At 49.2% G+C, this 66,794-nt stretch overlaps 1 long non-coding RNA gene across 1 annotated transcript; it reads left to right on the top strand.

Moving 5' to 3' along the window:
• Positions 1 to 29,459: 29,459 nt before the first annotated feature.
• On the top strand, positions 29,460 to 49,030 carry LOC118152822 (uncharacterized). The gene is made up of 3 exons (XR_013533872.1): positions 29,460 to 29,592; positions 31,351 to 31,464; positions 31,629 to 49,030. It is a non-coding gene; the product is annotated as an uncharacterized LOC118152822 (long non-coding RNA).
• Positions 49,031 to 66,794: the final 17,764 nt, after the last annotated feature.

The following is a 66,794-nucleotide window of genomic DNA, read 5'->3' as shown; positions in this document are numbered from 1 at the left end:
CAGACCAGCATGTTCCCACTCTTTTCCTGATCCATTTCCACAGGGGGCTCCTCCTTTGTGTTGTCTCAGGAACCCATTGCTGGAGTAATGGTGATTGCCACTATAACCTGGGGAGCCATTCATGCCTCGCACATGCACATTGGCGAGTTAACTCAACTTGTGCCTTGCTCCATGAAGTCAGGCTGTGGACCCTTTAAGTAATGGCTTCCATGGAGGTGGCAGCAGAGAAAGTGTCAGTGAAAGTGGCAGATTTGAGGAGGCCTGGGAATGGGGCCTGCATGAGACCAAGCTGGGGTCAAACCCATAGGACTCATATCCTCAGGGCCTCCGCAAGCAAGCACATACTGCTTGGACTCCTGGCAGAAGAGGATATTCATGCCACCCAATGGGCTCTATGGAATCCACCTTGAATCCCATACTGAATCCCACCTGTGTAAGAGGGAATGGGATTACAATAGAGAGAAGTGGGAAGGGTCTCACTTGGGTAAAGGGAGATCCCATGGGCCCCAAGGCATGGTGTCCACAACCTGCCACCTGACAGGTACCCCAGACACAACCTCCACTGCACCTGGTGAAACCCAATCCCTGTGACTCACTCCCTGGCATCCGTGGCAGCCAAAATATTCAGTACTTGAAGTTACTTTCCCCAGGAGCAGAGGAGCCAGATGACCCTCAAGTATGAAAGAGGAAGCACAGGTGAATTGCCATACCACCTTGTGAAGAGGGCAAAGTCCATCCATGCAGCCATCCAGTGGGACATGGAGATGAAGAAAGCATTTGTGTCCCATACGGGCTTGAAACCCAGAGCTCCATGATCATCGCACTTACCCAATTGTCCAGGAACAGGTCAGGAGGGGGAAACAGACATAAAACGCATCTCCAAGAGATTTTCCCCGACTGGACTGGGTAATGTTCTATGTTGAAGACACTACGCTAGACCAAGAAGCCTCTAGGTTTCTCAGAAATGGTCAGACAGAGAAAGAGAACAGAGCCTAGGCCAGATTCCGGGCCAAACACAGTACGCTGCCACCATCACGGGCATTGAGGTTGGGGAGTGCCAAATGGTTGACTTGGCCAGAAAGGCCAGCATTGGTGTGACAGAGATAATTGCCACATCCTGTTCATGGTGCCCTTTTCTGGCCCTGTGTCTAGCTTTGGCTAGATTTCTCAATGAGGTCAAAGGTGAGAAGTGAGAGCCATCTTCTTTGAGGTTGGTGGGCATCCCTCCTGCAGGTGGACATGAGCTGTGGAGAGGCTTCTGTCCATGGGTGGGGGCTGTGGTCATCTTGGTACTCAGAAAGAGGCCACTCAGGTTGTGGAGGTGACTGAAACCCATGCTGGTCCAACGCAGCTCCCTCCCGACATTTCCCAGGTCTTCACGAATGCCTACTGGAACCACCGGGAAAATGACTGATAACTGGCTACCGAACTGAAGCAGAGACATGGGGAGAGGTTCAGCAAAAGAAATGCCATCATGCAAGAATCTGCCCTCCAGCATACAGGGCACATGGGTCCCAATACACACACACACACACACACACACGCACACACACACACACACACAGAGTGAGAATGAAAGGGATTGGGAACGAACAGAGAGAGAGAAATTAGAGAGAGACTTACAGGAGCACACAGACAAAAAACACCCCTTCCACACACATAGACACACAGCAGTGGCAGAGTATCACTCACTCCCAAGCAACCCCTGAAGCTGCAGGGTTCTGTTGTCCACCACTAGGACCTCAGTTGAGAGAGCAGCCCATGGGCACACAAGCAGAGGTGTCCTGGAGATGACCAGGGCATGACATTTGTGGAGACTCACCTGTACCTATCTGCACAGGCCTGAGACTGGGATTCTGCACTGCTTCCCTGGTGAATCCCTCCACCTAAAGTCTCTTTCTTTTGGCCCTCCTTCAGTCAATACTGGATTCTTGAGACCACTATGTGGACATCCTCTCGATGACAGGCCTGAGCCCCATTCCTGACATGCTGCAAGTAGTGGCTCCTCCTTTGTCATGTCTCAAAAACCCATGACCAGGGCAACATGAATGTCACTATGACCCAAGAAGCTGCTTATGCCTCCCACATGCACACTGGCAAGGCCACTCGAGTTGTGCCTGACTCCAGGAATTCAGTCTGTGGCTCCTTTAAAAAATGGCTGCAGTGGAGGTGCTGGCTAAGAAAGCAGCAGTGAAAGTGGGGGAATTGGTGGGGCCTGGGAAAGCAGGGTGCATGAGACCAAGCCAGGGTCAAACCCATAGGACTCGTGTCCTCAGGGCCTCCATGAGTGAGCTGTCTTCTGCATAGGCTCCTGGCAGAAGAGGAGATACAGAACACCCAATGGATTTTCTGGACTCTGTCTCGGATTCCATGTTGGATCCCACCTGGGTAAGCAGGAATGGGATTACAATGGATAGAGTTGGTAAGGTCCTCACTGGGGCACAGAAAGATCCCATGGGCCCCAAGGCATGGTGTCCCCACCCCACCACCTGGCAGGTATCCAGGATGCAACTTCCCCTAGGCCCAGTGAAACCCAATCTCTTTGTCCAGCTTCCTGGCATTACTGATAGTCAAAAGATTCAGTGCTTGAAGACACTTTCCCCGGGAGGAGAGGAGCAAAATGGCCCTTGAGAATGAAATAGGAACGGCAGGTGAATTGCAACACTGCCTTGTGGAGAGGGCAAAAACCAGCCAGGCAGTCACCCAGTGGGACATGGAGACTAAGAGAATGTCCCTGTCACACATGGGATGGAAGCCCAGAGTTCCACAATCATCACACGTGCCCAATAATTCAGAAGCAGGATTGGAGGGGGATTCAGACATGAAATGCATCCCCACGAGGTTTCTGCTTGCTGAACTGGGCAGTGGGGGAATGCCAAATGGTTTACTTAGCCAGAAAGGCCAGCGTTGGAGGGACAGGGATGCTTGCCACATCCCGATGGTGGTGCTGTGTTCCAACCCTGTCTCGAGCTTTGGCTAGATTTCTCAATGAGGGCAAAAGTGAGAGAAGTGAGAACCATCTTCTTTGAGTTCAATAAGCAGCTCCCCTGCAGGTGGACAGTGAGCTCTGGTGAGGCTTTTGTCCATGGCTAGTCAGTGTGGCTGTCTTGGTCCTAAGAAAGAGGCCCCGCAGGATGGTGTGGTGACTGAAATCCATGGTGGTCCACTTCAGCTCCCTCCCCATGTTGCCCAGGCCTTCATAAACACCACCTGGAACCACTGGAAAAAGATTGATGACCATCCACACAACACAGAGACACAAGGAGGGGCTCAGCAAAAGAGGGGCCATTGTTTAAGAAAATGTCTTCTGGCATACTGGACACACATGTATGTAGACACACACACAGACACACGAATGCACACAGATGCAGAGAGTGAGAAAGAAAGAAAGTGGGAAAGCAGAGACAGATAAATCAGAGAGAGGCATAAAGGGGCATACACACAAACCACCACTTCCAAGCACACAGACACACAGCAGTGGCAATGTATCATTCACCCCCTGGCAGCCTCTGAATTTGCAGTGTGGCAGTGTGTCAGGAACGGTCTCAGGCCCCTCCTTGGCAGGACATCCACAGGAGAGTCTACAGAGGTCAGGATTCACCAAAGGTGGGCCTGAAGAAAGAGACCTCAGGTGGAATGAGGGCTAGGGAAGCAGCACAGAATTCCAGTCTCAGGCCTGTGCTGACAGGGTACAGATGGGTCTCCCCAAATGTAGTGCCTGGTCATCTCCAGGACGCCTGTGTGGCCATGGGCTGCTCTCTCACCCAAGGGTCCTAGTGGTGGACAACAGAACCCTGCAACTTCAGGGGCTGCCTTGGGATGTGTCATAATCTGTCACCTCTGTGTGTCTGTGTGTGTGGAATTGGTTTTGTTTTTGTGTGCTCCTGTATTTGTCTCTCTGATTACTCTCTCTTCTTTCTTGCTCCCTCTCTGTCTTACCCTCTGCATCTGTGTGTGTGTGTGTGTGTGTGTGTGTGTGTGTGTGTGTGTGTTGTCTGTGTTGGACGTGGGTGCCCTGTGAGCAGGAGGGTGATTTCTTACATGATGGTCTCTTTTGCTGAGCCTCTACCTTCCTCTCTACATGGGTTGTCTGACCGTTTGTCAGTCATTTCCCTAGAGTTTCAGCTGGTGATTTTGAAGGCCTGGACAATGTGGAGAGGGATCTACATTGGATCAGCATGGGTTTCAGTCACCTCCCTGTCCGGAGTGGCCACTTTCTTAGAACCAAGAAGATCTCATCCCCTAGCCATGAAAAATGCCTCAGCACAGCTCACTGTCCACCTGCAGGAGGGCTGACCACCGACCTCAAAGAAGACGGTTCTCATTCCTCTTGCCTTTTTCCTAATTGAGAAATGTAGCCACACAGGGCCAGAACAGGGCACCAGGAATGGGATGTGGCAAGATCCCTATCTCTTCAATGCTGGCCTTTCTGGCCAAGTCAACCGTTTTGCACTCCTGTCTTTCCGGAGGCTCATGGAGGAGGCATTGTCCTGTCTATGGCCTGTACTCTGGCCTAGGTTCCATCCCATCATCCCTCTTTGTCTGCCATGTTATGAGAAGCCTAGAGGCTTCTTGCTCTGGCTCAGTGTCTTCAACAGAAAACACTCTCCAGTTCATCGGGGGGAACTTCGTGGGGATGTGTTTCATGTCTGTTTCCAACTCCAAAGCTGTTTTGGAATGATTGGGCAGGTGTGATGATCACGGAGCTCTATGATTCCATCCCCGGGCGGAATAGGCACACTCTCTCGGTCTCCATACCCCACTGAATAGCTACCTGGCTGGCATTGCCTTCTCCACAAAGCAGTGTTGCAATTAATATGTCCTTCCTCTCTCATTTTAAAGGGCCATTCAACTACTCTGCTCCTTGAAAAAGTGCCTTCAAGCACTGAATCTTTTGGCTGCCACAGATGCAACACCTTCAGGGGTTGCCTGGGGGTGAGTCAAAGTCTGCCACTGCTGTGTGTCTGTGTGTGTGGAAGTGGTGTTGTTTGTGTGTTTGTGCCTGTATGTATCTCTCTGATTTCCTCTCTCTTCTTTCCTGCTCCTTCTCTTTCTCATGCTCAGCATCTCTGTGTGTGCATGTGTGTGTGTGTGTGTGTGTGTGTGTGTGTGTGTGTGTGTGTGTGTGTGTGTATTGGGATGCATATGCCCTGTGCACCAGAGGGCAGTTTCCTGCACGATGGCCTCTGTTTTGCTGAGCCTTCCCCAGCATCTCTGCCTGGGTCTTGTGGCCAGTCATCAGTCGTTTCCCTGAAGGTTCCAGCTGGCTTTTGTGAAGGCCTGGCCAGTGTGGGGAGGGAGCAGCATTGGACCAGCATGGGCTTCAGTCACCTCCCTATCCTGAGTGGCCTCTTTCTTATGACTAAGTGGATCACACCCACCTAGCTATGGATAAACCTCACCACAGCTCACTGTCCACCTGCAGAACGGCTGCCCACTGACCTCAAAAAAGATGGTTCTCAATTCTCTTGCCTTTTCCCTTATTGAGAAATCTAGCCACAGCTTGACACTCAGTCAGAACAGGGTGCCACGAATGGGATGTGGCAAGCGTCTCTGTCACAATCGCTGGCCTTTCTGGACAAGTCAACCATTTGCCACTGTACCCCACCCCATGATATCTGTGATGGTGGCAGTATGCTGTATTTGTCCTAATCTCTATCTTCTCTCTTTCTCTGTCTGCCCAGTTTCTGAGAAGTCTAGAGGCTTCTTGTACTGGCTCAGTGTCTTCAACAGAAAACACTCCCACTCCAGCAGAGGGAACCTCGTGGGGATACGTTTCATGTCCATTTCCCCCTCCAAATCTATTTCTGGTTGATTGGACAACAGCGATGATCATAGAGCTCTGGACTTCCATCCTCATGTGGGACAGGGACACTATCTCGGTCTCCATGTCCCACTGGATGGCTGCCCGGCTTGCCTTTACAGCCTCCATAAGATGGTGTTGCAATTCTACTTCCCTTCCTCTCTCATTCTTGAGGGCCATCCAGTTCCTCTGCTCCTGGGGAAAGTGCCTTCAAGCACTGAATATTTTAGCCGCCTGGGATGCCAGGGAGCAGGCCAAAGGAATTGGGTTTCTCTGCGTGAAGGGGAGGTAGCATCCAGGGTGCCTGTCTGGTGGCAGGGTGGGGACGCCAAGCCATGGGGTCCATGGGATCTCTCTGTGCCCAAGCGAGGCCCTTGCCACCTCTCTCCATTGAAATTCCATTCCTGCTTATCCAGGTGACCTTCACCATTGCCTGATGATGAGTTCCTGAGTGTTCACAAAGGAGGAGCCCCCTGTGGCATTGTGTCAGGAATGGGGCTCAGGCCCCTCCTCATCAGGACTCCACAGGACAGTCTCCATAGGCCAGGATTCCACAGAGGCGGGCCAGGAAAGAGAAACCTCAGATGAAGAGAGTGCTGGGGGAGCAGCTCAAGCCAAGTCTCAGGCCTGTGACGACAGGGTACAGGTGAGTCACCCCTAATGTCGTGCTCTGGTTATCTATAGGATACCTCTACCTGTGCCCTTGAGGTGCTCTCTCACCCAACGGTCCTATTGGTGGACAACAGAACCCTGCAGCTTCAGGGACTGCCTGGGGATGAGTGATATTCTGCCACTGCTATGTGTCTGTGTATGTGGATGGGTGTTGCATGTGCGAGCCTGTCTCTCTCTGTTTTCTCTCTATCTTCTTTTCTGCTTTCTTTCTTTCTCACTCTCTGCACCTGTGTGTGTGCATGTGAGTGAGTTGGGACCCGTGTATTCTGTGTGCCAGAGGATGGTTTCTTGCACAGCCACCTCTCTTTTGCTGAACCTCTCCCTGCACCTCTGAGTGAGTCACATGGCTGGTCATCAGTCATTTCCCCAGTGCTTCCAGCTGGTGTTTCTGTAGGCCTGGTCTACATGGTAAGGGAGCTGCATCAGACCAGCATGGGTTTCAGTCACCTCCCCATCTTGAGTGGCTTCTTTCTTAGGACCAAGACAATTACACCCCTCATCTATGGACAAAAGTCTCACCACAGCTCACTGTCCATCAGCAGGAGGGCTGCCCATTGACCTCAAAGTAGATGGTTCTCACTTCTTTTGCCTTTGCCTTCATTGAGAAATCTAGCCACATCTAGACATGGGGCCAGAACAGGGTGACAAGAATGTCATGTGGCAAGCATTTCCGTCACTCAAACGCTGGCCTTTCTGGCCATGTCAACCTTTTGGCACTCCTCCTGACCCCAGATGCCCATGGAGGTAGCATTGTGCTGCCTTTAGCCTGGACTCTGGTCTAGCCTCTATACTCCATTTTTCTCTGTCTGTCCCATTTCTGAGAAGCCTAGAGACTTCCTAATCTGGTTAATGTGTTCAACAGAGAATACTCCCCAGTATAGAAGGGGAAAACTTCGTAGGGATGCAGGATGCATTTCACATCCATTTCTCTCTCCAAATCTGTTTCTGGATGATTGGGCAGGTGTGATGATCATGGAGATCTGGCCTTCCATCCCAGTGGGGGACAGGGACACTCCCTTGGTCTCCATGTCCCGCTAGATTTCTGCCTGGCTGGCTTTTACCCTCTCCACAAGGTTGTGCTGCAATTCACCTACTCTTCCTCTCTCATTCTTAAGGGCCATCCGGCTCCTCTGCTCCTGGGGAAAGTGCCTTCAGTCACTGAATCTTTTGGCTGCTATGGATGCAGGGAATGAGTCAGAGGGATCGGGTTTCACCAGGTGCAAGGGATGTTGCATTTGCCGTACCTACTGGGTGGGAGGGTGGTGACACCATGCCTTGTGGCCCATGGGATCTCTCTGTGTCCCAGTGAAGTCCTTCAGAACTCTCTCCATTTTAATCCCATTTCTGCTTACCCAGCTGGGATCCTCTTCCTCTGGCAGCCTAAGCAGAATATTGCTCGCTCGTGGGGTCCCTGAGGATACAAGACCTATGGGTTTGACCCTGGCATGGTCTCGTATATGCCCCTTTCCTGGTCCTCCCCAAACCTGCCACCTTAGCTGCCGCTTTCTCCACTGCCACCTCTGCCACAGTCATTTCTTAAAAAGGTGCCAACTTGACTTCCTGGAGCCAGGTGCGAGTCCAGTCAGCCCTGCCAGTGTGCATGAGGGAGGCACAAGTCACTCCTCAAGTCATAGTGCATTCACCTTGTGATGGGTTCCTGAGATGTCAGAAAGAAGAACCCCTGTAGCAGTGTGCCAGAAACTGGGTTCAGGCCCCTCCTTGCCAGGACATCCACAGTATAGTCTCCGGAGGCCAGGATTCATCAAAGGTGGGCCAGGAGAGATAAACCTCAGGTGGAAGGAGCGCCAGGGAAGCATCGAGGAATCCCAGTCTCAGGTCTGCACCAACAGGGTACAGTTGAGTCTCCCCAAATATTGTGCCCTGGTCATCTGCAGGGCACCATTGCCTGTGTTCCCGTGGGCTTTTCTCTCACTAGAGGGTCTTAGTGTTGGACAACAGACCCCTGCACCTTCAGAGACTGACTTGTGGTGAGTGACACATTGCCACTGCTGTGTGTCTGCCTGTGTGGAAGTGGTGTTGTTTGTGTTCATGTGCCTGTATGTCTCTCTCTGATTTCTCTCTCTTATCTTTCCGGCTCCCTCTCTTTCTCACTCTCTGAGTGTGTGTGTGTGTGTGTGTGTGTGTGTGTGCGCGCCCTTTGCCCTGGAGGGCTGATTTTTGCACGACGACTTGTCTTTTGCTGAGACTGTCCCCATGTTTCTGCCTGGGTTGCATGGTCAGTCATCAGTAGTTTCGCCAGCTGTTCCAGCTGGCTTTTGTGAAGGCCTGGGCAATGTGGGGAGGAGGCTGGTTGGACCAGCATGGGTTTCAGTTACCTCCCCATCCTGAGCAGCCTCTTTCTTAGGACCAAGTCGACCACACCCCTCAGCCATGGACAAAAGCCCCACCACAGCTCACTGTCCACCAGAAAGAGGTGACATGTAAGAATATGTTTGTCACTTCTCTGGCATTTGGCCTCATTGATATATCTAGCCACAGTGCCACAAATGTCAGGGACAGGGAGCCAGGAACAAGATGTGGCAAGCATCTCTGTCACTCCTACACTGGAATTCCTGGCCAAGTCAACCATTTGTCACTTCCCCCAGGCCAGGATGCCCATGGAGGTGGCATTGTGCTTTTGGCCTGGACCGAGGCTGAGGCCCTGTCATCCCTCTTTGTCTGTCAGACTCATTTCTGAGAAGTCTAGAGGCTTCTTGATCTGGTTCAGTGTCTTCAACAGAGAACACTCCCAAGTCCAGCAGGGGAAAACTTCGTGGGAATATGTTCATATCTGTTTCCCTTGCCAAACAGATATGGGCAGGTATGATGATCACGGAGCACTGGGCTTCCATCCCTGTGTGGGACAGGGACACTCTCTTTGTCTCCATGTGCCATTGGATGGCTGCCTAGCTGTTCTTTGCAGTCTCCACAAGGTGGTGTTGTGATTCACCTGGCTTTCTTCTCTCATTTTTGAGGGTCATTTTTCTCCTCTGCTCCCAGAAACTGTGCCTTCAAGCACTGAATGTTTTGGCTGTCATGGATGCCAAGGAGTGAGACAAAGCAATTGGGTTTTGCTGGGTGTAACAAAGGCTGATCCAGGTGTCAAGGTGGGAACAGCATCAATTGGGGCCCATGGGATTTCTCTGTGCCCCAACATGGTCCTTCTCACCTTTCTCCATTGCAATCCCATTCCTGCTTTCCCAGGTGGGATCTAAAATGGCACCCGAGGTGGAGTCTGGAGAGCCTATCATAAGCCCTGAATCTCCTTTTTAGTTGGGAGCAGAAGCAGAAGACTGCTCACTAGTAGAGGCCCTGAGGACAAGATTCCTATGGTTTTGAAGCTTGCTTGGTCTCCTCCATGCCCCTTTCCCAGGCCTTCCCTAACCTGCTACCTCTGCCCCAGCCATTTCTAAAGGGTTCACAGCCTGACTTCCTCTGGCCAATGCAAGTAGAGTCCACCTCTCCACTGCACATGCAGGAGGTACGAGCCACTCCTCCTGTCATAATGACGTTCACCGTAGCACGAGTGATGGGTTCCTGAGACATTACAAAGGAGGAGCCCCATGTGGCAGTGTGTCAGGAATGAGGCTCAGGCCCCTCCTCCCCAGGACATTCACAGGATAGTCTCCTTATGCCAGGATTCACGAAAGGTGGGCCAGGAGGAAGAAACGTCAGGTGGAGGGAGCACAGGAAAGCAGCCTGTAATCCAAGTCTCAGGCCTCTACCCAAATATTGTGCCCAGGTCACCTCCAGGACACGTGTGTGCCCTTGGGCTGCTCTCTCACTGGAGGGTCCTAGTGGTGGTAGAACCCTGCAGCTTCAGGGGCTGCCTGGGGGTGAGCAATACTCTGCCACTGCTATGTGCCTGTGTCTGTGGAAGGGGTCTTCTGTGTGCCTGTGTCTCTCTCTGATTTCCCTCTTATTTCCTGCTCCCTCTCTTTCTCACTCTCTGCATCTGTGTGTGTGTGTGTGTGTGTGTGTGTGTGTGTGTGTGTGTGTGTGTGTTGGGACCCATCTGCCCTGTGCACCGGAGAGTGGTTTCTTGCATGACGGCCTCACTTTTGCTGAGCCTCTCACCGCCTCTCTGCCTGGGTTACTTGGCCCATCCTCAGTCATTTCCCCGGCAGTTACAGCTGGCGTTTGTGAAGGCCTCGGCAACGTGTGGAGGGAACTACATCGAACCAGCAGAGGGTTCAGTCACCTCCCCATCCTGAGTGGCCTTTTTCTTAGGACAAAGATGAACACAACCCCCAGACGTGGGCAAAAGCCTCAGCACAGCTCACTGTCCACCTGCAGGAGGGCTGCCCACTGACCTCAAAGAATATGGTTCTCACTTCTCTCTTCTTTTTCTTCATTGAGAAATCAAGCCACAGCTCAACACAGGGTGCCAAGAACAGGATGTGGCAAGCATCTCTGTTACTACAACGCTGGCCTTTCTGACCAAGTCAGCAGTTTAGAACTCCCCCTCACCCCCAGATGCCCATGAAGGTGACAGTGTGCTGTATTTGGCTTGGACTCTGACCTAGACTCTGTCCTCACAGTTTCTTTATATGCACCATTTCTGAGAAGACTAGAGTCTGGCTCAGTGTGTTCAAAAGAGAATGCTCCCCAGTCCAGCAGAGGTAAACTTCATGGGGATGCATTTTATGTCTGACTCTCCTTCCAAAGTTGTTTCTGGATGATTGGGAAGGTTCGATGATAGTGGTGCTCTGGGCTTCCATCCGAGTGTGAGACTGGGATGCTCTCTAAGTCTCCATGTCCCACTGGATGGCTGCCTGGTTGGCCTTTGCCCTCTCCACAAGGCAGTGATGCAATTTTCCTGCGTTTTCCCTCTCATTCTTGAGGGCCAGCCTGCTCCTCTGCTCCTGGGGTAAGTGCCTTTAAGCAATGAATCTGTTGGCTTCAAAGGATATCAGGGAGTGGGCAAAAGAGATTGGGTTTCGCTGGGTGCTGGGAAGGTTGTGGCCAGGAATCCTGATGGGTGCTAGGGTGGGGGCACAATTCCTTGGGGTTCATGGGATCTCTCTGTGCCTGAGCAAGACCCTTCCCTCTGATCTCCATTGTAATTCCATTCCCTCTAACCCAGGTGGAATCCAAGATGTAATCTGAGATGGAGTCCAGAAAGCACATTGGGTGCCCTGAATCTCCTCTTCTGCTGGAAGCTGAAGCATTAGACCACTTGCTCATGGAGGCCCTGAGGACAAGAGTATTATGGGTTCAACCCAGGCTTGTTCTCACACATGCCCCTTTCCTAGGCCTCCCCAAACCTGCCACTTTTGCCTCTACTTTTTCTGAAGCCAGTTCTTAAGTGGGCCACAGCTGAGTTCTGGGATCCAGTAGAGAGTCTATTCGGCCTCGCCAATGCTCATGCATGAGGTACAGGCTGCTCCTCGGGTCATGGTGACATTCACCATTTTCTCGGTGATGGGTTCCTGAGACATCACTAAGGAGGAGCCCCCTGTGGCTCCCACTCTTTCTCCCTTTCTGCGTGTGTGTGTGCGTGTGTGTGTGTGTGTGTGTGTTTGTATACAGATGCATGTGCCCTGTGTGCTGGAGGGTGGTTGCTTGCACATTGGCCTCTATTTTGCTGACCCTCTCCACGGTGCAGTGTTGCAATTCACCTGCCCTTCCTCTCTCATTCTAGAGGGCCATTGTTTTCCTCTGCTCCTTGGGAACATGCCTTCAAGCTCTGAATCATTTGGCTGCCACGGATGCCAGGGAGCAAGCAAAAGGTATTTAGTTACTCTGGATGCAGGGAAGGTTGCATCCAGGATACCACCCAGGTGGTGGGGTAGGGACATCACACCTTGGGGCCCTCTCTGTGCCCCAGTGAGGTCCTTCCCACCTCTCTCATTGTAATTCCACTCCCGCTTACCCATATGAGATCCACAATGGGATCTGGGCATGAATCCAGAGAGCTCATAGGGCGCCCTAAATCTCCTCTTCCACCGGGAGCCAAAGCAGAAGATCACTTGCTCATGGAGGCCCTAAGGACACAAGTCTTATGTGTTTGATCCTTGCTTGGTGTCATGCACACCCCTTTCCCAGTCCTCCCCAAACCCGCCACTTTCGACACGGCTTTCATCATTCGACTACTCTGCTCCTTGGAAAAGTGCCTTCAAGCACTGAATCTTTTGGCTACCACAGATGCAGCAGCTTCAGGGGCTGCCTGGGAGAGAGTCATACTCTGCCACTACTGTATCTATGTGTATGGAAGGAGTGTTGTTGGTGTGTGTGCGCCTGTATGTCTCTCTCTGATTTCTCTCTCTTCTTTCCTGCTCCCTCTGTTTCTCACTCTCTGTGTCTATGTTTGTGTGTGTGTGTGTGTGTGTGTGTGGTACACATGTGCCCTGTGTGCCAGAGGATGTTTTATTACAAGACGGCCTCACTTTTGCCGAGCCTCTCCCTGCATCTCTGCCTGGGTCATGTGCCAGTCATCAATCGTTTCACCAGCGGTTAGAGCTGGTGTTTGTGAAGGCCTGCACAATGTGGGGAGGGAGCAGTGCAGACCAACATGGTCTAACCCAGTTCCTGACCCACTGCCACAAGGAGATCCTCCTTCATGTTATCTCAGGAACCCATCACCTGAACAACGGTGATCATCATTATGACACAAGGAATGGCTCTTGCCTTGCACATGTTCATTGGTGGGCAGACTCAACTCCTGCCTGGCTCCGTGAAGTTAGGCTGTGAACCCTTTAAGTAATGACTGCGGCAGAGGTGGCAGAGGAGAAAGCAGTAGCAAAAGCCTGGGGAAGGTCTGGGAAAGGGTCCTGCATGAGACCAAGCTGGGTTCAAACCCATAGGACTCATACCCTCAGGGCCTCCATGAGCAAGCAGTTTCTGCTTCAGCTCCCAGTGGAAGAGGAGATTCAGGCCACTCCATGGGCTCTCCAGAATCTGCCTCGGTCCCATTTTGAATTCCACCTGTGTAAGTGGGAATGGGATTACAAGAGAGGCAGGAAGGATCTCACTCAGAAAAAGAGAGATCCTATGGGCCCCAAGGCAAAAGTCAGGCAATCTTGCAAGATAACATGCTCTGACACACAGGGCACATGTGTACCAACACACACACACACACACACACACACACACACAAACACGCATGCATGCATGCACACAGACTCAGAGTGAGCAGGAAAGAAGAGAGAGAGAAATCAGAGAGAGACATACAGGTGCACACACACAAACAACACCCCTTCCACATACACAGACACACAGCTCTGGCAATGTATCACTCACACCCAGGCAGCCCCTGGACCTGCAGGGCTCTGTTTTCCACCACTAGGACCCTTGGTTGAGAGAGCAGCCCACGGGCACACAGGCAGGGGTATCCTGTAGGTGTTCAGGGCATGACATTTGGAGAGACTCATGTGTACCCCATTGGTGCAGGCCTGCAATTAGGATTCCACACTGCTTCCCCTGCACTCCCTCCATTTGAGTTTTGCTCCCCCTTTCCCACCTTCAGTGAATCCAGGTCTCAGGAGACTATCCTGTGACTGTACTGGCATGGAGGGGGCTTAGCCCCATTCCTGTCCCACTGCCACAGGGACTCCTTTTTTGTGACGCCTCAGGAACCCATCACCTGGACAGTGGTGAACATCATTATGACCTGAGCAGCTGCTCGTGCCTTGTTCATGCACATTATCAAGGTGACTGGACTCACTCCTGGTTCGAAAATGTCAGGCTGCAGCCTCTCTATGATATGGCTGTGGTGGAGGTGGGGGCAGAGAAAGCAATGGCAAAACCAGTGGGTTTGGGAAAGGGTCGTGCATGAGACCAAGCTAGGACCAGAACTATAGGACTCATGTCCACAGGGTAAGCGGTCTTCTGCTTTGGTTCTCCAAAGAAGAAGAGATTCAGGGCAACTGAATGGCTCTCCAGACTCTGCCTCGGATCCAATTTTGGGTTCCACCTGGGCAAACAGGAATGGGATTACAATGGAGAGAGGTGTGAAAGAACTCGCTGGGGCACAGTGTGATCCCATGGGCACCAAGGCGTGTTGTCTCCATCCCACCATTTGGCAGGTACCCCGGACTCAACCTCCCCCACACCCAGTGATTCCCAATCACTTTGGCTCACTGCCTGGCATTCATGGCAGCCAAAAGATTCAGTGATTGAAGGCACTTTCCCCAGGAGAAGAGGAGCCAGGTGGCTCTCAAGCATAAGAGGAAGGGCAGGTGAATTGCAACACCATCTTGAGGAGAGGGCAAAGGCCAGACAGGCATCTATCCACTGGGACATAGAGACCAAGAAAGTGTCCCTGTGTCACACAGGGATGGAAGCCCAGAGCTCCATGATCATTACACCTGCCCAATCATCCAGAAACAGGTTTGGAGGGGGAAATGGACATAAAATAAATCACCATGAAGTTTCCCCCCTGCTGGACTAGAAAGTGTTCTCTGTTGAAGATACTGAGCCAGACCAAGAAGACTCTAGGCTTCTCAGAAATGGGACAGACATAGAAAGCGGGAGGACAGAGCCTAGGCCAGAGTCCAGGTGAAATACACCACAATGACACCCCCACAGGCATTCGGGGCAGTGGTAGTGCCAAATAGTTGACTTGGCCAGAAAGTTCAGTGTTGGAGTGACTGAGATGCTTGCCCTATCCCATTCTTGGCACACTGTTCTGTCCATATGTCTAGCTGTGGCTAGATTTCTCAATGAGGTTGGTGGACAGCCCTCCTGGAGGTGGACAGTGAGTTGTGGTGAGGCTTTTGTCCATGACTGGAAGGTGCGATCTTCATCCTAAGAAAGAGCCCACTCAGGATGGGGAGGTGACTGAAACCCATGCTGATCTGATGCTGCCTTTTCCCCATGTTGCCCAGGCCCTCACAAATGCCAGGTGTAACCACCAGAGAAATGTCTGATGATTAGCATGCCACCCATACAGAGACGCAGGGAGAGGCTGAGCAAAAGTCAGGCAGTCTTGAAAGATAACGTGCTCTGACACACAGGGCACATGTGTACCAACACACACACACACACACACCCAAACAGAAGCAGAGAGTGAGAAAGAGAGGGAGCAGGAAAGAAGAGAGAGAGAAATCGGAGAGATACATGCAGATGCACACACACAAACAGCATCCCTTCCACACACACAGACACACAGCAGTTCCAGACTAACACTCACCCCCAGGCAGTCCCTGAAGCTTCAGGGTTCTATTTTCCACCACTGGGACCCTTCGGTGAGAGAGCAGCCCCCGGGCACACAGGGAGAGATACCCTACAGATAACCAGGACATGACATTTGGTGTGACTCACAGGTACTCCATTGGCGTAGGCTTGAGACTGGGATTTTTTGCTGCTTCCCCAGCACTCCCTCCACCTGAGGTTCCTTCCTCCTGGCCCACCATTGGTGAATCCTGGCCTCTGGAGACTATTCTGTGGATGTCTTATTGAGGAAGGGCCTGAGCCCTATTCTTGACACACTGCCAAAGGGAGCTTCTCCCTTGGGACTTCTCAGGAACCCATCACCTGGGCAATGGTAAATATCACTATGACCCAAGGAGTGGCTTGCACCTCGTGCTTGCACACTGGTAAGGCCAACTGGACTCATGCCTGGCTCCAAGAAGTCAGGCTGTGGCCCATTTAAGAAGTGGCTGTGGCAGAGGTGGCAGCAGAGCAAACAGCGGTGAAAGTGACGGGTTTGGGGAGGCCTCAGAAAGGGGCATATGCAAAACCAAGTTAGAGTCAAACCCATAGGACTCATGTCCTCAGGGCCTCCATGAGTGGGCAGTCTTCTGCTTCAGCTCCTGGCAGAAGAGGAGATTCAAGGCATTTGATTGATTGGCTCTCAGAACACTGCCTCGGATCGCAGGTTGGATTCCACCTGGGTACACAGGAATGGGATTACAATGGAGAGAGGCAGGAAGGACCTCACTGGGGCATAGACAGATATCATGGGCCTTAAGGCATGGTGCACCATGGCATGGTGCCCCATTCCATCACCTGGCAGGTACTCCAAACACATTTTCCCCTGCACACAGAAAAATCCAATCCCTTTGGCTCATTCCCTGGCATCCATGGCAGCCAAAACATTCCGTGCTTGAAGGCACTTTTCCCAGAAGCAGAGGAGCCAGGTGGCACTCAAGAATGAGAGAGGAAAGGCAGGTGAATTGCAACACTGACGTGTGGAGAGGACAAAGGCCAGCCAGGCAGCCATCCACTGGGACATGGAGACTGAGAGAGCTTCCCTGTTCCACACGGGGATGCAAGCCCAGAGCCCCATGGTCATCCACCTGCCCAATCATGCAGAAACATGTTTGGAGGGGAAAACGGACATAAAATGCATCCTCAAGAGGTGTCCCCCTGCTGGACTGGGGAATGTTCTCTGTTGAAAACACTGAGCCAGACCAAGAAGCCTCTAGGCTTCTCAGAAACAGGACAGACAAAGAATGAGGGAGGATGGAGAATAGGACAGAGTCCAGGCCAAATACAGCACACTACCACCTCCAAGGGCATTTGGGGACTTGGGGGAGTGCCAAACTTTTGACTTGGCCAGAAAGGCCAATGATGGAGTGCCAGAGATGCTTGCTAGGTCACGTTATTGGCACCCTGTTTTGGCCCTGTGTCGAGCTGTGGCTAGATTTCTCAATGAGGACAAAGGCAAGAGAAGTGAGAACCATCTTCTTTGAGGTCAGTTGTCAGCCCTCCTACAGGTGGACAGTGATCTCTGGTGAGGGTTTTGTCCATGGCTGGGGGTTTGATTGTCTTCGTCCTAAGAAAGAGTCTGCTCAAAATTGGGAGGTGACTGGAACTAATGCTAGTCACATGCAGCTCCCTCCCCACCTTGCCCAGGGCTTCACAAATGCCAGCTGGAACCATCAGGGAAATGACTAATGACTGGCCATGTGACCCAGGTAGAGACATGGGGAGAGGCTCAGCAAAACAGAGGTTGTCATGTAAGAAATGGTCTCCAGTGCACAGGGCACATGCTTCCCAACACACACACACACACACACACACACACACACACACACGTGCGTGCACAGATAGATGTAGAGAGTGAGAAAGAGAGGGAGTGGGAAAGAAGAGAGAGATAAATTAGAGAGAGACATACAGGCGCGCACACACACACACACACACACACACACAAAACACCCCTTCCACACACACTGACACACAGAGGTGGCACAGTATGACACACCCTGAGGCAGTCCCTGAAGCTGCAGGGTTCTGTTGTTCACCACTAGGACCCTTGGGTGACAGAGCAGCCCAGGAGCACACAGGGAGAGGTGTTCTGGGGATGACCAGGGATTGACATTTGGGAGTCTCACCTGTACCCCATCAGCACAGGCTTGAGACTGGGATTCTGCACTGTTTTATGGCACTACCTCCACCTGAGGTTTCTTCCTCCTGGCCCACCTTCAGTGATTTCTGGCCTCCAGAGACTATCCTATGGATATCCTGGTGAGTAGGGATCTGAGACCCATTCCTGACACAATGCCACAGGGGGCTCCTCCTTTGTTACATCTCAGAAACCCAACACGGGAATGGTGACTGTCAGTATGACCCTTGGTGTGACGCGTGCCTCGAGCATGCACACTGACGAGGCCGACTTGACTTGCACATGGGTTCTGGAAGTCAGGCTGTGGCCCCTTTAACAAATGGCTGTGGAAGTGGTGATGACAGGGTAAGTGGTGGCGAAAGTGGAGAGTTTGGTAAGGCCTGGGAAAGGGGCACGGTGAGACCAAGCCAAGGTCAAGCCAATAGGACTCATGTCCTCAGGGCCTCCATGAGTGAGTGGTCTTCTGCTTCAGCTCCCAGCAGAAGAGATTCATTGCACCTGATAGGCTCTGTGAATGGTGCATCGGGTCTCATTTTGGATCCCACCTAGGTAAACGGGTATGGGATTACAATGGTGAGAGACTAGAAGGAGCTCACTGGGACACAGAGAGATTCCATGTGCCGCAAGGCATGCTGTCCCTAACCTGCCACCCAACTGGTGGATGCAACCTCCCCTGCACTCAGCAAAACCCAATCCCTTTGGCTCGCTCCCTGGCATCCGTGGCAGCCAAAAGACTCAGTGCTTGAAGGTATTTTCCCCAGGAATAGAGGAGACAAATGACCCTCAAGAATGAGAAAAAAAGGGCAGGTGAATTGCAACACTGTCTTATGGCAAGGGCAAAAGTCAGCCAGGCAGCCATCCTGTTCAACATGGAGACCAAGAGAGTATCCTGTCCCACATGAGGATGGAAGCCCAGAACTCCATGATCATCACAATTGTCCAATCATCCAGAAACAGCTTAGGAGGGGTACATGGACATGAAATGCATCCCTACGATGTTTCCTCCTGCTAAACTGAGGAGGCATCTCTGTTGAAGGCACTGAGCCAGATTAAGAAGCCTCTAGGCTTCTCAGAAAATGGGCAGACAGAGAAAGAGGGAGGACAGAGCCTAGGACAGGATCCAGGCTGTATTTACAGCACAATGCCACCTCCACGGGCATCCGGGGCATGGAGTGCCAAATGGTTGTCTTGGCCAGCAAGGCCAGAGTTTGAGTCACAGAGATGCTTGCCTCATCCCATTCTTGGAGCCCTGTTATAGCCCTGCATCAAGCTGTGGCTAGATTTCCCAATGAGGGCAAACATGAGGGAAGTGGGAACCATCTTCTTTGAGATTGGTGGGCAGCCCTCCTGCAGGTGGACAGCGAGCTATGGTGAGGCTTCTTTCAATGGCTGGGGAATGTGGTTGTCTTGTCCTAAGAGGCCCCTCAGGATGGGGAGGTGACTGAAGCCCATGCTGGTCTGATGCAGCTCCCTCCCGACTTTGCCCAGACCTTCACAAATGCCAGCTAGAACTGCCAGGGAAATGACTGGTGTCCAACCACCCAAACCAGGCAGAGATGTGGGGAGAAGCTCAGCAAAAAACAGGCCTTGGTGCAAGAAACCTCCCTCCGATGAACAGGGTCCGTGGGTCCCAACACACACACACACACACATGAACACACACACACACACACACACACACACTCAGGTGCAGAGAATGAGAAAGAGAGGGAGGGGGAAAGAAGAGAGAGAAATCAGAGAGAGACATATAGGCACACACACACAACCTACTTCCACACATACACATACACACACACAGAGCGGTGGCAGTGTATCACTCACCCCCAGGCAGCCCCTGAAGCTTCAGTGTTCTGTTGTCCACCACTAGGATGCTAGGGTGAGAGAGCAGCTAGAGGTATCTTGGCGATGACCAGGGCACGACATTTAGGGAGACACTTGTACCCTGTTAACGCAGGCCTGAGATGGATTCTGCCGTGCTTCCCTGGTGCTCGCTCTGCCTGAGGCTTCTTACTCCTATCACAACTTCAGCAAATCCTGGCCACTAGAGACTATCCTGTGGATGTCCAGATGAAGAGGAGGCTGAGCCCCAATCCTGACACAATGCCACTGGGATCTCCTCATTTATAAAGTCTCAGGAACCCATCACCAGGGCAATGGTGAACGTCAGTATGACCTCAGCAGCTGCTTGTCCTTCGCACATGTACACTGGCGAGGTGACCTGACTGGACCTGACTCCAGGAAGTCAGGTTTCAGCTCCTTTAAGAGATGACTGAGGTGAAGGTTTCAGTGGAAACAGTGGTGGTGAAAGCAGTGGGTATCAAGAGGAATGGGAAAGGTGCGTGTGCGAGACCAAGCCAGGGTCAAACCCATAGGACTCATGTCCTCAGGCCCTCCAGGAGTTAGCGGTCTTCTGCTTCATTTGCCCCATGTTTCCAGCTGGCATTGTTGAAGACCTGGGCAACATGGGGAGGGAAATGCGTCAGGTCAGCAAGGGTTTCAGTCACCTCCCCATCCTGAGCAGTCTCTTTCTTAGGACCAAGATAATCACATCTTTCAACTGTGGACAAAAGCCTCACCAGAGCTCACCATCCACCTGCAGGAGACCTGCCCACCGACCTCAGATAAAATGGTTTTCACTTCTCTCACCTTTGCCTTTATCAAGAAATGTAACCACAGCTTGACACAGGGCCAGAACAGGGGGCCAATAATGGGATTTGGAAAGCATCTCTGTCACTCCAATACTGGCCTTTCTGGCCATGTCAATCATTTGGCACTCCCCTACCCTGCCCCTCGATGCCCTTGGAGGTGGCATTTTGCTGTATTTGGCCTGGTCTGTGGCCTAGGAGGCCCAGTTTCTGAGAAGCCTAGAGGCTTCTTGAACTGGCTAAGTGTCTTCAACAGAGAACACTCCCCAGTCCAGTAGACAGAACTCTCATGGGAATGTGTCCAATGGGTTTGACTCTGGCTTAGTCTCATGCGTGCCCCTTTCCCAGGCCTCCCCAAACCTGCCTCTTTTCCGTCACTTTCTCTGCTGCAACCTCCACTGCAGCCATTAAGGGGCTGAAGCCTGAATTCCCAGAGCTAGGCACAAGCGGAGTCGGCCTTGCCAGTGTGCATGTGAGAGGCAGAAGCTGCTCCTGGGGTCATAGTGATGTTCATCGCGACGTTCACTGTTGCTGCGGTGATGGGTTCCCGAGACGTCACAAAAGAGGAGCCCCTTTTGGCTGTGTCAGGAACAACGCTCAGGCCCCTCCAGGACATCCAAAGGATAGTCTCCAGAGGCCAGGATTCACTGAAGGTGGGTCAGTAGGAAGAAACTTCAGGTGGGAGGAGGACTCAAGATGGCACTGTGAGAACAACCCAGGATTGGAGCTCGCGTTGAATCCGCCAACGGTGAGTCTGAGCTGCATTTCCAGACTGATCTTTGTTGCCCACAGAACGGGGAAACTCCCAAGTATAAAAAAGACACGGGACGCCAGGCAGTAGGTCTGCCTGGCGAAGCCGACAGCCGGGGCGGCGGCGGCCGGCCCTACCCAGGAATCCCCACAGGGCGCGCTTCTCCGGGTGCCTTGTTGAACCGGCAACCTGAGACTTGAGAGGGCTGGACTTGAGACTGAACGAGACTTGGACAGAAGCCCAGCCCAGGGGATTGTAGGGACAGATCGTTTGGGATACCCAGTGGGACGAACAAAACCGCGATTTCAAACTATCCCGAGCAGACGGCCCGAGACGCTCTGTGGGGGAGGGGCGTCCACCACTACCGAGGCAACCCGCCCCAACTGAGATACACGCCCACTGCTGACGCAGCCAGCCGTTGCCGAGGCAACCCGCCCCAACTGAGATACACGCCCACTGCTGACGCAGCCTGCCGTTGCCGAGGCAACCCGCCCCAACTGAGATACACGCCCACTGCTGAAGCAGCCAGCCGTTGCCGAGGCAACCCGCCCCAACTGAGATACACGCCCACTGCTGACGCAGCCAGCCGTTGCCAAGGCAACCCGTCCCTACTGAGATACACGCCCACTGCTGACACAGCCTGCCATTGCTGAGACAACACGCTACAACGAAGAGACTCCGCCGCAGGGCGTGGCGGAGACCACAGCAGAGCCTGTAGGAACAGGGCGAATCACACAACAGCAGGGCGGAGCCTCGGCAGCCAAACAGTGGCTAGTCTGCCTTCTAGCTGGGCAGGACACCTCATCGAACATCGAAAAATACAGCCCAAACCCCTCAACACAGAGCATTTGAGGGAAAAAAAAGGGTTTTTTAATGAGCTCTGTTGCAGCAGAATCAAACATAGCAGCCTAACAGCCCTGAAGGAACAACACAGCTCACAGCTCAGCAATTAAACCCCTATAAAGTACAAACTGTCTCCTCAAGCAGCTCCCTGACCCCTCTATATCCAAAAGACTGACATTAGGCAGGCATCATCCTGGGACAAAGATAGCAGAAAAAGAAACTGGTAGCATCCCTCACTATGCCACAGCGGCTAGAGGTGCACCCCAGACAAGCAGGGTCTGGAGCGGACCTCAGAAGTCATACAGCAAAGGGGCTAGACTGGTAGAAGGAAAATCAAGCAACAGAAATACTTCATCATCAACATTCTGGGTGTCCACTCAGAGACCCAATCGAAAAGTCAGCAACTATGCAGACGACCAGCTGAAAAATCCACAAAGATGGGAAGAAACCAGCGCAAAAAGGAGGAAAACACCCGAAACCAGAACACCTCGCCTCCTAGAAAGGACCAAAACTCCTCACCAGCAAGGGAACAAAGCTGGACGGAGAATGACTGTGACGAAATGACGGAATTAGACTTCAGAAGACGGATAATGAGAAACTTTTGTGAGCTAAAAGATCATGTATTAAATCAATGCAAAGAAACTAAGAACCTTGAAAAAAGATTTGAGAAAAGATTCGAGGAAATGATAACAAGAATGGATAACTTAGAGAGGAAAATGAATGAATTAAAGGAGCTGAAAAACACAACACGAGAACTTCGCGAAGCAAACACAAGTTTCAATAGCCGAACTGACCAAGCAGAGGAAAGAATATCTGAAGTCGAAGACCAACTCAATGAAATAAAACGAGAAACCAAGATCAGAGAAAAAAGCGCAAAAAGGAATGAACAAAGTCTCCAAGAAATGTGGGACTATGTGAAAAGACCTAACCTACGTTTGACAGGTGTACCAGAAGGGGACGAAGAGAATGAATCCAAGCTGGAAAATACTCTTCAGGACATCATCCAGGAAAATTTCCCCCACCTAGCAAGACAAGCCAACACTCAATTGCAGGAAATACAGAGAACACCACAAAGATATTCCGCAAGAAGAGCAACCCCAAGGCACATAATCATCAGATTCAACAGGGTTGAGATAAAGGAGAGAATACTAAGGGCAGCCAGAGAGAAAGGTCGGGTCACCCACAAAGGGAAGCCCATCAGACTCACAGCAGATCTCTCGGCAGAAACACTACAAGCCAGAAGAGAGTGGGGGTTAATATTCAACATTCTTAAAGAAAAGAACTTTCAACCCAGAATTTCATATCCAGCCAAACTGAGCTTCAGAAGTGAAGGAAAAATAAAATCCTTTGCGAACAAGCAAGTACTCAGAGATTTTGTCACCACCAGGCCTGCTTTACAAGAGCTCCTAAAAGAGGCACTACACATAGAAAGGATCAACCAGTACCAGCCATTCCAAAATCACACTGAATGCTAAAGAGCTTCAACATAATGAAGAATCCACAACAACTAACTGGCAAAACAGCCACTTAGCATCAAAATGGCAGTATCAAATTCACACATAACAATATTAACCCTAAATGTAAATGGACTAAATGCACCAATCAAAAGACACAGACTGGCAAATTGGATAAAAATCCAAAACCCATCAGTGTGCTGTATCCAGGAAACCCATCTCACATGCAAGGATACACAAAGGCTCAAAATAAAGGGATGGAGGAAGATTTACCAAGCTAATGGAAAGCAAAAAAAGCAGGAGTTGCAATTCTCATCTCTGATAAAATAGACTTTAAAGCAACAAAGATCAAAAGAGACAAAGAAGGCCATTACATAATGGTAAAAGGATCAATACAACAAGAAGAGCTAACGATTCTAAACATATATGGACCCAATGCAGGAGCACCCAGATACATAAGGCAAGTTCTTAATGACTTACAAAAGGACTTAGACTCCCACACAATAATAGTGGGAGACTTTAACACTCCACTGTCAATACTAGACAGATCAACCAGACAGAAAATCAACAAGGATATCCAGGGCTTGAACTCAGACCTGGAGCAAGGAAACCTGACAGACATTTACAGAACTCTCCACCCCAAATCCACAGAATACACATTCTTCTCAGCACCACATCACACCTACTCTAAAATTGACCACATAATTGGAAGTAAAGGACTGCTCAACAAATGCAAAACAACTGAAATCATAACAAACAGCCTCTCAGACCATAGTGCAATCAAGTTAGAACTCAGAATTCAGAAACCGACCCAGAACCGCACAGCCTCATGGAGACTGAACAACTGGCTCTTGAATGTTGACTGGGTAAACAACAAAATGAAGGCAGAAATAAAGAAGTTCTTAGAAACCAATGAGAATGAAGACACAAAGTGCCAGAACCTCTGGGACACATTTAAAGCAGTCTCTAGAGGAAAGTTTATAGCAATAAGTGCCCATATGAGGAGAATGGAGAGATCCAAAATTGACACCCTATCGTCAAAATTGAAAGAGCTAGAGGAGCAAGATCAAAAAAACTCAAAACCCAGCAGAAGACAAGAAATAACTAAGATCAGAGCTGAGCTGAAGGAGATTGAGACACGAAAAACCCTTCAAAAAATCAATAAATCCAAGAGCTGGCTTTTTGAAAAGATCAACAAAATAGACAGACCACTAGCCAGATTGATTAAAAAGAAAAGAGAGAACAACCAAATAGATGCAATAAAAAATGATAAAGGGGAAATCACCACAGATTCCACAGAAATTCAAACCATCATCAGAGAATATTACAAACAACTCTATGCGCATAAACTAGTAAACCTGGAAGAAATGTATAAATTCCTGGACTCCTGTGTCCTCCCAAGCCTAAACCAGGAGGAAGCTGAAACTATGAATAGACCAATAACAAGGTCTGAAGTTGAGGCAGCAATTAAGAGCCTACCACACACAAAAAAGCCCAGGTCCTGACGGGTTCACAGCCGAATTCTACCAGACACACAAGGAGGAGCTGGTACCATTCCTTCTAAAACTATTTCAAACAATCCAAAAAGAGGGAATCCTTCCCAAGTCATTTTATGAGACCAACATCATCCTGATACCAAAACCCGGCAGAGACCCAACGAGAAAAGAAAACTTCAGGCCAATATCCATGATCAACATAGATGCAAAAATCTTCAATAAAATATTGGCAAGCCGATTGCAACAGCAAATCAAAAAACTTATTCATCATGATCAAGTAGGATTCATCCCAGGGATGCAAGGCTGGTTCAACATACGCAAGTCTATCAACGTAATTCACCACATAAACAGAACCAAAAACAAAAACCACACGATTATCTCAATTGACGCAGAGAAGGCATTTGACAAAATTCAACAGCCCTTTATGCTAAAAACCCTCAATAAACTCGGTATCGATGGAACGTATCTCAAAGTAATAAAAGCTATTTATGACAAACCAACAGCCAATATCATACTGAATGGGCAAAAACTGGAAGCATTCCCTTTAAAATCTGGCACTAGACAAGGATGCCCTCTCTCACCACTCCTATTCAATATAGTACTGGAAGTTCTAGCCAGAGCAATCAGGCAAGAAAAAGAAATAAATGGTATTCCAACAGGAAAGGTGGAAGCCAAATTGCCTCTATTTGCAGACGACATGATAGTACACCTAGAAGACCCCATCGCCTCAGCCCAAAAACTTCTGAAACTGATAAGCAACTTCAGCAAAGTCTCAGGATATAAAATCAATGCACAAAAATCACAAGCATTCGTCTACACCAATAACAGACTTAAAGAAAGCCAAATCAAGAGCGAACTGCCGTTCGCAATTGCTACAAAAAGAATAAAATACCTTGGAATACAACTCACAAGGAATGTAAGAGACCTCTTCAAGGAGAACTACAAACCACTGCTCAACGAAATCAGAGAGGACACAAACAGATGGAGAAACATTCCATGTTCATGGTTAGGAAGAATTAATATCGTGAAAATGGCTATACTGCCCAAAGTAATTTACAGAATCAACGCTATCCCCATCAAGCTACCATTGACTTTCTTCACAGAACTGGAAAAAACCACCATGAACTTCATATGGAACCAAAAGAGAACCCGCATAGCCAAGTCAATTCTAAGCAAGAAGAACACAGCGGGGGGCATCACACTACGGGATCTCAAACTATACTACAAGGCTACAGTAATCAAAACAGCATGGTACTGGTACCAAAACAGAGATATAGACCAATGGAACAAAACAGAGGCACCGGAGGCAACACAACATACATACAACTATACAATCTTTGATAAACCTGACAAAAACAAGCAATGGGGAAAGGATTCCATGTTTAACAAATGGTGTTGGGAAAACTGGCTAGCCATGTGCAGAAAGCAGAAACTGGACCCCTTCCTGACACCTTACACTAAAATTAACTCCAGATGGAGTAAAGACTTAAAGATAAGACCTGGCACCATAAAAACCCTAGAAGGAAATCTAGGCAAAACCATCCAGGACATAGGAGTAGGCAAGGACTTCATGAACAAAACACCAAAAGCATTGGCAACAAAAGCCAAAATAGACAAATGGGACCTAATCAAACTCCACAGCTTCTGCACGGCAAAAGAAACAGTAACTAGAGTGGATCGGCAACCAACAGAATGGGAAAAAGTTTTTGCAGTCTACCCATCTGACAAAGGGCTGATATCCAGAATTTACCAAGAACTCAAACAGGTTTATAGGAAAAAAACAAACAAGCCCATTCAAAAGTGGGCAAAGGATATGAACAGATACTTTACGAAAGAAGACATATATGAGGCCAGCAATCATATGAAAAAATGCTCATCGTCACTGGTCATCAGAGAGATGCAAATCAAAACCACATTGAGATACCATCTCACGCCAGTTAGAATGGCGATCATTAAAAAATCTGGAGACAACAGATGCTGGAGAGGATGTGGAGAAAAAGGAACACTTTTACACTGTTGGTGGGAGTGTAAATTAGTTCAACCATTGTGGAAGACGGTGTGGCGATTCCTCAAGGCCTTAGAAATAGAAATTCCATTTGACCCAGCAATCCCATTACTGGGTATATATCCAAAAGACTATAAATCGTTCTACTATAAGGACACATGTACACGAATGTTCATTGCAGCACTGTTTACAGTAGCAAAGACCTGGAATCAACCCAAATGCCCATTGATAATAGACTGGATTGGAAAAATGTGGCACATATACACCATGGAATATTATGCAGCAATCAGAAATGATGAGTTTGTGTCGTTTGTAGGGACATGGATGAATCTGGAAAACATCATCCTCAGCAAACTGACACAAGAACAGAAAATGAAACACCGCATATCCTCACTCATAGGTGGGTGATGAAAAATGAGAACACATGGACACAGAAAGGGGAGTACTAAACACTGGAGTCTATTGGGGGGAAAAGGGGTGGGCCAGTGGGAGGGGGAGGTGGGGAGGGATAGCCTGGGGAGAAATGCCAAATGTGGGTGAAGGGGAGAAGAAAAGCAAAGCACACTGCCATGTGTGTACCTACGCAACTGTCTTGCATGCTCTGCTCATGTACCCCAAAACCTAAAATCCAATAAAAAATTAAAAAAAAAAAAAAGAAACTTCAGGTGGAAAGAGTGCTGTAGAAGCAGCACAGAATCCCAGTCCTCTTCTGGGCTAACAGGAAACAGGTGAGTCTCCCCAAATGTGGTATCCTGGTCATCTGCAGAACACCTCTGCCTGTGTGTCCATGGGCTGATCTCTCACCTGAGGGTCCTAGTGCTGGAAAACAGAAACCAGCAGCTTGAGAGCCTGCCTGGGTGAGTGATACTCTGCCACTTCTGTGTTTCTGTGTGTGGAAGGGGTGTGGTTTGTGTATTTGCGCTTGTGTATCTCTCTCTGATTTCTCACTCTTGTTTTCCACTCCCTCTCTTTCTCATTCTATGCATCTGTGTGCGTGTGTGTGTGTGTGTGTGTGTGTGCGTGCATGTGTTTTGGGATGTATTTGCCCTGTGCATCAGAGGGCGGTGTCTTGCACAATGGCCTCTCTTTTGCTGAGCCTCTCACAGGGTCTTCGCCTGGGTCCCGGGGCCAGTCGTCAGTCTTTTCCCTGGTGATTCTACCTGGTGTTTGTGAAGGCCTGGAGGTAGCTGCCTTGGATCAGCATGGGTTTCAGTCACCTCCCCATCCTGAGTGGCCTCTTCCTTAGGACCAAGACAATCAGACCCCCCAGTCATGGACAAAAGCCTCACCACAGCTCACTGTCCACCTGCAGGTGGGCTGCCCACCAACCTCAAAGAGGATGGTTCTTACTTGTCTCTCCTTTGTGCTCATTGAATAATATAGCCATAGCTTGACACAGGGCCAGAACAGGGTGCCAAGAATGAGATGTGGCAAGCATCTCTGTCACTCCAACACTGGCCTTTCTGACCAAGTCAACCATTTGGCACTCCCCACTGCCCCCCTATTACTGTGGAGGTGGCAGTGTGCTGTATTTGGCCTCTGCTCTGGCCTAGGCACTGTACTCTGTCTTTCAATGTCTGCCCACTTCTGAGAACCCTAGAGGTTTCTTCGTCTGGCTCAGTGTCTTCAACAGAGAACATTCTCTAGTCCAGCAAGAAGAAACCTTGTGCAGATGCCTTTCATGTCCGTTTGCCCCTCCAAACCTGCTTCTGAATGATTGGGCAAGTGTGATGATCATGGAGCTTTGATCTTCCGTCCCTGTGGGACCGGGACACTCTCTCAGTCTCCATGTACCACTGGATTGTTGCCTGGCTGGTCTTTGCCCACTACACAGGTGGTGTTCCAATTCACCTGTTGTTTCTATCTCATTTTTGAGGGCCTTTTGGCTCCTCTGCGCCTTAAGAAAGTGCCTTCAAGCGCTGAATTTTTTGGTCGCTACGGATGCCAGGGAAGCATCAAAAGTGATTAGGTTTTGCTGCGTGCAGAAGAGATTGCAGTGGCAGTGTGGGTAAACCACATAATGGAGCCCATGGGATCACTCTGCACCCAAGTGAGGTCCTTCCTGCCTCTCTCCATTGTAATCCCATTCCCACTTACCCAGGTTGGATCAAAAATGGCATCAGAGCCAATCAGGTGCCCTGAATTTTCTCTTCCCCCAGCAGCCAAAACAGAAGACTGCTTGTTTATCGAGGCCCTGAGGACATGAGTCCTATGGGTTTAAACATGGCTTGGTCTCCCACAGGCCCCTCTCCCTGTGCTCCACAATCCCGCCCCTTATCGTGACACATTCTTTGTGCTACTTCCACTCAAGTCACTTCTTGAAAAGGCCACAGACTGACTTCCCACAGCCAGTCACAAGTCAAGTCAAACTCGCCAGTGTGCATGCACAAGGGTCAAGCCCTTCCACGGGTCATAGTGATGTTCCTGTTGCCCAGGTGATGGGTTCTTGAGATGTCACAAAGGAGGAGCATCAGAAACGGGGCTGAGGACCCTCCTCATCAGGACATCCACAGGATAGTCTCCAGAGACCAGGATTCTCCGAAGCTGGGCCAGTAGGAAGAAACCTTAGGCAGAGAGTTTGCTGGGGAAGCAGCACGAAATCCCAGTCTCAAGCCTGAGAGTACAAAGTATAGGTGAGTCTCCCCAAATGTCATGCCCTGGTCATCTCCAGGACCCCTCTGGCTGTGCCCATGGGCTGCTCTCTCACCAGAGGGTCATAGAGGTGAACAATAGAACCCTGCAGCTTCAGGGGCTACCTGGGGGTGAGTGATACTCTGGTTCTTCTGTGTCTCTGTGTGTCAAAGGGGTCTTGTTTGTGCATGTGCACCTGTATGTCTCTCTCTGATTTATCTCTCTCTTCTTTCCCACTCCCTGTCTTTCTCACTCTCCTTGTCTGTGTGTGTGCATGTGTGTGTGTGTTGGGAAGCATGTGGCCTGTGACCGGAGGGTGGTCTCTTGCATGACTGCCTCTTTTTGGTGAGCCTCACCCTGTGTCTCTGCCTGGATAGCGTGGCCAGTCGAAAGTCATTTCCCCTGAGGTCCAGCTGGGCATTTTGAAGGCCTGGACAATGTGGGTACAGAGGTGCATCAGATCATCATGGCTTTCAGTCTCCTCCCCATCCTGAGCAGCCTCTTTCTTAGGACCAAGACAACCACAACACACAGCCATGGACAAAGACCTTACCACAGCTAACTGTTGCCTTGCAGGAGGGCTGCCCACCAACCTCAAAGAAGATGCTTCCCACTTCTCTCGACTTTGCCCTCATTGAGAAATCTAGCCACACCTTGACACAGGGCTGGAACAGGGTGCCAAGAAAGGATGTGGCAAGTATCTCAGTCACTCCAACACTTGTCTTTCTGGCCAAGTCAACCATTTGGTATTCCACCCCATCTTGGATGCCCATGGCAGTGGCATTGTGCTGTATTTGGCCTTTACTCTGGCCTAGGCCCTATCTTTACTCTTTCTCTGTCTGCCCCATTTCTGAGAAGCCTAGAGGCTTCCTAGTCTGGCTCAATGTCTTCAAAAGACAACACTCCCCACTCCAGCACAAAAATACATTGTGGGGATGCGTTTCATGTTCTTTTCCCCCTCCACTGAGTTTCTGGATAATGGGGCAGGTGAGATGATCGTGGATTTCTGGGCTTCCATCCCCGTGTTGGACAGGGATACTCTCTTAGCCTCCATGTACCACTGGATAGCTGCCTGGCTGGACTTTGCCAGGCAGCCACCCAGTGGTACATGGAGACTAAGAGAGCGTTTGGGACCACCCCCCGATGCACGCTTAGGTGGCAGTGTATTGTATTTGGCCTGGACTCTGGGCTAAGCTCTGTCCTTACTCTTTCTCTGTCTGCCATGTTTTGGAGAAGCCTAGAGACTTCTTGGTCAGGCTCAGTGTCTTCCATAGAGAACGCTCCCCAGTCCAGCTGGGGGACACCTTGTGGGGATGTGTTTCATGTCTGTATACCATTCAAAGCTCTTTCTGGATGATTGGGCAGGTGTGATGATCATAGAGCTCTGAGCTTCCATCCCCATGTGGGACAGGAATGCTCTCTAAGCCTCCATGCCCACTGGATGGCTGCCTGATTGTAGTTTGCCCTCTCCACAAAGTGATTTTGCAGTTCACCTACCCTACCTCTCTCATTCTTGATGACTATCTTGTTCCTCTTCTCTTGTGTAAGGTGCCTTCAAGCACTGAACGTTTCAGCTGCCATGGATGCCAGGGAGTGGTCCAAAGGAATTTGGTTTCACTTGGTGCAGGGGATGTTTTGTCCAAGATACCTGCCAGGTGGCAGTGCATGGTCACTATGCCTTGGAGCTCATGGCATCTCTCTCTGCCACAGCAATATCCTTCCTGCCTCTCTCCATTGTAATCCCATTCTTGCTTACCCAGGTGGGATCCGACATGAGATCAGAGGTGGAGTCCAGAGACCCCATCAGGCACCCCGAATTTCCTCTTCCAATGGAAGCCTAAGCAGAAGACCACTTACATGTGGAGGCAATGAGGGTATGAGTCCTATGGGTTTGGCCCTGGCTTGGTCTCTCACACGCTCCTTTCCCATGCTTCCAAAAACCTGCCACTTTTGCCATCATTTTCTCTGTCACTACCTCTGCTGCAGCTATTTCTTTCTTTCTTTTTATTTATTTATTTATTTTATTATTGCATTTTAGGTTTTGGGGTACATGTGAAGAACATGCAAGATTGCTGCACAGGTCCATACATGGCAGTGTGATTTTCTGCCTTCCTTCTTTAAGAAGCCTGACAGCCCAGAGCCAGGCGCGAGTCAAGACACCTCACCAGTGCACATACACGCGTCACAATTGGCTATTCAGGTCATAGTGACATTCATCATCGCTCAGTGATAGTTTGCTAAGACATTACAAAGGAGGAGCCCTCTGTGGCAGCCTGTAAAAAATGGGGATCAGGCCCCTCCTCACCAGGACATCCACAGTATATTCTTCAGAGGCCAGGATTTCCTGAAGGTGGGACAAAAAGAGGAGACATCATGCAGAGGGAATTCTTGGGAAGCAACGCAGAATCCCAGTCTCAGGCCAGTGATGACAGGATACAGGTGAGTCTCCCCAAATATCTTGCCCTGGTAATCTCTCAAACACCTCTGCCTGTTTGCCTGTGGGCTGCTCTCTCATCTGAGGCTCTCAGTGGTGGACAACACCTCCAGGTGCTGCCTATAGATGAGTGATATTCTGCCACTGCTCTGTGTGTGTGTGTGTGTGTGTGTGTGTGTGTGTGTGTGTGCATATATGCCTCTCTGATTTCTCTCTCTTCTTTCCTGCTCCCTCCCTTTCTTACTGCATCTGTGTGTGATGCAGGCATATGTGTGTGTGTGTGTGTGTGTGTGTGTGTGTGTGCCCCTGTGCCCTATGCACCAGAGAGAGGTTTCTTGCATGAAGGTCTCTCTTGCTGAGTATCTCCCATTGTCTCTGCCTGAGTCACATGGCTGGTCATCAGTCGTTTCCCAGCTGCTCCAACTGGCATTTGTGAAGGCCTGGACAATGTGGGGAGGGAGCAGCATTGGACCAGCATGGATTTCAGTCACCACCCAATCCTGAGTAGCCTCTTTCTTAGGAGCAAGGCCACAACACCCCCAGCCGAGGACAAAATCCTCATCACAGCTCACTGTCCACCTGCAGGAGGGCTGCCCACCAACCTCAAAGAATATGGTTCTCATTTCTCTCACCTTTTCCCTTATAAAGAAATCTAGCCACAACTTGACACAGGGCCAGACCCTGGTATCAAGAATGGGATGTTGCAAGCATCTCCGTCACTCCAACACTGGCCTTTCTGTCAAAGTCAAACATTTGTCACTACCTACCCTGGATGCCTGTGGAGGTGGCATTGTGCTGTATTTGGTCTGGACTCTGTCCTCCCTCTTTCTCTGTCAGCCCAGTTTCTGACAAGCCTAGATTCTTCATAGTCTGAATCACTGTCTTCAACAGGGAATACTCTTCAGAACAGAAGGGGGAAACTTCGTGGGGATGTGTTTCATGTCTGTTTCCCCCTCCAAAGCTGTTTCTGAATGATTGGACAACTAGGATAAGCAGAGAGCCCTGGGCTTAAATCATGTGGGACAGAAATGCTCTCTCAGCCTCCATGTGCCACTAGATGGCTGCTTGGCTGGCCACTGCCTTCACCACAAGGCAGTGTTGCAATTCCCCTGCCCTTCCTCTCATTCTTGAGGGTCATTCAACTCTTCTGATCCTGGGGAAAGTGATTTCAAACACTGGATCTTTTGGCTGCCACAGATGCCAGGGAGCAGGTCAAAGGGATTTGGTTTTGCTGGTTGCTGGGGAGGCTTCATCCTAGGTACCTGGCAGGTGGCAGGGTGGGGACACCATGCCTTGGAGCCCATGGCATCTCTTGGTACCCCAGCGAGGTCCTTCCTGCGTCTCTCCATTGTAATCCCATTCCTGCTTATCCAGGTGGGATCCAAAATGGCATCCAAGGCAGAGTCCAACAGCCCATTGGGAGCTCTCAATCTCCTCTTCTGCCAGGAGCAGAGGTAAAAGACTGCTCACTCGTGGAGGCTCTGACACGAGTCCTATCGGTTTGAACCTGGCAAGGTCTCCCACATGCCCCTCTCTGAGGTGTCCTCAATCTCACAGCTTTCGCCTCCACTTTCTCCACCACCACCTCCACCATGGCCATTCCTTAAAGGGGTCACAGCCTGACTTCCCGGAGCCAGGAGAGAGTTGAGTTGGCCTTGCCAGTGCACATGCTAGAGGCACAAGCCACTCCTCAGGTCATAGCGAGGTTCACCATTGCCCCAGTGATGGGTTTATAAGAGGCCACAAAGTAGGAGACCCCTGTGAGAGTGTGTCGGGTACAGGGCTCAGGCCCCTCCTTGCCAGGATGTCCACAGTATACACTCCGGAGTCCAGGTTTGCTGAACGTGGGCCAAGAGGAAGAAATCTCAGGCAGAGGTAGGGCCTGAAAAGCAGCACGGAATCCCAGTCTCAGTCCTGCACCAATGGGATACGAGTGAATCTCCCAAAGGTCAGGCCTTGATCATCTCCAGGACACCTCTGCCTGTGTTTCTGAGGGCTGCTTTCTCACTTGAGGGTCCTAGTGGTGAACAACAGAACTCTGCAGCTTCAGGGGCTTCTGGGGTATGAGAGATGCTCTGCCACTACTGTATGTCAGTGTGTGTGTTAGGGGTCTTGTTACTGTGTGTGCACCTTTATGTCTCTCTCTGATTTCTCTCTCTCTTCTTTCCTGCTGCCTTTCTTTCTTACTCTCTGTGTCCGTGTGTGTGTGTGTGTGTGTGTGTGTGTGTGTGTGTGTGTGTGTGTGTGTTGGGACACATGGACCCTGTGCAGTAGAGGGAGGTTTCCTGAACAACAGCCTCTCTTTTGCTGAGACTCTCCCCGCATCTCTGCTGGGTCGCATGGCCAGTCATCACTGGTTCCAGATATCATTTGTGAAGGCCTGGACATTGCGGGGAGGGAACTGTGTTGGACAAGCACGGGTTTGACTCAACTCTTCATTCTGAGTGGCCTCATTTTTAGGACCAAGAAGATCACACCCCCCAGCTATGGACAAAAGTCTCCCCAAAGCTCACTGACTGCCAGCAGGTAGGCTGCCCACCTACCTCAAAGAAGATGATTCTCACTTTTCTCACCTTTGCACTCATTGAGAAATCTAGCCACAGCTCAACACAGGGCCTTAATAGGGAGACAAAAATGGAATGTGGCAAGCATCTCTGTCAATACAATGCTAGCCTTTCTGGCCATCTCAACCATTTGGCACTCCCCCCACCCAATGTCTGTGGTGTTGGCGTTGTGCTGTATTTGGCCTGGACTCTGGCCTAGGCTCTGTCCTCCCTCTTTCTCTGTCTGCCCTGTTTTTGAGAAGACTAGAGTCTTTTTGGCCTGTCTCAGTGTCTTCAACAGAGAACACTCTCCAGTCCAGGAGGGGGAAACCTCATGGGAATGTGTTTTATGTCCGTTTCCCCCTCCAAACCTGTTTCTGGATAATTGGTCAGGTGCAATGGTCATGGAGCTCTGGGTTTCCAACCCGTATGGGACACAGATGCTCTCTCAGCCTCCATGTCCCACTGATGGCTGCCTGGCTGGCCTCTGCCCTCTCCACAAGGCAGTGTTGCAATTCACCTACCCTTTCTCTGTCATTCTTGAGGGCCATCTAGCTCTTCTGCTCCTGGGGAAAGTGCCTCCATGTACTGAATCTTTTGGCTGCCACTGATGCCAGGTAGCAGGCCAAAGAGATTGGATATTGCTGAGTGAAGGGGAAGTTTCATCCAGCATCCCTGATGAGTGGTGGGGGAACACAATGACATGTGGCTCATGGGATCTCTCTGTGCCAGAGCCAGGCCTTTTCCGCCTGTCTTCATTGCAATCTCATTCGATGTGGAGTCTGGAGAGCACATCGGGTGCCTTGAATCTCCTATTCTGCTGGGATGTGAAGCAGAAGAACTCTCACTTTTGGAGGCCCTGAGGACACGAGTTGAATGGGTTTGACCCTGGCTTGGTCTTGCGCACGCCTCTTTCCCAGGCCTCTTGAAACCCTCTGCTTTCGCTACCACTGTCTCCGCCAAAACCTTTGTTTCAGCCACATCTTAAAGGGGCGGCAGCCTGGCTTCCTGGAGCAGCTCAATTCGAATCACCTCACCAGTGCTAATGCACAAGAAATAAGCCGCTGCTCAGCTCATATTGACATTCACTGTTGCCCCGGTGATGGGTTCCTGAGACATCACAAAGGAGGAGCCTCCTGTGGCAGTGTGTCAGGAACATGGCTCAGGCCCCTCCTTGCCAGTATATCCACAGGATAGTCTCCAGAGGCCAGGATTCACTGAAGGGGGTCCAGGAGGAAGAGGGTTCAGATGGAGGGAGCTCCAGGAAAGAGGTGCAGAATCCCAGTCTCAGGCCTGCAACGATGGGGTACAGGTGAGTCTCCCAAAATGTCATGTCCTGGTCATCTGCAGGACACCTCTGCCTGTGTGCCCATGAGTTGCTCTCTCACCCTGGGGCTCTAGTGATGGACAACAGAACCCTGCAGCTTCAGGGCTGCCTGGTTGTGAGACATCCTATGCCACTGCTCTGTGTCTATGTGTGTGGAAGGGATGTTGTTTGTGTGTGTACCTGTAAATCTCTCTCTGATTTCTTTCTCATCTTTCCCACTCCCTCTTTCTCACTCTCTGTGTCTGTGTGTGTGTGTTTGTGTGTGTGTGTTGGCACACGTGTGCCCTGTATGCCTGAGAGCAGTTTCTTTAACAACAGCCTATTTTACTGAGCCTCTCCCCTCGTCTTTGCCACAGTTGTGTTGCTGGTTGTCAGTTGTTTCCCAAGTGGTTATAGCTGGCATTTGTGAAGTCCTGTGGAAGGTGGGGAGGGAGCTGCATCAGATCAGCATGGGTTTTAGTCACCTCCCCATCCTGAGCATCCTCTTTTTTAGGACCAAGATGACCACATCCCTCAGCCATAACAAATGCCTCACCACAGCTCATTGTCCACCTGCAGGAGGGCTGCCCACTGACCTCAAAGAAGATGGTTCTTGCTTTTCTCCCCTTTGCCCTCATTGAGAAATCTAGCCACAGCTCAACACAGGGCCCGTACAGGACTCCAAGAACAGGATATAGCAAGCATCTCTCTCATTGCAATGCTGGCTATTCTGGCCAAGTCAATCATTTCACACTCTCACCCCCTGGATGCCCATGGAGATGGCATTGTGTTGTATTTTTCCTGGACTCTGTACTAGGCTCTCTCCTCCCTCTTTCTCTGTCTTCCCTATTTCTGGGAAGCCTAGAGGTTCAGTGTCTTCAACAGAGAACACTCCCAAGTCCAGCAGGGGGAAACCTCGTGGGGATGCATTTTATGTCCGTTTACCCTTCAAACCTGGGCAATGATAGTGGTGCTCTGGGCTTCCATCCCAGTGAGGGGCCGGGATGCTCTTTCAGTCTCCATGCCTCATTGGATGGCTGCCTGGCAGGCAGCCATAAGGCAGTAGTGTTGCAATTCTTCTGCCATTTCTCTCTCATTCTTGAGGGCCATCTGGCTCCTTTGCCCTGGGGAAAATGCCTTCAAGCACTTAAATTTTGGCTGCCACAGATATGAGGGAGTGGGCCAAAGGGATTGGGTTCTCTGGGTCAGGGTAGGTTGTGTCTGAGGAACTTGCAGGGTTGGTGGATGGGGACACCATGCCTTGGGGCTCATGAGATCTCTCTCTGCCTGAGCAAGCCCTTTCTGCCTTTCTCCATTGTAATCTCATTCTCGCTTACCCAAGTGGGATCCACCACAGGGACCCTCAGGTCAGAGAGCAGCCCACAGGTAATCAGGCAGAGGTGTCCTGGAGATGACAAGTGCAGGACATTTGGGGAGACTCACCTGTACCCCATTGGTGCAAGCCTGAGGGGGATTCCTAGCGGCTTCCCCAATGTTATCTCCCCCCGAGGTTTCTTCCTCCTGGCCCACCTTCAGCAAATCCTGGCCTCCTGAGACTTTCCTGTGGACATCCTGTCGAGGAGGGGCTTGAGCCCCATTCCTGACACACTGACACAGGGGATTCCTCCTTTTTTATTTCTCAGGAACCCATCACTGGGGCAATGGTGAACCTCATTTTGACCAGATGAGTGGCTCGTGCCTCATGCATGCACACTGGCAAGGCGACTCAACTCACACCCAGCTCCAGGAAGTCAGACTGTGGCCCCATTAAGAAACAGCTGATGGGGAGGTGGTGGTGGCAAAAGTGGCAGCAAAAGTGGTGGGTTTAGGGAGGGCTGGGAAAGGGGTGTGCACCAGACCAAGCCAGGGCCAAACCCATAGGACTCTTGTCCTCAGGGCCTCCATGAGTGAGCAGTCTTCTGCTTTGGCTCCCAGTGGAAGGGGAGATTCGGGGTGCCTGATGGGCTCTCCAGATCCCACCTGCAATCATATGTTGGACCCCACCTAGCTAAGCAGAAATGGAATTACACTGGAGAGAGGCAGGAACTGCCTCGCTCGGGCACAGCAAGATCTCATGGGCCCCAAGGGCTCGTGTCCCCACCTTGCCATTTGGCAGGTACCCCAGATGCAACCTCCCCTGCACACAGCGAAACCCAAACCCTTTGGCTTGCTCCATGGCATCCATGACAAAGAAGAGATTAAGTGCTCAAAGGCACTTTTCCAAGGAGTAGAGGAGCCGGATGGCCCTTGGAAATGAGAAGGGAAGGGCAAGTTAATTGCAACAGTGCCTTGTGGAGAGGGCAATGCCATTCAGGTAGCCATCCAGTGGGACATGGAGATCGAAAGAGCATCCCTGTCACACACAGGGATGGAATCATAGAGCTCCATGATCATCGCACCTGTTCAATCATCCAGAAAGAGCTTTAGAGGGGGAAATGGACATGAAATGCAACCCCACAAAGTTTCTTTCTGCTGGACTGGGGAGTGTTCTTTATTGAAGACACTGAGCCAGATTAAGAAGCCTCTAGACTTCTCAAAAATGGGGCATACAGAGAAAGAGAGAGGACAGAGCCTAGGACAGAGTCCAGGCCAGATACAGCACAACCTCACCACCACGGGCATCCAAGAAGGGGGAGTGCCAAACGGTTGACTTAGCCAGAAAGGCCAGCATTGGATTGACAGAGATGCTTGCCACTTCCCGTGTTTCATGCCCTAATCGGGCCCTGTGTCAAGCTGTGGCTAGATTTCCAATGAGGGCAAAAGCAAGAGACGTGGGAACCATCTTCTTTGAGGTCATTGGGCAGCCCTCCTGCTGGTGGAGAGTGAGCTGTCATGAGGCTTTTGTTCATGGCTGGGGGGTGTGGTCATCTTGGTTCTAAGAAAGAGCCCATTCAGGATGGGAAGCTGAATGAAACCCATGTTGGACCAAAGCAGTTCCCTCCCCACATTGACCAGGTCTTCACAAATGGCAGCTGGAACCCAGGTAGAGACTAGGGAAGAGGCTCAGCCAAAGAGAATCCATCATGCATGAAACCACCCTCTAGCCTGCAGGGCACATGCATTCCAACACATACACACAAACACACACACACAGATGCAGAGAAAGAGAAAGAGAGACAGTGGGAAAGAAGAGAGAGAGAAATCAAAGAGATATTCAGATGCACACACAAAAAGAGCACCCCTTCTACACACAGACACACAGCAGTGGCAGAGTATCACCCACCCCCAGGCAGCTTCACTGCAGTGGTCTGTTGTCCGCCACTAGGACCCTTGAGTGAGAGAGCAGCCCACAGGCACACAGGCAGAGGTGTCCTGGAGATGAGCAGGGCACAACATTTGGGAAGACTCGCCTGTACTTTGTTGGTGCAAGCCTGAGACAGGGATTCCATGCTGCTTCCCTGGTGCTCCCTCCACCTGAGGTTTCTTCCTCCTGGCCCCACTTCAGCGAATCCTGGCCTCTGGAGAGTATCCTGTGGATGCGCTGGTGAGAAGGCTCCTGAGCCCCATTTCTCACACACTGCCAAAGGGGGATCTTCCTGTGTGACATCTCAGGAACCCATCACCTGGGCAATGTTAAATGTCACTATGACCCTTAGAGCAGCTCGTGCCTTATTCATGCACACTAGTGAGGCCAAGTCGAGTCAAGCCTGGCTCCAGGAAGTCAGGCTGTTGCCCCTTTAAGAAATGTCTGCAGCAGAGGTAGCAGCAGAGAAAGCGGGGGCAAAAGCGGCAGGTTTGGGCAGGCCTAGTAAAGAGGCATGCAAGAGACCAAGCCAAGGTCAAGTTCAAGAGAACTCAAGTACTCAGGGACTCCATGAACTATCAGAGGAAATTCAAGGCTCCCAATGGGATCTCTGGACTCCACCCTGGATCCCATTTTGGATCCCACCTGGGTAAGTGGGAATGGGATTACAATGGACAGAGGAGGGAAGGCCCTCACTGGGACCCAGAGATATCGCATGGACCCCAAGGCATGGTGTTCCCACCCCGCCAACACAAAGGTACCCTGGACGCAACCACCCCTGTACCCAGCGAAACCCAATCCATGTAACTTGCTCCCTGGCATCAGTGAGCAGCTAAAAGTTTCAGTGGTCAAGGCCCTTTCCCCAGAAGCAGTGGAGCCAGATAGACCACTAGAATGAGAGAGGGAAAGCAGCAGGATTGCAACACCATCTTGTGGGGAGGGCAAATGCCAGCCAGGCAGCCAGCCAGTGGGACATGGAGAACAAGACAGCATCCCTGTCCCATGTGGGGATGGAAGCCCAGAGCTCCAGGATGATCACATCTCTCCAATCATCCAGAAACAGCATTGGAGGGTGAAACAGACATGAATCACATCCCCAGAAAGTTTTCTCACCACTGGACTGGGTAGTATTCTCTGTTGAAGACACTGAGCCAAATCAAGAAGCATCTAGGCTTCTCAGAAACAGGGCAGACACAGAGAGAGGGAGGATAGAGCCTAAGCAAGAGTCCAGGCCAAATACAGCACACTGCCACCTCCTTGGACATTGGGGGTGGAGGAGAAAGCCAAGTGGATTACTTGGCAAGAAGGGCCAGCATTAGAGTGACAGACGCTTGCCAGTTCCCGTTTTTGGTGCCCTGTTACTGCTCTGTGTTGAGAAGTGGCTAGATTTCTCAATGAAGGTAAAAGCAAGAGAAGTGAGAACCATCTGCTCTGAGGTCGGTGGGCAGACCTCCTGCTGGTGGATGGTGAGCTGTGGTGAGACTTTTGTCCGTGGCGGGGGTGTGTGGTCATATAACTCCTAAGAAAGAGGCCACTCAAAATGGGGAAGTGACTGAAGCCCATGCTGGTCCAACACAGCTGCCTCCCCATGTTGCCCAGGCCCTCACAAACACCAGCAGTAACAGTTGGGGAAACAAGTGATGGCCAGCAATGCAACCCAGGCAGAGAAGTGGGGAGAGGCTTAGCAAAAGAGAGGCCATCGTGTAAGAAACCACTCTCCCACACACAGGGCACACAAGTCCCAACACACACACACACACACACAGAGAGAGAGAGAGAGAGAGAGAGAGAGAGAGAGAGAGAGAGAAGGAGAGAGAGGGGTGGGGGAGAGAGAGCAGGGGGAGAGAGAGAGAAAGCGGGAAAGGAGAGAGACATCAGGGAGACATACTGGTGCACACAAACAAGACACCTTCCACCCACACAGACACACAAAAGTGGCAGAGTATAACTCACCCCCAGCCAGCCCCTGAAGTTGCAGGATTCTGTTGCCCACCACTAGGACCCTCGGGTGAGAGAGCAGCCTGCGGGCACACAGGTGTCCTGAAGATGACCAGGGCATGACATTTGGGGAGAGTCATCTGTACACCATTTGCACAGGTCTGAGACTGGGATTGTTCACTGCTTCCCCTGCCCTCCCTCCACTTGAGGTTTCTTCATCCTGGCTGACCCTCAGCAAATCCTGGCCTCTGGAGGCTATCCTGTGGATGTCCTGGTGAGGAAGGGTCTGAGCCCTGATACACTGCCACAGGGGGCTCCTCTTTTGTGATGTCTCGAGAACCCATCACTGGGGCCACAGTGAATGTAACTATGACCTCAGGAGCACTTGGCTCTGGGAAGTCAGGCTGTGGCCCCTTTAAGAAATGGTGTGGCAGAGGTGGTGGTGGTGAAATTGGCAGTGAAAGCAGCGGGTGTGAGGTGGCCTAGGAAAAGGGCATGCACGAGATCAAGCCAGCTTCAAACCAATGGGGCTCATGTCCTCAGGTTTTCCATATGCGAGCTGTCTTCTGCTTCAGCTCCAGGCAGAAGAGATTCAGGGTGCCTTATGGGCTTTCCAGACTCTGACTCAGATTCCATTTTGGATCCCATCAGTGTAAGGGGGAATGGGATTACAATTGAGAGAGGTAGGAGGGACCTTGCTGGGGCATAGAGAGATCCCATGGGCCCCAAGGCATGGTGTCATCACCCCACCACATGGTAGGTACCCCAGATTCAACCTCCCCTGCACCCAGCAAAAACAAATCCCTTTGGCTCATTTCCTGGCATTCGTGGCAGACAAAAGATTCAGTGCTTGTATTCACTTTCCCCAAGAGCAGATGAGCCGAATGGCCCTCAAGAATGAAAGAGAAAGGGCAGGTGAGCTTCAGTAACTCAATGTGGAGAGGGCAAAGGCCAGCCAGGAAGCCATCCAGTATGACATGGAGACCAAGAGAGCATCCCTGTCCCATTGGGGATGGAAGCACAGAATGCTATCATTATTGCACCTGCCCAATCATCCAGAAACAGTCTTGGAGGGGGAAACAGACATGAAAGGCATTCCCACACGATGTTTACCCCTGCTGGATTGGGGAGTGTTATTTGTTGAAGACACTGAGCCAGATGAAGAAGCCTCTAGTCTTTTCAGAAATGCGGCAGCCATAGAAAGAGGGAGGACAGAGCCTAGGCCAGAGTCCAGAGCAAATGCAGCACAATGCCAATCCAACTCCACAGGCTTCTGGGAGGGGGGTAGTGCCAAACAGCTGACTTGGCCAGAAAGGCCAGTGTTGGAGTAAGAGAGATGTTTGCCTCATTCTGTTCTTGGCACCGTGTTTCAGCCCTGAGCTGTGGCTAGATTTCTCAATGAGGGCAAAGGTGAGAGAAGTGAGGTCAATGGGGAGCCCTCCTGCAGGTGGACAGTGAGCTTTTGTCCATTGCTGCAGGTGTTATTGACTTTGTCCTAAGAAAGTGGCTGCTTAGGATGGGGAGGTGACTGAGACCCAAGCTGGTCTGAGAGAGCTCCCTCTCCACATTGCCCAGGCCTTCACAAATGCCAGGTGGATCCACCAGGGAAACAACTGACAACCATCTAAGCGACACAGGCAGAGACGAGGGGAGAGGCTTAGCAAAAGAGAGGTCGTCATGCAAGAAACTGTCCTCTGGTGCACATGTGTCCCAACACACACACACAGAGTGAGAAAAAGAGGGAGCAGGAAAGAAGAGAGAGAGAAATCAGAGAGAGATGTACAGGCGTATACACACAAAGATCCCTCCCACAAACACAGACATTCAGCTGTGTCAGAGTATCACTCACCCCTAGACAGCCATTGAAGCTGCAGAGTTCTCTTGTCCACGACTAGGACACTCAGCTAAAGAACAGCCCATGGGCACACAGGCAGAGGTGTCCTGGAGATTACCAGGGCAAGCCATTTGGGGAGACTCACCTGTACCCCATTGGCACAGGCCTGAGACTGAGATTCCTGCTTCCCTGGCACTCCCTCCACCTTAGATCTCTTCCTTCTAGCCCACCTTCAGTGAATACTGGCCTCCAGAGACTATCCTATGGATGTCCTGGTGATGCGGGGCCTGAGCCTCGTTCTGACACACTGCCACAGGGGCTTATCCTTTGTGATGTCTCAGGAAGCCATCACTGGGGCAATGACAAATGTAAGTATGACCCTAGGAGCAGCTCCTGCCTCCTACATGTTCACTGGTGAGGCAACTCGACTCTTGCCTGGCTCTGGGAAGTCAGGCTGCAGCCCCTTTAAGAAATAGCTGTGAGAGAGATGGAGGCAGAGAAAGCGGCCAGGAAAGCGGCGGGTTTGGGGATGCCAGGGAATGGGGTGTGTGTGAGATTAAGCCAGGGTTAAACACACAGGACTCATGTCCTCAGGGCCTCCAGGAGTGAGGGATCTTCTGCTTTGGCTCCCAGCAGAAGAGGAGATTCAGGGCACCTGATGGGCTCCTCGGACTCCACATCGTTTCTTATGTTGGATCCCACCTGGGTAAGCGGGAATGGAATTACAGTGGAGAGAGGATGGAAGGGCCACACTCTGGCACTGAGAGGTCCCATGGGACCCAAGGCATGGTGTCTCCACCCTGTCACCCAGCAGGTTTCCTGGAGGCAACTTCCCTTTCGCCCAGTGAAAACCAATCCCTTTGGCCCGCTCCAGGCATCCATGGAAGCCAAAAGATTCAGTGCTTCAAGACACTTTCCCCAGGAGCAGAGGAGGCAGATGTCACTCAAGAATGAGAGAGGAAAGGCAGGAGACTTGCAACACCACCTTGCAGAGAGGGCGAAGGCCAGCCATCCAGTGGGACATGGAGACCAAGAGAGCATCCCTGTCCCACACGGGTTTGGAAGCACAGCTCTACAGTCATTGCACCTGCCCAATCCTCCAGAAACACCTTTGGAGGGGGAAACAGACATGAAACACATCCCCACAAGTTTTCCCCCTGCTGTACTGGTGAGTGTTCTCTATTGAAGACACTGAGCCAGACCAAGAAGTCTCAAGGCTTCTCAGAAACTGAGCTGACAGAGAAAGAGGGAGGACAGAGCCTATGCCAGAGTCCAGGCCAAATACAGCAAAATGCCACCTCCATGGGCATTGGGTACAATGGTGCCCATTGTGCATTGCATTATCTTGCCTTACCATGGTGCACGTGAGGTCTTGCCTTGCCATGCCTTACCATGGTACCCATGGTGTATTATTTGCCTTGCCTTATCATATTACCCATGGCCCTTTGACTTTCCTTGCCTTGCCTTAACTTAGTGCCCATATTGCCTAGCTGTGCCTTTTCATGGTGCCCATGGTGCCAGGCCTTACCTTTCCATGAATTACCACTGTGCCCATTGTGCCTTTCCTTGCCTAACCTTGCCTTGTCTTGCCTTACCATGGTGCCCATGGTTACTTACCTTGCCTTGCCTTTCATTGCTTGTCTTGTATTACCATGATAACCATGGTGCCTAGCACCACCTTGCATTGCTTACCAGGCTGCCCATGTTGCCTTGCTTTGCCTTGCCTTGCCTTAACATGGGGCCCTAGGTGCCTTACATTGCTGTGCTTGCTCTGCCTAACTATAGTTCCCATGGTGCCTTGCCTTGCTTGCCATGGTGCCCAAGGTGCCTTGCCTTTCATTGCCTTGCCTTACCTTGGGGCCTACGTTGCCTTCCATGTTTTCCTTCCCTTACCATGGTGCCCAAGGTGCCATAGCTCACCTTTTCGTACCATGGTGACCATGGTGACTTCCCTTGTCTTGCCTTACCATGGTGTTCATGGTGCCTTGCCTTACCTTGCCTTACAATGTTGCCCAGAGTGACTTACCTTGCCTTACTTTGCCTTACCATTTTGCCCACGGTGCCTTGCCTTGCCTTACAATGGTGCCAGTGGTGTCTTGCCTTGCCTTACCATGGTGCATATGATGACTTGCCTTTCTTAACCATGGTGCCCATGGTGCTTTTCCTTACCTTACCATGGTGCCCAGATGCCTTGCCCTATCTTGACTTACGAAGATGCCCATGGTGCTCTGCCTTGCCTTGCCTTTTTTTACCATGGTCCTCACTGGTGCCTTGCCTTGACTTACCTTCCCTTGCCTTACCATGGTGGTTACAGTTCCCTGCATTCCCTTTTCTTACCAGGTTGCCCATGGTGCCTTGCCTTGCCTTACCATGGGGACCATGGTGCCTTGCCTGGCTTTGCTTTACCTAACCATGGTGCCTGTGGTGACTTGTCTTGCTATTCCTTTCCTTGCCTTGTCTTGACCTAAGATGATGCCCACGGTGTCTCTCCTTGCCTTGCCATGCATTACTATGGTGCCCATGGTGTCTTGCGTTGCCTTGCTTTGCCTTACTATGGTGCCCATTGTGCCTTGCCTTGACATGCCTTGGCTTGCCATTGTGCCCATGGTGCCTCGCCTTGCCTTGTCTTGCCTTAACATGGTGTCCATGTTGCCTTGCCTTGCTTTGCTGTTCTGTAGTCCACATGGTGGCTTTCCTTGCCTTGCCTCATCATTTGCCACAAAGCCCATGGTGCTTCGTCTTGCCTTGCCTTACCACACTTTCCAGGGTGCATGGCTTGCCTTACTATGGTGCTGATGGTGCTTTGTCTTGCCTTGCCTTGCCTTGTATTGACTTTCCATGGGGCCAATGATGCCTTTCTTTGCCTTGCCTTACCATGCTGACCATGTTGCCTTGTCTTGCCTTATCGTTCATTGCCTTGCCATGCTTAACATTGTGCCCATGGTGCCTTGATTTGCCCTGCCTTGACATTGTGCCAATATTGCCTTGCCTTGTCTTCCCTTCCCTTGCCTTTCCATGGTGCCCACGGCGCCCTGCCTTGCCTTGCCTTTCCTTAACATGGATCTGAATGTTTCTTGCTTTGCCTTGCCTTGCCTTACCATGCTGCACATGATGCCCAGAGTTTCCTTGCTTTACCACAGTGCCCATGCCTTGCCTTACCTTGGTGCTTTGTCTTGCCATGTCTTGCCTTGCCTTACCTTGGTGCTGATGGTGCACTGCCTTGTCTCACCTTGCTTTGCCTTCCTTTTCCATGCTGCCCATGCTGCCCATGATGCCTTGCCTTGCCTTACCATGGTGCCCGTATTGCCTTGCATTGCCTTGCCTTACCATGGTGCCCATGGTGCCTTGCCTTGCATGGTCTTACTATGGTTACCATGGTGTTTTGCCTTTCCTTGCCATGCCTTACTATGGTGCCCATGGTGTCTTCCCTTGCCTTGCCTTGCCTTGCCTGTCTTTGCCTTGCCTTACCAAGGTTCCAAAAGTGCCTAGCCTTGCCTTGTCTTACCATTGTGCCCATGTTGACTTCCCTTGCTTGCCTTGCCTTGCCTTACTATGGTGCCCATGTTACCTTGCCTTACCTTGCCTTACCTTTTGATTGACTTATCATGGTGCCCAAGTTGCCTTGCCTTGACATGCCTTACCATGGTGTCAATGGTGCCATTCTTCCCTTGCCTTGCCTTGCTTTGCATTACCATGGTTTCCAGAGTGCCATTCCTTGTCATGTGCTACCATGGTGCTCATGGTGCCTTGCATAGCCTTGCCTTACAGTGCCTTACCATGATGCCCATTTGGCTTGCCTTGCCTTGCTTTGCCTTACCATGGTACCCATGTTGCCTTGTTTTGCCTTTACTTGCCTTGACTTAACATGGTGCCCATGGTTCCTTGCCTTGCCTCTCCATGGTTCCCATGGTGCCTTGCTTTACCTTACCATGGTCCCCATCATGCCTTGAATTGGCTTCGCTTGCCTTGCCTTACCAGAAGCACTGTGGAATTTCAGTCTTAGGCCTGCACCTACAAGGTACAGGTGAATCTCCCCAAATGTGCCCTGGTCATCTCCAGGACACCTCTGGCTGTGTTCCCATGGGCTGCTCTCTTGCCATAGGGTCCTAGTGGTGGACAACAGAACTCTGCAGCTTCAGGGACTGCATGGGTGTGAGTGATACTCTGCCACTGCTGTGTGTCTATGTGTGTCAAATGATTGTTGTCTGTGTGTGTGTGCCTGTATGTGTCTCTCTGATTTCTCTTTCTCTTCTTTCCCCCTCCCTCTCTTTCTCACTCGCTGAGTCTGTGTGTGTGCCTGTGTGTGTATGCATTGGGACCCATATGCCCTGTGCATTGGAGGTCGGTTTCTTGCACCATGGCCTCTTTTTTGCTGAGTCTATCCCCTTGTCTTTGCCTGGGTCAGGTGGATGTACATCAGTCTTTTCCCTGGTCATTCTAGCTGGCATTTGTGAAGACCTGGGCAATGTCAGCAGGAGCTGCTTTGAACCAACATGGGTTTCAGTCACCTCCCCGTACTGAGTGTCCTCTTTCTTAGGAGGAAGACGACCATACTTCCCAGCCATGGACAAAAGCCTCAAAACAGCTCACTGTCCACCTGCAGGGGGGCTGTCCACCGATTACAAAGAAGATGGTTCCCACTTCTTTCACCTTTACCCTCATTGAGAAATCTAGCCATAGCTTGACATGCAGCAGAAACAAGGTCCCAAGAACAGGATAAGGCAAGCATCTCTGTGGCTCCAACTCTGGCCTTGCTGGCCAAGACAACCATTTAGCACTCCCCACCCTGGATGCCTGTGGAGGGGGCACTGTGCTGTATTGTGTTTGGAGTCTGTCCTAGGTTCTGTCCTCCCTTTCTCTGTCTTTCCCCTTTCTGCTAGAGGTTTCTAAGTCTGGTGCAGTGTCTTCAACAGAGAACACCTCCCAATTTAGCAGGTGGAAACTTCATGGGGATGTATTTCATGTCCGTTCCTTCCTTTTAAGCTGTTTCTGGATGATTGGGCAATTGTGATGATCATGGAGCTCTGGGCTTCTATCCCCTTGTTGGACAGGATGTCCTCTCAGTCTCCATGTCTAATAGGAGGGCTGCCTGGCTGGCCTTTGCCCATTCTACAAGGTGGTGTAGCAATTCCGGAAGCCAGGCACAAGTCAAGTCTGCCTCACCAGTGAGCATGCTCGAGGCATGAGTCACTCCTTGGGTCTGGTCATAGTAATGTTAACTGTTGTCCGGGTGTTGGGTTCCTGAAATATAATACAGGAGAAGCCTACTGTGACATTGTGTCAGGAATGGGTCTCATGCCCCTCCTCACCAGGATACGCAGAGATACCTGCCCTTTTAATCTCATTCTTGAGAGCCATTAGGCTCCTCTGCTTCTGGGGAAAGTGCCTCCAAGCACTGAGTCTGTTCGCTGCCATGGATACCAGGGAGTGAGCCAAAGGGATTGGGTTTCACTGGGTGCAGGGGAGGTTGCTTCCCGGGTACCTGCTGGGTGGCAGGTTGGGGACAGTGTGCCTTGGGGCACATGGGATCTCTCTGTGCCCCAGCGATGTCCTTTCAGCCTCTCTCCATTGTAATCCCATACCCACTTACCTAGGTGGTTTCCAAAATGGGACTTAAGGCACAGTCCAGAGAGCCTATTGGGCATCCTGAATCTCCTCTTCTGCCGGGATCTGAAGCAGAAGACCACTCGCTCATGGAGGCCCTGAGGACATGAGTCCAATAGGCTTGACCCTGGCTTGGTCTCAGGCATACCCCTTTCCTAGGCCTGCCCAAACCCACCACTTTCACCGGCACTTACTCCAGTGTCACCTCCTCTGCAGCCATTTCTTATGATTTCAGTTGTTTTGCATTTGTTGAGCAGTGCTTTACTTCCAATTATGTGGTCAATTTTAGAGTAGGTGTGATGTGGTGCTGAGAAGAATGTGTATTCTGTGGATTTGGGGTGGAGAGTTCTGTAAATGTCCACCAGGTTTGCTTGCTCCAGGTCTGAGTTCAAGCCCTGGGTATCCTTGTTGATTTTCTGTCTGGTTGATCTGTCTAGTATTGACAGTGGAGTGTTAAAGTCTCCCACTATTATTGTGTGGGAGTCTAAGTCCTTCTGTAAGTCATTAAGAACTTGCCTTATGTATCTGGGTGCTCCTGTGTTGGGTCCATATATGTTTAGGATCGTTAGCTCTTCTTGTTGTATCGATCCTTTTACCATTATGTAATGGCCTTCTTTGTCTCTTTTGATCTTTGTTGCTTTAAAGTCTATTTTATCAGAGATGAGAATTGCAACTCCTGCTTTTTTTTGCTTTCCATTAGCTTGGTAAATCTTCCTCCATCCCTTTATTTTGAGCCTTTGTGTATCCTTGCATGTGAGATGGGTTTCCTGGATACAGCACACTGATGGGTTTTGGATTTTTATCCAATTTGCCAGTCTGTGTCTTTTGATTGGTGCATTTAGTCCATTTACATTTAGGGTTAATATTGTTATGTGTGAATTTGATACTGCCATTTTGATGCTAAGTGGCTGTTTTGCCTGTTAGTTGTTGTAGATTCTTCATTATGTTGAAGCTCTTTAGCATTCAGTGTGATTTTGGAATGGCTGGTACTGATTGATCCTTTCTATGTGTAGTGCCTCTTTTAGGAGCTCTTGTAAAGCAGGCCTGGTGGTGACAAAATCTCTGAGTACTTGCTTGTTCGCAAAGGATTTTATTCTTCCTTCACTTCTGAAGCTCAGTTTGGCTGGATATGAAATTCTGGGTTGAAAGTTCTTTTCTTTAAGAATGTTGAATATTGGCCCCCACTCTCTTCTGGCTTGTAGTGTTTCTGCCGAGAGATCTGCTGTGAGTCTGATGGGCTTCCCTTTGTGGGTGACCTGACCTTTCTCTCTGGCTGCCCTTAGTATTCTCTCCTTTATTTCAACCCTGTTGAATCTGACGATTATGTGCCTTGGGGTTGCTCTTCTTGCGGAATATCTTTGTGGTGTTCTCTGTATTTCCTGCAATTGAGTGTTGGCTTGTCTTGCTAGGTGGGGGAAATTTTCCTGGATGATGTCCTGAAGAGTATTTTCCAGCTGGGATTCATTCTCTTCGTCCCCTTCTGGTACACCTATCAAACGTAGGTTAGGTCTTTTCACATAGTCCCACATTTCTTGGAGACTTTGTTCATTCCTTTTTGCGCTTTTTTCTCTGATCTTGGTTTCTCGATTTATTTCATTGAGTTGGTCTTCGACTTCAGATATTCTTTCTTCTGCTTGGTCAATTCGGCTATTGAAACTTGCGTTTGCTTCGCGAAGTTCTCGTATTGTGTTTTTCAGCTCCTTTAATTCATTCATATTCCTCTCTAAGGTATCCATTCTTGTTATCATTTCCTCGAATCTTTTTTCAAATCTTTTTTCAAGGTTCTTAGTTTCTTTGCATTGATTTAATACATGATCTTTTAGCTCACAAAAGTTTCTCATTATCCATCTTCTGAAGTCTAATTCCGTCATTTCGTCACAGTCATTCTCCGTCCAGCTTTGTTCCCTTGCTGGTGAGGAGTTTTGGTCCTTTCTAGGAGGCGATGTGTTCTGGTTTCGGGTGTTTTCCTCCTTTTTGCGCTGGTTTCTTCCCATCTTTGTGGATTTGTCCGCTGGTCGTCTGCGTAGTTGCTGACTTTTCGTTTGGGTCTCTGAGTCGACACCCAGAATGTTGATGATGAAGTATTTCTGTTGCTTGGTTTTCCTTCTACCAGTCTAGCCCCTTCGCTGTATGACTGTTGAGGTCCGCTCCAGACCCTGCTTGTCTGGGGTGCACCTCTAGTAGCCGTGGCACAGCGAGGGAAGCTACCAGTTTCTTTTTCTGCTCTCTTTGTCCCAGGATGATGCCTGCCTAATGACAGTCTTTTGGATATAGAGGGTTCAGGGAGCTGCTTGAGGAGACAGTTTGTACTTTATAGGGGTTTAATTGCTGAGCTGTGCACTCTGTTGTTCATTCAGGGCTGTTAGGCTGCTATGTTTGATTCTGCTGCAACACAGCTCATTAAACAACCCTTTTTTTTTCTCAAATGCTCTGTGTTGAGGGGTTTGGGCTTTATTTTTGGATGTCCGATCAGGTGTCCTGCCCAGCTCAAAGGCAGACTAGCCACTGTTTGGCTGCCGAGGCTCCGCCCTGCTGTTGTGTGATTCGCGCTGTTCCTGCCGGCTCTGCTGTGGTCTCCGCCACGCCCTGCGGTGGAGTCTCTTCGTTGTAGCGTGTTGCCTCAGCAACGGCAGGCTGCGTCAGCAGTGGGCGTGTATCTCAGTTGGGGCGGGTTGCCTCGGCAACGGCTGGCTGCCTCAGCAGTGGGCGTGTATATCAGTTGGGGCAGGTTGCCTCCGTAGTGGTGGACGCCCCTCCCCCACAGAGCGTCTCGGACCGTCTGCCCGGGATAGTTTGAAATCGCGGTTTTGTTCGTCCCACTGGGTATCCCAAGCGATCTGTCCCTGCAATCCCGTGGGCTGGGCTACTGTGCAAGTCTCGTTCAGTCTCAAGTCCAGCCCTCTCAAGTCTCAGGTTGCCGGTTCAACAAGGCACCCGGACAAGCGCGCCCTGTGGGGATTGCTGGGTAGGGCCGGCCGCCGCCGCCCCGGCTGCCGGCTTCGCCAGGCAGACCTACTGCCTGGCGTCCTGTGTCTTTTTATACTTGGGAGTTTCCCCGTTCTGTGGGCAACAAAGATCAGTCTGGAAATGCAGCACTGACTCACCGTTTGCAAATTCAACGCGGGCTCCAATCCTGGGTTGTTCTCACAGCGCCATCTTGAGTCCCCTCCTGCAGCCATTTCTTAAAGGGGCCACAACCTGCCTTCCAGAACCCAGGCACAAGTCGAGTCTGCCTCACCAGTGAGCATGCTTGGGGCATAGTCACTCCTTGGGTCCAGTCATAGTAATGTTAACTGTTGTCCAGGTGTTGGGTTCCTGAAATATAATAAAGGAGGAGCCTACTGTGGCATTGTGTCAGGAATGGGTCCCACGCCCCTCCTCACCAGGATAGGCAGAGGATAATTTCCAGAGAGCAGGATTCACTCTTAGGCCTGTGTCTGTGTGTGTGCAAAGGATATTGTTTGTGCGTGTGTCTCTGCCAGAGTCATGTGGCCGGTCATCAATCAGTTCCCTGGTGGTTCCAGCTGGCATTTGTGAAGCCCTGGGCAATGTGGGCAACGTGGGCAATGTGGGGAGGTAGCTGCATCCGACCAGCATGGGTTTCAGTCTCTTCCCCATCCTAAGCTGCCTCTTTCTTAGGACCAAGAAGACCATACCACCCAGCGATGGACAAATGCCTCACCACAGCTATTTGAAGACCTGCAGAAGGGCTGCCCACTGACCAGAGAAGATGGTTCTCATTCCCTAGCCTTTGCCCTCATTGAGAAATATAGCCACAGCTAGACACAGGGCTGGAGCAGGTCACCAAGAACGGGATGTGGAAAGCATCTCTGTCACTCCAACACTGGCCATTCTGGCCAAGTCAGCTATTTGGCACTCCCACCCCCCTGGATGACCGTGGTGGTGGCATTGTGCTGTATTTGGCCTGGACTCTGGCCTAGGCTCTGTCCTCCCTCTTTCTATGTCTGCCTCATTTCTGAGAAGACTAGAGGCTTATTGGTCTGAATCATTGTCTTCAACAGAGAACACTCCCCAGTCTAGCGGGGTGAAATTCAAGGGGATGAGTTTCATGCCCATTTCCCCTCCAAAGTTGTTTCTAAATGATTGGGTTGGTGTTATGATCATGGAATTCTGGGCTGCCATCCCCATGTGCGACAGGGATGCTCTTTCAGTAACCATGTCTAACTGGATGGCTGAATGGCTGGCCTTTGCCCTCTCCACAAGGTGATGTAGCAATTCACCTGCCATTTCTCTCTCATTTTTCTAGGGCCATCTGGCTCCTCTGCTCCTGGGGAAAGTGCCTTCAAGCACTGAATCTTATGCTTGCCACATATGCCAGGGAGCCAACCAAAGGTATTGGGTTTCACTGGGTGCATGGAAGATTGTGTCTGGGGTACCTACCAGGTGGCAGTGTGGTGACACACCACCTTGGGACCCATGGGTTCTGTCTGTGCCCCAGTGAAGTTCTTCCCACCTCTCTCTATTGTAATCCCATTCCCACTTACCCAGGTGGAATCCAAAATGTGATACGAGGCAGAGTCCAGAGAGCCCATCTTGTGCCCTGAATCTCCTCTACCACTTGGAGTCAAAGCAGAAGACTGCTTTCTCATGGAGGCCCTGAGGACAAGAGTCTAATATATATTATCCTGGCTTGGTCTCACACACTCATGTTTCCTAGGCTTCCCCAAAATGTGCCCTTTTAGCCACAGCTTTCTCCACTGCCACCTCTGCCACAGCCATTTCTCTAAGGGAACACAGTGTGACATCCCAGAGCCAGACTCCAGTCCAGGCGGTCTTGCCAGTGCACATGTGTGAGACACCAGCCACTCCCCGGGTCATAGTGACGTTCACCTTTGCACCGATGATGGATTGCTGAGACATCACAAAGTAGGGGTCCCGTGGCAGTGTGTCAGGAAGGGTGCTCAGGCTCCTCCTCACCAGAAAATTCACAGGATAGTCCAGGGAAGCCAGAATTCACCAAAAATGGTCCAGGAGGAAGAAACCTCAGGCAGAGGGAGTGCCAGGGAAGTAGCTCAGAATACCAGTCTCAGACCTGAGATGACCAGGTACAAGTGAGCCTCCCCAAATGTAGTTCCCTGGTCAACTTCAGGACACAACTGCCTATGTGCCCATGGGCCGCTCTCTTACCTCAGCATCCTAGTGGTAAGAAAAAGAATCCTGTAGTTTCTCAGGCTGCCTGGGGGTGTGTGACACTCTACCACTGCTGTGTGTCTCTGCGTGCGGGAGGGATGTTGTTTGTGTGTGTGCCTGTATGTCTCTCTCTGACTTCTCTCTCTGTTCTTTCCCACTCCCTCTCTTTCTCACTCTCTGTGTGTGTGCCTGTTTGTGTGGGGGTGTGTGTATTGCGATGCCTGTGCTCCATGCACAGGAGGGACGTTCCTTTCACAATGGGCTCTCTTTTGCTGAGCCTCTCCCCATGTCTCTGCCTGGGTCACATGGCCATTTGTCAGTCATCAGTCATTTCCCTGGTGGATCCAGCTGGGATTTGTGAATGCCTGGTCAGCAGGGGGAGGGAGCTGCCCCTGACCAGCATGGGTTTCATTCACCTCCTTATCCTGAGTGGCCTCGTTCTTAGGACAAAGATGATCACACCTTCCAGCCATGGACAAAAGCCTCACCACAACTCACTGTCCACCTGCAGGAGGGCAAAGATGCCCTCATTGAGAAATCTAGCCAAAGCTCGACATAGGGTCAGAAAAGAGTGCCAAGAATGGGATGTGGCAAGCATCTCTGTCACTCCAATGCCTGCCTTTCAGGCCAAGTCAACCATTTGGCACTAACCCTGCACAACGGATACCCCTTGAGGTGGCATTGTGCTATATTTGGCCTGGACTCTGGCCTAGGCTCTGTCCTTCCTCTTTCTCTGTCTGCTCCATTTATGAGAAGACTAGAGGCTTCTTGGCCTGGCTCAGTGTCTTCAACAGAGAACACTCTCCAATACAGTAGGGGGAAACTTCGTGGGGATGCATTTCATGTCCGTTTTCCCCTCCAATGTTGTTTCTGGATGGTTGGGCAGGTCCTATGATTGCAGAGCTCTGCGCATCCATCCCTGTGGGGGACAGGAATGCTCTCAGTCTCCATGTCCCACTGGATGGATTTCTGGATGGCCTTTGCCCTAGCCACAAGATGGTGTTGCAATTCACCTGCCTTTCCTCTCTCATTCTTGAGGGCCATCCAGTTCCTCTGCTCCTGGGGAAAGTGCCTTCCAGTACTGACTTTTTGGCTGCCACAGATGCCAGGGAGTGGGCCAAAGGGATTGGGTTTTTCTGGGTGCAGGGGAGTTTGTGCCTTGGGTACCAACCAAATAGCAGAATGGGGACACTATGCCATGTGGCCCAGGAGATTTCTCTCTGCCTGAGTGAGGCTTTTCTGCCTTTCTCCACGGTAATTCCATTCCAGCTTACCCAGGTGAGATCCTACCAGGGATCCAAAGCAGAGTCCAGAGGGCCCATCTGGTGCATTGAATCTCATATTCTGCTGCTAGTGGAACCAGAAGACCTCTCATTTGTTGAGGCCCTGGGGACATGAGTAGTATGGGTTTGATCCTGGCTTGGTCCCCTGCACACTTCTTTCTGAGGCCTCTTGAAACCCATCGCTTTCACTGCACTGTCTCTCCCAAAACCTTTGCCATATGCATTTCTTTTTTTTATTGCATATAAAGTTTGGGGGTACATGTGCAGAACATGCAAGATAGTTGCATAAGTACACACATGGCAGCGTGTTTTGCTGCCTTCCTCCCCTTCACCCACATCTAGCATTTCTCCCCAGGCTATCCCTCCACAGCTCCCACCCTGCTGTCCCTCCCCTATTCCCCCCAATAGACCCCAGTGTGTAGTACCCGCTTCCCTGTGTCCAAGTGTTCTCATTATTCCTCATCCGCCTATGGGAGACAATATGCAGTATTTCATTTTCTGTTCTTGTGTCAGATTGCTGAGAATGATGTTCTCAAGATTCATCCATGTCCCTACAAAGGACATGAACTCATCGTTTTTGATTGCTGCATAATATTCCATGGTGTATATGTGTCACATTTTCCCAGTCCAGTCTGTCATCGATGGGCATTTGGGTTGCTTCCAGGTCTTTGCTATTGTAAACAGTGCTGCAATGAACATTCATGTGCATGTGTCCTTATAGTAGAATGATTGATAGTCCTTTGGATATATAGCCAGTAATGGGATTGCTGGGTCAAATGGAATTTCTATTTCTAAGGCCTTGAGGAATCGCCACACTGTCTTCCACAATGGTTGAACTAATTTACACTCCCACAAACAGTGTAAAAGCGTTCCTATTTCTCCACATCCTCTCCAGCATCTGTTGTCTCCACATTTTTTAATGATCACCATTCTAACTGGCGTGAGATGGTATCTCAATGTGGTTTTGATTTGCATCTCTCTGATGACCAGTGACGATGAGCATTTTTTCATATGTATGTTGGTCTCATGTATGTCTTCTTTCATAAAGTGTCTGTTCATATCCTTTGCCCATTTTTGAATGGGCTTGTTTGTTTTTTTCCTGTAGATCTGTTTGAGTTCTTTGTAAATTCTGGATATCAGCCCTTTGTCAGATGGGTAAACTGCAAAAATTTTTTCCCATTCTGTTGGTTGCCGATTGACTCTAGTGACTGCTTCTTTTGCCATGCAGAAGCTGTGGAGTTTGATTAGGTCCCATTTGTCTATTTTGGCTTTTGTTGCCAATATTTTTCTGTTTTGTTCATGAAGTCCTTGCCTACTCCTATGTCCTGAATGGTTTTGCCTAGATCTTCTTCTAGGGTTTTTATCGTGCCAGGTCTTATGTTTAAGTCTTTAATCCATCTGGAGTTAATTTTAGTGTAAGGTGTCAGGAAGGGGTCCAGTTTCTGCTTTCTGCACATGGCTAGCCAGTTTTCCCAACACCATTTGTTAAAAAGGAATCCTTTCCCCATTGCTTGTTTTTGTCAGGTTTATCAAAGATTGTATGGTTGTAGATGTGTTGTGTTGACTCCGATGCCTCCGTTCTGTTCCATTGGTCTATAACTCTGTTTTTGTACCAGTACCATGCTGTTTTGATTACTGTAGCCTTGTAGCATAGTTTGAAGTCCGGTAGTGTGATGCCTCCTGCTGTGTTCTTTTTGCCTAGAATCGACTTGGCTATGCGGGCTCTCTTTTGGTTCCATATGAAGTTCATGGCGGTTTATTCCAGTTCTGTGAAGATAGTCAATGGTAGCTTGATGGGGATAGCATTTATTCTGTAAATTACTTTGGGCAGTATAGCCATTTTCACGATATTGATTCTTCCTAACCATGGATATGGAACATTTCTTCATCTGTTTGTGTCCTCTCTTATTTAGTTGAGCAGTGCTTTGTAGTTTTCCTTGAAGATGTTCCCTACATTCCTTGTAAGTTGCATTACTAGGTATTTTATTTTTTTTTGTAGCAATTGTGAATGGCAGTTCGTTCTTGATTTGGCTTTCTTTAAGTCTGTTAATGGTGTATAAGAATGCTTGTGATTTTTGCACATTGATTTTATCTCCTGAGACTTTGCTGACGTTGCTTATCAGTTTCAGGAGTTTTCGGGGTTGAGACAATGGGGTCTTCTAGGTATACCATCATGTTGTCCACAAATAGAGACAATTTGGCTTCCACCTTTCCTATTGGAATATCCTTTATTTCTTTTTCTTGCCTGATTGCTCTGGCTAGAACTTCAGTACTATATTGAATAGGAGTGGTGAGAGAGGGCCTCCTTGTCTAGTGCCAGATTGCAAAGGGAATGCTTCCAGTTTTTGCCCATTCAGTATGATATTGGCTGTTGGTTTGTCGTAAATAGCTTTTATTACTTTGAGATACGTTCCATCAACACCGAGTTTATTGAGGGTTTTTAGCATAAGGGCTGTTGAATTTTGTCAAAGGCCTTCTCTGCTTCAATTGAGATAATCATGTGGTTTTTGTTTTTGGTTCTGTTTATGTCGCTAATTACATTTATAGACTTGCGTATGTTGAACCAGCCTTGCATCCCCGGGGTGAATCCTACTTGATCATGGTGGATAAGCTTTTTGATGTGCTGTTGCAATCGGCTTACTGGTATTTTATTGGAGATTTTTGCGTCTATATTCATCATGGATATTGGCCTGATGTTTTCTTTTCTCGTTGAGTCTCTGCCGGGTTTTGGTATCAGGATGATGTTGGTCTCATAAAATGATTTGGGAAGGATTCCCCTCTTTAGGATTATTTGGAATAGTTTCAGAAGGAATGGTACCAGCTCCTCTTTGTGTTTCTGGTAGATTTCGGCTGTGAACCTGTCTGGACCTGGGCTTTTTTAATGTGGTCGGCTCTTAATTGCTGCCACAGCTTCAGACCTTGTTATTGGTCTATTCGTAGTATTGGCTTCCTCCTGGTTTAGGCTTGGGAGGACACAGGTATCCAGGAATTTATCCATTTCTTCCAGCTTTACTGGTTTATATGCATAGAATTGTTTGTAATATTCTCTGATGATGGTTTGAATTTCTGTGGAGACTGTGGTTATTTCCCCTTTATCATTTATTATTGTGTCTATTAGGTTGTTCTCTCTTTTCTTATTATCTGTCTGGCTAGAGGTCTGTCTATTATTTTGATCTTTTCAAAAAACCAGCTCTTGGATTTATTGATTTTTTGAAAAGTTTTTCGTGTCTCTATCTCATTCAGTTCTGATCTGATCTTAGTTGTTTCTTGTGTTCTACTAGGTTTTGAGTTTTTTTGATTTTGCTCCTCTCGCCCTTTCAATTTTGATGATAGTGTGTCCAATTTGGATCTCTCCACTCTTCTCATATGGGCACTTATTGCTATATATTTCCCTCCAGAGACTGCTTTAAATGTGTCCCAGAGATTATGGTATGTTGTATCTTTGTTCTTTTTTTTATTGCATTTTAAGTTTTGGGGTACATGTGCAGAGCATGCAATAGAGTTGCATAGGTACACACATGGCAGTGTGTTTTGTTTGCTTTCTCTCCTTCACCCACATTTGGTATTTCTCCCCTGGCAATCAGTCCCGACCTCCCCCTCCCACTAGCCCTCCCCTTTCCCCCCTATAGACCCCAGTGTTTAGTACTCCACTCTCTGTGTCCATGTGTTCTCTTTTTTCATCACCCGCCTATGAGTGAGAATATGCGGTGTTTCATTTTCTGTTCTTGTGTCAGTTTGCTGAGAATGATGTTCTCCAGATTCATCCATGTCCCTACAAACGACACGAACTCATCACTTCTGATTGCTGCATAATATTCCATCGTGTATATGTGCCACATTTTTCCAATCCAGTCTATCATCGATGGGCATTTGGGTTGATTCCAGGTCTTTGCTATTGTAAACAGTGCTGCAATGAACATTCGTGTGCATGTGTCCTTGTAGTAGAACGATTTATAGTCCTTTGGATATATACCCAGTAATGGGATTGCTGGGTCAAATGGGATTTCTATTTCTAAGGCCTTGAGGAATCGCCACACCGTCTTCCACAATGGATGGACTAATTTACACTCCCACCAACAGTGTAAAAGTGTTCCTTTTTCTCCACATCCTCTCCAACATCTGTTGTCTCCAGATTTTCTAATGATCGCCATTCTAACTGGCGTGAGATGGTATCTCAATGTGGTTTTGATTTGCATCTCTCTGATGACCAGTGACGATGAGCATTTTTTTATATGATTGTTGGCCTCATATATGTCTTCTTTCATAAAGTGTCTGTTCATATCCTTTGCCCGATTTTGAATGGGCGTGTTTGTTTTTCTCCTGTAAATCTGTTTGAGTTCGTTGTGAATTCTGGATATCAGCCCTTTGTCAGATGGGTAAACTGCAAAAATTTTTCCCATTCTGTTGGTTTCCGATTCACACTAGAGACTGTTTCTTTTGCTGTGCAGAAGCTGTGGAGTTTGATTAGGTCCCATTTGTCTATTTTGGCTTTTGTTGCCAATGCTTTTGGTGTTTTGTTCATGAAGTCCTTGCCTACTCCTATGTCCTGGATGGTTTTGCCTAGATTTCGTTCTAGGGTTTTTATGGTGCCGGGTCTTATGTTTAAGTCTTTAATCCATCTGGAGTTAATTTTAGTGTAAGGTGTCAGGAAGGGGTCCAGTTTCTGCTTTCTACACATGGCTAGCCAGTTTTCCCAACACCATTTGTTGAACAGGGAATCCTTTCCCCATTGCTTGTTTTTGTCAGGTTTATCAAACATTTTATGGTTGTAGCTATGTTGTGTTGCCTCTGATGCCTCTGTTCTGTTCCATTGATCTATATCTCTGTTTTGGTACCAGTACCATGCTCTTTTGATTACTGTAGCCTTATAGTATAGTTTGAATTCCGGTAGTGTGATGTCCCCTGCTGTGTTCTTTTTGCATAGAATTGACTTGGCTATGCGGGCTCTCTTTTGGTTCCATCTGAAGTTCATGGTGGTTTTCTCCAGTTGTGTGAAGAAAGTCAATGGTAGCTTGATGGGGATAACATTGATTCTGTAAATTACTTTGGGCAGTATAGCCATTTTCACGATATTAATTCTTCCTAACCATGAACATAGAGTGTTTCTCCATCTGTTTGTGTCCTATCTGATTTCATTGGGCAGTGGTTTGTACTTTTCCCTGAAGAGGTCCCTTACATTCCTTGTGAGTTGTATTCCAAGGTATTTTATTCTTTTTTTTTTTTTAATTTTTTATTGGATTATAGGTTTTGGGGTACATGAGCAGAGCATGCAAGACAGTTGCGTAGGTACACACATGGCAGTGTGCTTTGCTTTTCTTCTCCCCTTCACCCATATTTGGCTTTTCTCCCCAGGCTATCCCTCCCCACCTCCCCCTCCCACTGGCCCTCCCCTTTTCCCCCCAATAGACCCCAGTGTTTAGTACTCCCCTTTCTGTGTCCATGTGTTCTCATTTTTCATCACCCACCTATGAGTGAGAATATGCGGTGTTTCATTTTCTGTTCTTGTGTCAGTTTGCTGAGGATGATGTTCTCCAGATTCATCCATGTCCCTACAAACGACACGAACTCATCATTTCTGATTGCTGCATAATATTCCATGGTGTATATGTGCCACATTTTTCCAATCCAGTCTATTATCAATGGGCATTTGGGTTGATTCCAGGTCTTTGCTATTGTAAACAGTGCTGCAATGAACATTCGTGTACATGTGTCCTTATAGTAGAACGATTTATAGTCTTTTGGATATATACCCAGTAATGGGATTGCCGGGTCAAATGGAATTTCTATTTCTAAGGCCTTGAGGAATCACCACACCGTCTTCCACAATGGTTGAACTAATTTACACTCCCATCAACAGTGTAAAAGTGTTCCTTTTTCTCCACATCCTCTCCAGCATCTGTTGTCTCCAGATTTTTAATAATCGCCATTCTAACTGGCGTGAGATGGTATCTCAATGTGGTTTTGATTTGCATCTCTCTGATGACCAGTGACGATGAGCATTTTTTCTTATGATTGTTGGCCTCATATATGTCTTCTTTCGTAAAGTATCTGTTCATATCCTTTGCCCACTTTTGAATGGGCTTGTTTGTTTTTTTCCTGTAAATCTGCTTGAGTTGTTTGTAAATTCTGGATATCAGCCCTTTGTCAGATGGGTAGACTGCGAAAATTTTTTCCCATTCTGTTGGTTGCCGATCCACTCTAGTGACTGTTTCTTTTGCCGTGCAGAAGCTGTGGAGTTTCATTAGGTCCCATTTGTCTATTTTGGCTTTTGTTGCCAATGCTTTTGGTGTTTTGTTCATGAAGTCCTTGCCTACTCCTATGTCCTGGATAGTTTTGTCTAGATTTCCTTCTAGGGTTTTTATGGTGCCAGGTCTTATGTTTAAGTCTTTAATCCATCTGGAGTTAATTTTAGTGTAAGGTGTCAGGAAGGGGTCCAGTTTCTGCTTTCTGCACATGGCTAGCCAGTTTTCCCAACACCATTTGTTAAACATGGAATCCTTGCCCCATTGCTTGTTTTTGTCAGGTTTATCAAGAATTGTATAGTTGTATGTATGTTGTGTTGCCTCCGGTGCCTCTGTTTTGTTCCATTGGTCTATATCTCTGTTTTGGTACCAGTACCATGCTGTTTTGATTACTGTAGCCTTGTAGTATAGTTTGAGATCCGGTAGTGTGATGCCCCCCGCTGTGTTCTTTTTGCTTAGAATTGACTTGGCTATGCGGGCTCTCTTTTGGTTCCATATGAAGTTCATGGTGGTTTTTTCCAGTTCTGTGAAGAAAGTCAATGGTAGCTTGATGGGGATAGCGTTGATTCTGTAAATTACTTTGGGCAGTATAGCCATTTTCACGATATTAATTCTTCCTAACCATGAACATGGAATGTTTCTCCATCTGTTTGTGTCCTCTCTGATTTCTTTGAGCAGTGGTTTGTAGTTCTCCTTGAAGAGGTCCCTTACATTCCTTGTGAGTTGTGTTCCAAGGTATTATATTCTTTTTGTAGCAATTGCGAATGGCAGTTCGCTCTTGATTTGGCTTTCTTTAAGTCTGTTATTGGTGTAGATGAATGCTTGTGATTTTTGCACATTGATTTTATATCCTGAGACTTTGCTGAAGTTGTTTATCAGTTTCAGGAGTTTTTGGGCTGAGGCAATGGGGTCTTCTAGGTATACTATCATGTCGTCTGCAAATAGAGACAATTTGGCTTCCACCTTTCCTATTGGAATACCCTTTATTTCTTTTTCTTGCCTGATTGCTCTGGCTAGAACTTCCAGTACTATATTGAATAGGAGTGGTGAAAGAGGGCATCCTTGCCTAGTGCCAGATTTCAAAGGGAATGCTTCCAGTTTTTGCCCATTCAGTATGATATTGGCTGTTGGTTTGTCATAAATAGCTTTTATTACTTTGAGATACGTTCCATCGATACCGAGTTTATTGAGGGTTTTTAGCATAAAGGGCTGTTGAATTTTGTCAAAAGCCTTCTCTGCGTCAATTGAGATAATCATGTCGTTTTTGTTTTTGGTTCTGTTTATGTGGTGAATTACATTTATAGACTTGCGTATGTTGAACCAGCGTTGCATCCCCGGGATGAATCCTACTTGATCATGATGAATAAGTTTTTTGATTTGCTGTTGCAATCGGCTTGCCAATATTTTATTGAAGATTTTTGCATCTATGTTCATCATGGATATTGGCCTGAAGTTTTCTTTTCTTGTTGGGTCTCTGCCGGGTTTTGGTATCAGAATGATGTTGGTCTCATAAAATGATTTGGGAAGGATTCCCTCTTTTTGGATTGTTTGAAATAGTTTTAGAAGAAATGGTACCAGCTCCTCCTTGTGTGTCTGGTAGAATTCGGCTGTGAACCCGTCTGGACCTGGGCTTTTATTGTGTGGTAGGCTCTTAATTGCTGCCTCAACTTCAGACCTTGTTATTGGTCTATTCATAGTTTCAGCTTCCTCCTGGTTTAGGCTTGGGAGGACACAGGAGTCCAGGAATTTGTCCATTTCTTCCAGGTTTACTAGTTTATGCGCATAGAGTTGTTTGTAATATTCTCTGATGATGGTTTGAATTTCTGTGGAATCTGTGGTGATTTCCCCTTTATCATTTTTTATTGCATCTATTTGGTTGTTCTCTCTTTTCTTTTTAATCAATCTGGCTAGTGGTCTGTCTATTTTGTTGATCTTTTGAAAAAACCAGCTCTTGGATTTATTGATTTTTTGAAGGGTTTTTCGTGTCTCAATCTCCTTCAGCTCAGCTCTGATCTTAGTTATTTCTTGTCTTCTGCTGGGTTTTGAGTTTTTTTGATCTTGCTCCTCTAGCTCTTTCAATTTTGACGATAGGGTGTCAATTTTGAATCTCTCCATTCTCCTCATATGGGCACTTATTGCTATATACTTTCCTCTAGAGACTGCTTTAAATGTGTCCCAGAGGTTCTGGCACGTTGTGTCTTCGTTCTCATTGGTTTCGAAGAACGTCTTTATTTCTGCCTTCATTTCGCTGTTTACCCAGTCAACATTCAAGAGCCAGTTGTTCAGTTTCCATGAAGCTGTGCGGTTCTGGGTCGGTTTCTGAATTCTGAGTTCTAACTTGATTGCACTATGGTCTGAGAGGCTGTTTGTTATGATTTCAGTTGTTTTGCATTTGTTGAGCAGTGCTTTACTTCCAATTATGTGGTCAATTTTAGAGTAGGTGTGATGTGGTGCTGAGAATAATGTGTATTCTGTGGATTTGGGGTGGAGAGTTCTGTAAATGTCTATGAGGTTTGCTTGCTCCAGGTCTGAATTCAAGCCCTGGATATCCTTGTTGATTTTCTGTCTGGTTGATCTGTCTAATATTGACAGTGTAGTCTTAAAGTCTCCCACTCTTATTGTGTGGGAGTCTAAGTCCTTTTGTAAGTCATTAAGAACTTGCCTTATGTATCTGGGTGCTCCTGCATTGAGTCCATATATGTTTAGGATCGTTAGCTGTTCTTGTTGTATCGATCCTATTACCATTATGTAATGGCCTTCTTTATCTCTTTTGATCTTTGTTGCTTTAAAGTCTATTTTATCGGAGATGAGAATTGCAACTCCTGCTTTTTTTTGCTCTCCATTTGCTTGGTAAATCTTCCTCCATCCCTTTATTTTGAGCCTTTGTGTATCCTTGCATGTGCGTTGGGTTTCCCGGATACAGCACACTGATGGGTTTTGGATTTTTATCCAATTTGCCAGCCTGTGTCTTTTGATTGGTGCGTTTAGTTCATTTACATTTAGGGTTAATATTGTTATGTGTGAATTTGATACTGCCATTTTGATGCTAAGTGGCTGTTTTGCCAGTTAGTTGTTGTAGATTCTTCATTATGTTGATACTCTTTAGCATTCAGTGTGATTTTGGAATGGCTGGTACTGGTTGATCCTTTCTATGTGTAGTGCCTCTTTTAGGAGCTCTTGTAAAGCAGGCCTGGTGGTGACAAAATCTCTGAGTACTTGCTTGTTCGCAAAGGATTTTATTTTTCCTTCACTTCTGAAGCTCAGTTTGGCTGGATATGAAATTCTGGGTTGAAAGTTCTTTTCTTTAAGGATGTTGAATATTGGCCCCCACTCTCTTCTGGCTTGTAGTGTTTCTGCTGAGAGATCTGCTGTGAGCCTGATGGGCTTCCCTTTGTGGGTTACCCGACCTTTCTCTCTGGCTGCCCTTAGTATTCTCTCCTTTATTTCAACCCTATTGAATCTGACGATTATGTGCCTTGGGGTGGCTCTTCTTGCGGAATATCTTTGTGGTGTTCTCTGAATTTCCTGCAATTGAGTGTTGGCCTGTCTTGCTGGGGGGGGGGAAATTTTCCTGGATGATGTCCTGAAGAGTATTTTCCAGCTTGGATTCATTCTCTTCGTCCCCTTCTGGTACACCTATCAAACGTAGGTTAGGTCTTTTCACATAGTCCCACATTTCTTGGAGACTTTGTTCATTCCTTTTTCGTTTTTTTCTCTGATCTTGGTTTCTCGTTTTATTTCATTGAGTTGGTCTTCGACTTCAGATATACTTTCTTCTGCTTGGTCAATTCGGCTATTGAAACTTGTGCATGCTTCGCGAAGTCCTCGTATTGTATTTCTCAGCTCCTTTAATTCATTCATATTCCTCTCTAAGTTATCCATTCTTGTTATCATTTCTTCAAATCTTTTTTCAAATCTTTTCTCAAGGTTCTTAGTTTCTTTGCATTGATTTAATACATGATCTTTTAGCTCACAAAAGTTTCTCATTATCCATCTTCTGAAGTCTAATTCCGTCATTTCATCGCAGTCATTCTCCGTCCAGCTTTGTTCCCTTGCTGGTGAGGAGTTTTGGTCCTTTCTAGGAGGCGAGGTGTTCTGGTTTCGGGTGTTTCCCTCCTTTTTGCGCTGGTTTCTTCCCATCTTTGTGGGTTTGTCCGCTGGTCGTCTGTGTAGTTGCTGACTTTTCGATTGGGTCTCTGAGTGGACACCCTGAATGTTGATGATGAAGTATTTCTGTTGCTTGGTTTTCCTTCTACCAGTCTAGCCCCTTCGCTGTATGACTGCTGAGGTCCTCTCCAGACCCTGCTTGTCTGGGGTTCACCTCTAGCAGCTGTGGCACGGCGAGGGATGCTAGCAGTTTCTTTTTCTGCTGTCTTTGTCCCAGGATGGTGCCTGCCTAATGTCAGTCTTTTGGATATAGAGGGGTCAGGGAGCTGCTTGAGGAGACAGTTTGTACTTTATAGGGGTTTAATTGCTGAGCTGTGAGCTGTGTTGTTCCTTCAGGGCTGTTAGGCTGCTATGTTTGATTCTGCTGCAACAGAGCTCATTAAAAAAACCCTTTTTTTTCTCAAATGCTCTGTGTTGAGGGGTTTGGGCTTTATTTTTGGATGTCCGTTGAGGTCCTGCCCACCTAGGATGCAGACTAGCCACTGTTTGCCTGCCGAGGCTCCGTCCTGCTCTTGTGAGGCTCGCCCTGGCTCCGCTGTTCTGCTGTTCTCCACCACGCCCTGCGGCGGAGTCTCTCTGTTGTAGCGTGTTGCCTCGGCAACGGCTGGCTGCGTCAGTGGTGGATGTGTATCTCAGTAGGGACGGGTTGCCTCAGCAACGGCTGGCTGCGTCAGCAATGGGCGTGTATCTCAGTTGGGGCGGGTTGCCTCGGTAATGGTGCCCGCCCCTCCCCCTCAGAGCATCTCGGGCCCTCTGCATGGGGCTTGTTTGAAATCGCGGTTTTGTTCGTCCCACTGGGCCATTCCTAACGCTCTGTTCCTGCAATCCCCTGGGCTGGCCCACTGTCCAAGTCTAGCTCAGTCTCAAGTCCAGCCTTCTCACGTCTCCGTTTGCCAGTTCAACGGGGCACCCGGACAAGTGCGCCCTGTGGGGAGCGCTGGGTAGGGCCGGACGCCGCCACCCCGGCTGCCGGCTTCGCCAGGCAGAATATCTGCCTGGCGTCCCGCGTCTCCTCTTCACTTGGGAATTTCCCCATTCCGTGGGCAACAAAGATCAGTCTGGAAATGCAGCTCAGACTCACCTCTCCGCAGACACAACGAGAACTCCAATCCTGGGTTGTTCTCACAGCGCCATCTTGAGTCCTCGCGGTATTTTATTCTTTTTGTAACAATTGTGAACGGCAGTTCGTTCTTGATTTGGCTCTCTTTAAGTCTGTTATTGGTGTAGAGGAAGGCTTGTGATTTTTGCACATTGATTTTATATCCTGAGACTTTGCTGAACTTGCTTATCAGTTTCAGGAGTTTTTGGGCTGAGGCGATGGGGTTTTCTAAGTATACTATCATGTCGTCTGCAAATCGAGACAGTTTGGCTTCCACCTTTCCTATTTGAATACCCTTTATTTCTTTTTTTTTTAATTTTTTATTGGATTATAGGTTTTGGGCTACATGAGCAGAGCAT

This window comes from Callithrix jacchus, chromosome 4, assembly GCF_049354715.1.
Source record: "Callithrix jacchus isolate 240 chromosome 4, calJac240_pri, whole genome shotgun sequence".
In the NCBI taxonomy this organism is placed as follows: domain Eukaryota; kingdom Metazoa; phylum Chordata; class Mammalia; order Primates; family Cebidae; genus Callithrix; species Callithrix jacchus.
The sequence above is the reverse complement of the archived record's forward strand: the minus strand, read 5'-3'. Positions and strand labels throughout refer to the sequence as shown.